This window comes from Anastrepha ludens, chromosome X (assembly GCF_028408465.1).
Source record: "Anastrepha ludens isolate Willacy chromosome X, idAnaLude1.1, whole genome shotgun sequence".
Classification (NCBI taxonomy): domain Eukaryota; kingdom Metazoa; phylum Arthropoda; class Insecta; order Diptera; family Tephritidae; genus Anastrepha; species Anastrepha ludens.
The window spans coordinates 79,740,394-79,801,341 of NC_071503.1; the positions used below are offsets into that span (position 1 = coordinate 79,740,394).

The 60,948-nt window shown below is 42.9% G+C and overlaps 1 protein-coding gene across 3 annotated transcripts; it reads left to right on the top strand.

The window, feature by feature from the left end:
* Window positions 1-28,455: 28,455 nt before the first annotated feature.
* Window positions 28,456-56,787, top strand: LOC128869668 (procathepsin L-like). Of its 3 annotated transcripts, none has more exons than XM_054112252.1 (7): window positions 28,456-28,785; window positions 28,930-29,082; window positions 51,967-52,220; window positions 53,251-53,401; window positions 53,563-53,723; window positions 54,581-56,519; window positions 56,591-56,787. In XM_054112252.1, the coding sequence occupies exons 1-6, from the start codon at window positions 28,747-28,749 to the stop codon at window positions 54,774-54,776; spliced, it is 954 nt and encodes a 317-aa protein (XP_053968227.1). In that variant the 5' UTR covers window positions 28,456-28,746; the 3' UTR covers window positions 54,777-56,519; window positions 56,591-56,787. The 3 variants fall into 3 exon arrangements, with proteins under 3 accessions (XP_053968227.1, XP_053968225.1, XP_053968226.1); XM_054112250.1 differs by having other exon boundaries at window positions 28,463-28,830; XM_054112251.1 differs by having other exon boundaries at window positions 28,467-28,830; window positions 53,251-53,386.
* The last annotated feature ends 4,161 nt before the right edge of the window (window positions 56,788-60,948 follow it).

The window sequence follows — 60,948 nt, forward strand, 5'->3', positions numbered from 1 at the left end:
TCGGAGTCACCGTTTTGGGGTGGGCCGAACTCCTTGTTAGAAACATATTTATTTAAATTCATCTCCGTGTGGGTCCCACGAGTGTCGGACAAGAGATGTCCGCCTATATAGAGGTCCATGTGCACAGGTAGGTAGGTAGGTAGGTAGGGTGGTTGTCGTAAGACACACTTAGACCTTCGGCAGGTCCATTGTGATACCACTGGAGCTTATCCTTACTCTACGTGTTCCTTTTCAAACCATCCGGTTGCTTTAATAAACGAGCAGAGCTTCGTTAGTTTTAGATGGGCTATGTCCGCTACATCGGTTAGAAATGATGTATCAAGAGTGCGCAGCCTTCTCATAGCTAGGCTTTCACACTCACATAAAAGGTGTCTGACTGTTTCCTCTTCTTCTGTATTAAGACAGCTTCTACAGAAATCGAAGTAAGGGAGTCCTAACCTTCTAGCGTGGCTGCCTATTAAACAATGACCAGTTAAAACACCTATCATTTTTCTTATAGATTCTCTGTTGAATCTTAGCAAGATCTTCAATCGACCGCTGTTCCAGTTCGGCCATGTCTGTCTGCTTAGTTCGCATGTTGTGAGGTTTTACCAGATTGTATTTACCTTTTTGATGGTTTCCCTGTCTATAAGTAATTTACAAGTGGCTATGGGCATGGGTATCAGCGCTTAATCCGGTTTGAGATCGAGCGTTGTACCGGTTCTTGCAAGTTCATCCGCCTTACAGTTTCCTGCAATGTTCCTGTGGCCTGGTACCCAGATAAGGTGAACCTTGTAGCACTTAGATACGTCATCTAGTAGTTTAAAACATTCTAGAACTGTTTTTGACGAGTGCGTTTTTGATTCAAGCGCTTTTATTGCCGCTTGACTGTCCGAGTAAATGAAGACTTCATTTGTGGATAATACTCTCGTTTTTATTTCTGTAAGTCCCTCTTTTATGGCAGTGACTTCCGCCTGAAATACACTGCAATGATCAGGTAAGCGAAATGATTGGCATACTCCGAGTTTGTCGGAGTAGACCCCTCCACCTACTTTGTTGTCCAGTTTTGAGCCATCTGTGTAGATGTTTAAGTCATTTATCTTTACAATGAGCCCGTTATCCCATTCCTCTTTGGAAGGAAATACTGTGACAAAGGATTTATTAAAATTGATGTCCTTGGTCCTACAGAAATCCGTTGTGCTGGGAATGCAGGGGAATTGTTCTAAAATTGAGGAGTGCCCTCTTTGGTACGTTCTGAGTAGGCCGATTTCTCTTAGTCTGAGAGTTGCTTTGGCAGCTGTTTGCTTACCGTACTGCTCTATTGGTAAAATGTTAACCATAATATTTAGTACCTCTGTGGGTGTAGTCCTAAGGGCCCCGCAGATGCAAAGACTGGCCATTCTTTGTACGTGTGCCATGGTTCTTTTGATGTACAATTTATCTAAAGCTGGCCACCATACTAATATGCCGTATGTTAGGATTGGTCTGACAATTGCCGTGTAAAGCCAGTATACGATAGATGGGGAGAGACCCCAACTTAGTCCTATTAGCTGTTTACAAGAGTATAGTGCTATTGTCGCCCTTTTTACTCTATCTTCGACATTTGCCTTCCAAGTTAGCTTTCGGTCTAGTATTAGACCTAAGTAGCGGGCCTCATCACTAAATGACAGTGCCGTTCCACCTAGGGTCGGAGGAGCTATATTTGGAATTTTATGCTTCCTGGTAAATAGGATGAGTTCAGTTTTATTGGGGTTGACTCTTAGCCCATTTGCTTTTGACCAGTTTTCAACCATGTTAAGTAAATCTTGCATGACTTCTCTAAGTGTATTGGGGAATTTCCCTCTTACTACCATTGCAACATCGTCCGCATATGCTACGACGTGTTGTCCTCTCTCCTCTAGGCTCTTTAGCAATGAGTTTAGTGCCAGCACCCATAGGAGAGGGGACAGCACACCGCCTTGAGGTGTTCCTCTGCTAAATTTTTTCTTGATCTCTGAGGCCCCTAGGGTTGCGATCACAAATCTGCTCAAGAGCATGTTTTTGATGAACTCAACCAGAGTGCCAGAGATCCCGAAATCCGTCAGTGCCTTTATTATGGTATCCGGTAGGATGTTGTTGAATGCGCCCTCGATATCTAGAAAGGCTACCAGTGTGAATTCTTTATTATCCATTGACTTCTCGATTTCTGTAACAAGTGAGTTAAGTGCTGTTTCAGTTGATTTCCCTTTACAGTACGCATGTTGTGAGATGCTGATGCTAGCCTTAATATGCTCTTCTAAAATTCTTTCTAATGTTTTTAGCAGAAAGGAGGATAGGCTAATTGGCCTGAAATCCTTAGGTGTTGTGTGTGAACTTTTTCCCGCTTTAGGGATAAAGACCACTTTTACCTCTTTCCATACTGATGGGACACTTTTCAGTTTCAGAGCAGCCTTAAATATGGCCGTCAGCCACTCCATGATGTAGTTGAGTGAATGTTGTATTTGGGCCGGGAATAATCCATCTGGGCCCGGTGATTTAAATGGTTTGAACGTGTTCACTGCCCAGGCTATCCTAGTTTCAGTGATTATTTCTTCAATGTCAGAGTTTGGTCTTTCTGTACCATTGTTGATTAACACGTTAGATGATTCGTTGCTGGGAAAGTGTGTGTCCACTAGCAACTTCAGAGTTTCGTCACTCGAAGTAGTCCAACTCCTGTCCGGTTTTTGGAGGTATAGTGTTTTTTCGAAAGGATTTTACGCAGTCTGGAGGCCTCTGTGGTTCCTTCGATTTCTTCACAGAACGTTCTCCAACCAGACCTTTTCGCTTTCCTAACTTCTTTTTTGTAAATTTTTAGCTTACTGTAGTAGCAGTCCCAGTCTTTACTCTCTCGTGTCGCTTTCGCTCTATTAAACTGTCTTCTGCTGTCGTTTCTTAGTGAAGACAGGTCTTCTGACCAGCAGGGCGGCTTTTTCTTCCCCTTATACTTAATTAAGGGGCAAGCCTTGTTTAGCGCAGTTCTACAGACCTCCGTAAGGATTTGTACGTGTTCGTTCAATGATTCTCTGTCTTCAATAGTAATATTTTGGGGATTTGGAAGTATTTCCTTAAGTTCCCGTTTATATATATGCCAGTTGGTCTTTTTCAAGTTCCTGCTGGCGGGCGGGGCCCGTGAGCTGTTTCCCCCAAATTTTATTTCTATGTAACGATGATCGGAGTAAGAGTGTTCATTCAGAACCCTCCACTGCGTCATCTTTCCGTAGAGGGTTTGACAAACTAGCGTAATATCAAGAACTTCTTGTCTATTGCGCGTAATAAATGTAGATTAGTTGCCTTTGTTACACACTAAAAGCTTACTACATATAATATAATTAAAGAGAGACTCACCTCGTTCGTTTGTATCCGAGCTCCCCCATACGGTATGGTGGGCATTGGCATCACCTCCTAGGGCTAGTTTGCGGTTGTGTGCTTTGCAGTCTTCCACAAGGCTTCTTATTAGCGGCGACGGCAGTGGACCTGTGTCGTCTCCGGCGAAATAGAACGAGGTTAGCCAGATGTTGCTTCCGCTCACTTCTGAATTTTGAATCATAAATATATTAAGATGTCCTTTTGCCATTATGCATGCTCTTTTAGTACCTTCACAATTGGTCTTGTATACTTTATACCCTGATGTCCTCAGACCACAGATTTCGCCATTCCGTACCCAGGGTTCCTGGATGAGGACTACGTCCGACTGATCTTCTGCCAGACGCTCCAGGAGGGCAAGGCAGGCTTCTTTACAGTGATGAAGGTTTATCTGTAGAAGATGCATCAGCTGTTAGCGTTATGTCTGGGTCTTCTTTGCTTTCGCATAAAAGTTCCCTTTCGGAATACTTACGCTGTTGTGTGTGATACTTACCCTCCCGTTCGAAGTACAGCCTCCCTAAGCCCATTTCTGAGCCTGAAGAGGCGTATTCTTCTTCGGTGGGCCGGTCGTCTTCGCTCATTGGCTCGGTTTCGCTCATGGGTTCTAGTTCGCCCATGTGCTTTTCACCTTCCTTAGTGGCGAGGAACTCTATTGCATCTGTGTCGGTTTTGTAAAGGTGAAGCTTCGGTTTTACAAAACCGTATCTTAGTTGCCCATCGCATTTCGCTAATAGTTCGATTGAGTTCTCTGTGAGGAGCAGGAGAGCCTGCATGGTGGCGCGCTTCTGCTCTTTCGATTCTTCCGCGCTATTTTTGTTGGTGAGAGTTTTGACATACCTCCATTCCTGCGTTGGGATGTCCGGATTGCAGAACCGAATGAGCTTCATAATCTCTACCGGGTCTTCGACGGTTGAAGGTAACCAAACCCTTGCTCGCGGCCTGGACGGAATATACTTCCTGTCCACGACCACCAGCTGGGCATTTGGGTACACTTCGCCGACTTTGGAGATGGCCTCTTTATACAGTTGAACCGATCTCTCATCGTCGCATGCTATAATTTTTATCTGGCCTTGGTGCCAGCCTAAGTCTTCGCACGCAGGCGGGGGGCCGGGTTCTCCAGAATAACCTTCAGTGCCACTTTCGTTAGCTCGGCCTCGATCCATTTCCACTGGGCCTTGGGGATCATACCTTCCGGGTGGTTCTCGTCCAGGACTCCTATGATAAGGCGGTCTTTGGCAACTTCCGCAAATGATCTTCTGGGCGTCACGCCCATTGATTTGTGCCTTTTTGCGTTTGGCTTATTATCCTCCAAGAACCGCTGTCGTTTTGGAGCCGATTGTGTTGGTTTGAAGTCGGAGTTGAAATCAGGAATGATCGCTTTCGCTCTATCAATCGCCTCTTTCAACTCCTGTGACATTTCACCTTCCTTTGGGTGAGTTTCGTGCACCCTCCTTAGGAGCCTAGCTGCGTTTCTGCGATCCTGGTAGCTCGCTTTCGCTGGATCTACCACCCTCACAAGCGGCCATCCTTCGGTACCGGAGCTAGCAGTAGCATTGCTTCCGGTCGGGACCGTTTTTGGGGGCTGAATCACAGTTGACTGCCGGGCTAGTGCCCCCCTACTTGTACTTGGACCTGTGTCCAGTTCTGAGTGCGTGTCAGCTGTCCTCGCTTTCGCTGAGGTTGTCGCTATATGTTTGGATCGACTTATTAAGCCGATGGATGGCGTTTTCTTTGAGCCCGGTGCGACCGTTGCTCTTGTTGCGGAACTGTTTGTTCCTGTCGGTCTATTAGAAGGAGGACCGATCTCCTTTTTTTTATTTATTTTTTTAAAGTCTGTTTGCATTTTGGACCCACGAGTGTCGGAGAAAGGATGTCCGCCCGTGCATAGCTCCGAACTACACGGGTAAGGCTAATTATTACGGAGGGCGCCAGTTATCCGTAAGCTCCGTTCGAGACTTGGTTATTTATTAGAAGGGCCCCAAGCCTGACAGATTCTCGGCACGGGTCGCATCACACCTTAATCCAGCCCTTCACCCCCGACCACGTTAAAAGTACTTTGAGTAGTGCTGTACTATTGAGGAGTATCGAACCATACCCATAGTACCCTTAACTTAGCTAAGTACCTCCTGAAAATAGGAAAATTGTGGTACTTATTACCAGCTGGCACCCTCGGGGAGGGTTCAGTGGAGGATTTCGCCAGCCCAGCACAGGTAAGACGAGATAGAACCGGAGGTCGCCAGGTATCCGGAGCACTCCGTTCGCGACTGCGTTATTTTTGATCTGGGTCTTCATCCGGGCTGAACCTTGGTACGGGTCGTATTACGACTTGTTCCAACGCACAGCGATACCCTCAACTGTTATATGGATAGGGGCCACGAGCTAATCCTCCGAGGAAGACCCGATTCCCAGTTTGTCATGGATGACCGATTGCTTGTCCTGTTGCTTAGTATGTATATCCGTTTGTCTGTCTTTTGCTGTAAATGCGTTTGTCTGTCTTCCCGTCACTTTGTCCTTCTGTTCTTCGCGCTATCCATGTTTTCTTTTTCCTCACATAAATTCCTCTGAGTTTGATCACTTGATTGCTAAATAAAAGTCAAAAATTACCCTTAGCAGAATACTGAATACCCTATGCCCATGCATCTCTGCTTAGACACATGTGCCTTATACTATCGTAATTTCTAGAATTGACAACTCGTATATTCTGGCGGGTTCTGTCTCGCCTCAAGCGAGAATCTATGTTTTTGTTTTGATCCCTCATTCGCTCGATATTGTTGCCAGTCGATTCGCAAAGTTTCTCGGTTCGTTACGATTTTTGCAGGATTTTATATTAAAATAAGAGTGAGATAAAACCGAAGAGGGTAAATATTAAAGTTAGTGCAAGGTTTATATTTTAAGTTAATAAATTATAATGAGAAGCTGCTTTTACAAAAAAATTAAAAGTTGTCTGTGTTACCCACTTTTTATCTTATTCTCTTTTTATCTTCATTATTTGTGCCTTCCAATGTTTTATGATACAATTTAAATCTTAATTTTTTGTGTTTTGGCTCAATTATGTATTTTATACTGATTGGGCTTATTTTGATTGAATTTACATATATATGGATGTATGTGTAGTATGTTAGTGTAGAAACTGTAAAATTCCGAATTTTTATTTAAAAAATACCTAATTAATGTTTCTTAAAGTGTGGAGTTAAAGTTACAGCGCGTGAAAAAGAGTTTCGCACCGTGTCATATGTGATTCAAACGGCAACGAGTAGTAGGGTTAGTGGCCACGACGTAAATAATACAGAGGGTAGGTAATTTGACCATTGAGCGACGTCAGTACAGAAAATAACCAAACTTTTGATTGCAAATCCATATGCATTTCTTTTTATTTTATGATTATGCCGTGCCGTAAGAATGCGCATTCTTGCATTTTATCATCCTTGGGCAGAGGCTGTGCTGATTTTTTTCCGATATGACCGACACAATCTCAGTTGTTTACTGTTGGTTTAGAAACTGCTGCCGTCTCACTTATTTCTTCAGCAAATCAGCTGATTCTTTCAAATTCGTTTAGAGCCGATTAGTGGTGTGATATTGCGGCGAGCAGCATACTTTTGCATGCATTCATCATGTGCCCGCAATGATATTCTTACGAAGAGTATACAACACATTAAAATGTCAGAGTATTTCTCATTGGTATATACTGCCATGTTCATAAGCGTACATTAAATTCCAGTTAACGAGCCAACTCACATACTTCAAAGATGACAGAGGTGCCGTCGAATCGCATAAGCAGGGCAAAGAAAAACAGAACGATTAAATCACACTGCTTAGACCTTATGTTTCCCGATATATTGGACTACCTGCGCATTATATTCAATTACACTATCCTTAACAAGCAGTCACTTTTAAGCATCAGGGCTTAATTAAAATTTTATTGATTACTTTTCAACTGACTAACTTAACACAAACGGATGGTTCCATATGTAGAAGTCCACGAAAATGGGGAAAACCTCTGATAGCTATTCACTTGAGAACGCCCAGAACGATTCATCTGCATATGATCCAAGCAGCTCACAACTTTCGGCCTTCGCCCAGGTATCCTCTGGGTAGCTATTGAACACCTATTCGAAAGCGAGCTAATGTGAGAAGGCGGAGCAACACAAGATATCTAGTTGTGCGTTGGGTTTGGGCTTCCCATGAAAATGAAAACGAAGCCTCGGATGAGAACTACCTACACTGTTGAGAACTACCTACACAGCGAACGAACTAAGTATTATGATAGGAGGATATGCACTTGGAATGTTCGGTCCCTTAATGGGGAAGGTGCCTCTGCCCGGCTGGTTGATGTCTTCGTGAGAGCAAAGGCTGACATCACTGCCGTTCAAGAGATGCGAAAATCGGGGCAAGGCAAGAAAAACATTGCAACGTCTACTACAGCTATGTAAAGGAGTGCGAATTCGGTGTTGGACTTATAGTGGAAGACAGATTTCGTCGATAAGTACTGTTGTTCACTCCGGTAGAAGAGCGTCTCTCAATAATCCGCATCAAAGGGAGATTTTTTAACATCTCGCTCATTTGCGCCCACGCCCCGATGGAAGAGAAGGACGATGTGGTCAAAGCTTCCTTCTATGAAAGCCTGGAATGCTCCTATGTACAAAAAAATCGTGCTTGGCGACTTCAAAGCTAGGGTGGACAAGGAGGGAACTTTTGGTCCCACAGTCAGAAAATTCAGCCTGCACAACGAACCATTCGGTAACGGACAGAGGCTGATCGACTTTGCCGGGGTCCGAAACATAGTGGTTTGCAGCACCAGATTCCACCATAAAAAGATACACCAAGCTACGTGGCTGTCTTCTGATCGAAAAAAATGCGAAATGAGATCGATCATCTTGCGATATATGGAAGACATGCTTCTAGTGATTTAGATGTACGAACGATCCGAGAACCCAACATCGACTCGGATAATTACTTTGTTGCAGCCCAAATTCCCTCATGGCTCTGTACACCAAAAAAACTCTCTCATCTAACTACGCAAAGAATGTCCAACATCGGAAAAGTTGCCACTCGTCTTTCTTTCCTGCTCCCAGAGAATACTGCCCAGCAATACGGCATACACGAGCAATAGAGCAACATTTCTCGTTCTCTACGTACCGCCTCCCAAGAAGAAATTAGATTTTGGCGAGCCCGTAAAAATAACTAGTACGACAAGGAATATCCTGCTGCCACACAAAGAAAGGATGCTGCCCATAGGGCCACGTTGCGATCGGCCGCAACGTGAGCCATGTGATATCGGTACCGGGAGCTCAAGAAGAAATAGAGACGTATTATCAGCGCGAAGATATTCAAGGCCGAAATACGTGAGTAAGAGGAGAAACGCCCAAAAATGTGCCAGAAAGTTCGTCGGCTTACATAAGAATTCAAGACAGGAACAAAATGTAGGAACAAAAACGGCGATCTGGTGACTGACATCAAGAGCGTACTTAAATTATGGAGGGAACGCTTCTCGAACTTGTTAAATAGTGACAACTGGGCATGTCACAGAAAATGTGAAGATCCCGATATCCCAATCGTTCATAATGGGACCGCCGTTCCGCTACCTGATCGAAACGACGTGAGAATAGCGATAACGTAGGTAAAGAACAACAAAGTCGCGTGAGCTGACGGATTGCCGGCTGCGCTGTACAAACATGGAGCGAGGAGCTGGTAAAGAGCACGTATCAGCTTCTATGTGACATCTGGTTGGAAGAAAGCATGGTAGCAGATTGGAACTTAAGATTTATCTGTCCAATCCACAAGAGGGGTGACTCGGCAATCTGTGCCACTCACCGGGGGATTAACCGTCTAAACATCGCCTAAAAGATTCTAGCCCACCATTAATAAACCGGTTAGACTTTATCAGAATGGCTTTAGACCTGGAAAGTCCACCATCGACCAGATATTCACAATACGCCAAGTCTTGGAAAAGACCTATGAAGGGAGAATCGACACACATCATCTTTTTGTCAATTTTAAAGCTGCATTCTACAGGACGAAAAGGAGTTGCCAATATGCCGTAATGACGTTGCTCAATACCATTGGGAAGGACCTCTCCGAGCCATTGATACCAAACGAGGTTTCAGAGAGGGAGACTCGTTGTCGTGTGACTTCTTTAACCTGATGCTGGAAAAGATCATGCGAGCCACAGAACTTAATGGCTTAGCCATAATTTTTTATAAGAGCGTACAATTGTTGGCGCATGCAGTCACTGTTGGCAGTTATGATTTCCAGGTTGTAAGAGACTTCGTTTATTTAGGAACCAGCATTAACACCGATAGTATCATCAACCTGGAACTTCATTGGAGAATCTTGCCAAGAAGTGCTACTTTGGAGTATGTAGGCAATTGAGTAGTAAAGTCCTCTCTCGATGAACAAAACCAACACTCTATACAGCTACGTCCTAACGTATGGCGCGGAAGATTTTTGGACCTTTGCTCGTTGGCGACGGCGAGTATCGTAGGCGATGGAGCAATGAACTTTTTGGCTGTTTGACCGAGCTCCTCTTGTTATTTGTGGTGTGCTTCCTCATGTTATTCGACAAATGGAGGGGCCTATAGTTTTAAGCCGACTCCGAATAACAGATATTTTTTTATGTGGCGGAAATACACTGGGAAGTTTGCCATTGACTGCCAAGTGATGACCGCTATTATAAAAACCTTTCTTAATTTTGGGGTATCGCGGAGATTCGAACCTGCGTTCTCTCTGAATTCCGAATGGTAGTCACGCACCAACCCATTCGGCTACGGTGGACGCCGATGTAGATATAGTGCAGGGAGTAAAGCTCCAACGACTTCAATGGCTGGGTCATGCCCTCCGAATGGATACAATACAAGCGCTCCGACTTCGTTCATATGGCTGCAGCTACTCACAGAGATTCGGTCATTTCATGGCTGTAATATTTTGTTTTGTATACAGGTTTTCAAATAAAAAGCATTTCTAGCAGTGATAACAAAAAACAATAGCTCAATGATGTACAAATTTGAAATTTCTCATCAAACTGTCTTTCTTTGCAGATCGGATTGATCTCTGATATCGGCATTTATGTGGGGTCCAGTGGTTGGTACACGTATTGCTAAGCTCTATTTTTGATGTGGTTACGTGACGGCTCAGTCTCTAGTATGTATCGATTACGGCAGTGCCTGCGGTAGCAACGCAACAGAAATTGTTTGCTGCGATAGAGGCCTTCCTTGGAATTTTGGACAAAATCCGCTGAGCCCACGTGGCTGCCATAAGTGCGGTGTTTTTAGGTATATATGTAAGTTAGGTTTCCTTGCGCGGAAAACCTCAACGAAAATAGAAAAACGACAATTTACTTAGTGCGGTGCGTCCGCTTTTATTCGCTGTCCGAATTAAAACAAAACTGTTTACAAAAATTACTTAATTCTACACCTACGAATAACTTAATTCTACAGGAAGGCGTTGCTCAAGCCAGACGCTACGTAAGCATTATTTATTTTCCCAAGTTTGAATTAGTTAGAATTTTAAAAGTGATTGCAAAAAGAATTGACAGAAACGATATTGTGAAACAGTAAACGCTTCCGCTTGAGGGCTTGCGCAACTGCTGAGTGAGTTAATTGGAAAAAGGTGATTGTACGATTGTACGGTAAGCAAAATGTATTGTGTGTTAACTTATAGCTTCGTTGACTGCACAATACAAGCCCCAGCGGTCAATTTGGAGCTGCATTCCAAAAACCAGCTACCTAATCGCATTGTATGCTTCCAAACATTTCTTTTGTCTTTACCCCAACCGCTGTCATTTTTCGTTTAGCGATTTGAAGATTTTGTTGAGCATACCATCCATTCTCGTTAAGCTAGGATTCTAGTACTAAATAACCAAATAAGAGTCAACAGCATTAGAAGACCTTGACCGAGGGTTATGACAGAGTGTCCAACAGTGTTGCGCCTTTGATTAATTGCGGTAAGCCGAGCAGCAGTTTTATCTGCATTCTGTTTATCAACCAAGTCTAGGGAAGGTAAGAAGCAAAAAGTATTCAGAGCATCAGAGGGTGTTGTTCATACATATAAGATACATAAAATAAGCGTTAAGCTTTTTGAAGCCTGTTTCAAATCTAGTCTTGTCGAGAGCTGTCCGCCAGACTGCAGTCCCGTAAAGGAGGATAGGTCTGATAACGGTCCTATACTGCCAGTGAGTGCTCTTCGGAGAAAGACTTCGCCTGCGTCCTATGGACTTTTTGCATGAAAATAGAGCTGGAGTAGCTGTCCATGCCTTGTCCTCTACATTCATGTTCCAATTTAGTTCCTTGTCGAGAATTACACCTAAATAATTAGCGCTATCTAGTACCTCTAGCCTTACACCATTTAATGATGGCTTCACAAACTGTGAAATTCTATATTTCCTAGTGAACAAATTCTGTGATCCTTTAAGACCACTTTTATATATACTGAGGCTATTTTTATGACGTTCTAAATCATCTACCGGACCAGCGGTATTAACCCGATTAAACAATCTGTTACACTCTTTCCTAAGTGTATTTAATTCTTGCGATCAGAAATGTAGTTTTTGTTTCTCTCTGTTTTTGATTAACGGGGATGCTAAGTGCTTTGTTGTAGCTACTGGTGAGCTTTTCTAAATACTACTTGATTGAGACTGATGCTTGTATCTGCACTTTGCATAAGGGCAAGTATGCATGGAGTGGTGAGCGTTAAGATCGCATGCCACAACCAGCTCGACTTTAAGTCTGTTAGCTTTTTTTTTAAAGATTTTTGCAAAATTTGTTGCGGTAATTCAACATGGTCATTAGTGAGATATACGGATGCCACCCAATAACTAGAATTATTGAGCTCAAGGCTAGCAACCACCAGATCGGTATCAGTATGATTCGATAAAATTAATAAAATATATTCAGAGCAGATCGGCGGCCGCCGTAGCCGAATGGGTTGGTGCGTGATTACAATTCGGAATTCACAGAGAGGTCGTTGGTTCGAATCTCGGTGAAAGCAAAATTAATAAAAACATTTTTCTAATAGCGGTCGCCCCTCGGCAGGCAATGGCAAACCTCCGAGTGTATTTCTGCCATGAAAAAGCTCCTCATAAAAATATCTGCCGTTCGGAGTCGGCTTGAAACTGTAGAGGGGCCTACAACATCAAGACGCACACCACAAAAGGAGGACGAGCTCGACCAAACACCTAACAGAAGTGTACGCGCCAATTATTTATTTATTTTTTTTTTTATTCAGAGCAGATCTTGCCAAAACTCAGCCTTTCAGAAGCAGAGGAGTATTACTAGAGGATTTCTATTCCCGGAATCCACTGATCCCTTCTTAAAGGTATTTGTATCTGTAGAGATGGATGGCTGGAAACCCATACGCGAACGTTTGGTTGAGACGAGGTGTTTTCAAAACCCATAGCCTCAAAAGTTGCGTCACGATAAACATCACCAACTTTTTCGACAATCGCCAGCTTAAAAGGACGCCTGTGTTAAACAAAAAGTGCCTCCCCGGTCTCTGCTGCCACGGCAGAACTCGTAGCTGGTCTGTTAAGACTACGAGCAGAAGTAGGACGCTTTTGACAGCTCAGGAGGGCCATGGCCAGGTTCTACCAAAGCAGTTTTCTTTGAAAGTAGTGCAAATGTATTTTATTTGATATGGAGATATTTAAGGTTTTGCCTTTCAGTAATTTTAAAAATATGGATATAGCTTATTACATTAGTTTTTTTCTTAACATTAAATTGATTTAAATTTATAATGTAACTTTTTTTAATGTGATTATCAAACATGTATATTTTCAATGATTACAAAATATTAACCACGGGATTTCAATTGAAACAAAAATTTTTTTATCAAACTTTTTTTAAATTCTCCAAGAATAAAAAATATCAATTTAAAAAAAAATTTGTTTCAACATTTATTATTCAACCAAATTATTTATACTCTTACTCTTAATGTATTTAACATTTTTTTATTATAATTAAGTTTTCGAAAATAGTCAAGTAGGAGGGACATTTGTTAACATACTAATCATATCTGTACGTTTTTCGAATGTGATAGTCCTGGAGTGATGATACAAACGTGGTGTACTATATTTCCAAAGTTCTGCAGTCTTCGCCGTGAGAGCAATAAATTTAGTGATTCAAAATCCTCATTCTCACTAAATGAAGTTTTAAAGAACATTGTGTATGGCTTGCTTTTTAAAACACTTAGCCGAAATATCTTCAACAAATTTTCTTCTTCACCACTGATATCTCTTCGCCTTCATAGAATCACATCTTCTAAGGATTTTTTAGAAACAAACTCAGGTTGTTTATTTCATTTTCCGCATTGTTTTATGCTAGTATGATGAAAATTGAAATTTGAAAAGGTCGAACCAAGGAGCACCAGGAGATTTGGTAGCTCCTAAAACACTCAGGCCAAAAAAACCCATTGTATTTAGAGCTCTGGAAAGAGGGTAGATAGTCAAGAGAGAGGAGAAAAGTATCAGAGAAAGAGATAAGAAAGAATAGAGACAGAGGTAGTAAGTCCTGTGAGAATTTTCCAGATTCTTTGGCAAATCTGTAAATATCCTCCAGTTTTAGAGAACGAATATTACTCATTCTCACGACATTGGAACCCAAAACTCGTAGCCGTGCTCTAGCAAAGGCAGGACACTCACAGAGAAAGTGCTCAGTGCTATCCACCTCCTCCAAGCACGACAGGCACATTGGGTTCTCAATGATTCCAATAGTGGTCATATGCTGACCCATGGGTTGTGTCCTGTAGTAATACCTACCATCAACCTTACGTCTTTCCTTCCAAGTTTTTGGTGGAAAGTTTGACAGTTTTCTGTTCGGACTTGTCACAAAACACGTTGCAGTCCTGCAGCGTTCTAGACCGGAGCATCGCTCTTTATGTAGATTGCATACACATTATCACTGACCCAATTCATGATTCCTGCGGAACCGCTGATCCACTTTCGCAATTTCGTTTCATTGAACACCGGAGTGTTCTGGAATCTATATAAGTACAAGCCTGTTTTGCCTTGCGACATAATTAAGCTTCTTTTAACCGTCTTGAACAATCTTTGAGGTTTGCTTCGCGTTCTCCAGGGCCTTCGGTGCAGCCTGACTGTCACTGAAAACTCCAATCTATTTCCCGCTCCATCTCCTCTCGATTATCTATACGGCTATTTTCCGGATGGCAAAAACTTTGGAAAACAGTTGCCATTTCCCCCATAGCATAGTGATAGCTATTACTATCGTTTAGGTACCATCCGGCTCCAGACTCTATTTCTAAATTCCATCTTCGTGCCAGAAACCATATTTATGGAGTCTACATATTACTTTTATTGCTTCTATTGCTTCCTATTGTATCGTTAGATCCAAGGGGAGCAAATCAAGCATAGCATTTAGAGTACCGCCGAAGGTTGTACTCATGGCACCCGTAATACATAAACATACACTTCTTTGCAACCTGTATAGTTCCCGGATTGTGGACTTAGCCATGCACCGTCGCCACCAGGCACCAGGGACGTAAGTGATGATTGGTCTGAGAAGTGCTGTGTATATCCATAGGACCACAGCAGGTTTCGGACCCCAGGTTTTACCGAAGGCTCTGCGCACTTTCAGTGAAATGTGTGTCTCCCAAGTCAGCTTCTTATCCAAGCTTACTCTTAGATATTTAACTTCATCGGAAAGACCAAGTGTCACACCTTTTAGTAGTAGAAGACTAGTTGTTGACTATGGTTGTTTTGTTTGGATTAACGTAAAGACCTTGTCTCATGCACTAGTCATCGGTTTTGTCCAGAATCCTCCGCACTTTCGTCGAAAGCCTCTTTATGGATTTATCAGATGTTAGCTCACAGACATCGTCCGCATATGCTTGGACATGAAAACCGATTTCCTGCATTTCCGCTAGTAGAGAGTCTTCGACCAAGCACCACAACAGCGGAGAAAGAACACCCCCTTGGGCACATCCTTGCTTGGCCCTGACGGTGATTAGTTCGTCACTATTCTTACCAGCGGTTAACAGCCTCTCAGAGAGCACGGAATATATCCATTTTTCAATGGTTTGAAAAACTCCATGTCGTTCGGCAGAAGAGCATATTGAGCCGAAAGTGGCATTATCAAAGGCCCCCCCAATGACCATGAACACGCGCATTGTGTATTCTTCAGCTTCCTAACCGGCTTCAACCTTGCTCACAAGATCGTGTACGGATGATTCACATGGTATTCCACTCCGGTAAGCTCTTGATTTCTCCTAAGTGGGCCTTTCGGCAAAACCCCCACTCGAATATGTTTCTACCCCACTCGTTCCAGACTTTTCAACACGAACGATGTCAAACTGATTGGTCTAAAACTTTTTGCTTGGGAATAGTCGTCTTTTCCTGGTTTCGGAATAAATACTACTATTACGCGTCGCCATTGGGATGGTATATAGTGCAAGACGGGCTGTGAAGATCCTTTTCAAGACCTCAATTGGCCTGTCTCCTCCTTTTTTAAGCATTTAGTCCAGGGGACTTAAAGTTCCCAAAGGAAGACAAGGAAAACCTTATTGATTCTTTTGTCACTGTCCGACTAGCAATATACCAGCTGAACCTATAGGTTCCACAGTGACTACCGTTATTGTTCATGCCACTCTCTACTTCAGAGAGATTAACTACCAATGTGTTTCGAGTAGAGAATTAAACGTTTCCGATTTGGAAATGGTGTATGAACCATCACATTTTCGAATGGAATCCAGTCTTACTGAGCGGTCTAGATGAACGGCTTTACAAAGTTTCGCCGTTCCCCCAATTTCTTCGACGCTACTACAGAAATTTCTATAGGATAGTTTTCCTTTCTATAGTTTGGTTTCCCGTACTTTTTTCTTATATTCTCTCTGTTGTAGTCGATGATTAGTCCAATCCTCTTCTTTAGGTTATTAAGGCCTTATTAAGAAGTTTCCTGGACCGTATACGAAGCTTCGACAATTCAGGGTTCCACCAAGAAACCGCTTTCCCCTGTATACATTGCCTGAGTGGGCACAGTTCCTCAAAGCAGTTGATTAAAGTACCTTCTAATTTCTCAGTAGCATCTTCAATCATTTCTATGGATTTGAGTTTTTTCAGGTTTAGTAATCGCTCAGTTACAAGCCACCATACCTGCCCCAGTCCACATTTCGAGGATTCCTACCAGAAGGTATTGATATTGCATCAACTCGCAGTCGGAATTCGATAAGACGAAAATCAGAAGGAGCGTCCTCTTCCACAATTCGCCATCGGTTGATTTAATTTCCAACTGACCTATTGGTAAGTGTTAAATCAATCACCTCTTGTCTTCGTTTTGGTTCGTTACCAGTGTTTTTAATGACCAAATCAGATGACAGGATAAAATCCAGTAACTTGAGACCTCTGGGGTTGCATTTGCTGCTTCCCCATACAATTTTCTGTGAATTTGCATCATAGCCTACTATTAGCCCCAGATTATTGGGTTCTGCATACTTGACTACTTCTCTTAGCTCCCTCGAAGGAGGTGGATCCCCCCAGCGGGTTAAGGGGTTAGAATTTGCCCACGGTAAGGTATGCCACCATCTTTTCGTCGACTTCAAAGCTGCATTCGACTGTACGGAAAGGAGTTACCTGTATGCCGCTATGTCTGAATTTGGTATCCCCGCAAAACTAATACGGCTATGTAAGATGACGTTGCTCAACACCAGCAGCGCCGTCAGAATTGGGAAGGACCTCTCCGAGCTGTTTGATACCAAACGAGGTTTCAGACAGGGTCACTCGCTGTCGTGTTACTTCTTTAACCTGATGTTGGAGAGCATCGTACGAGCCGCAGAACTTAATCGCTCAGGCACAATATTTTATAAGAGCGTACAATTGTTGGCGTATGCCGATGATATTGATATCATCGGCCTTAACAACCGCGCTGTTAGTTCTGCCTTCTCCAAACTGGATAAAGAGGCAAAGCGAATGGGTTTGGTGGTGAACGAGGACAAAACGAAGTACCTCCTGTCTTCAAACAAACAGTCGGCGCATTCGCGTATCGGCACCCACGTCACTGTTGATAGTTATAATTTCGAGGTTGTAAAAGACTTCGTTTATTTAGGAACCAGCATTAACACCGATAACAATGTCAGCCTTGAAATCCAACGTAGAATCTCTCTTGCCAACAAGTGCTACTTTGGACTAAGTAGGCAACTGAGCAGTAAAGTCCTCTCTCGACGAACAAAACTAACACTCTACAAGACTCTCATCATGCCCGTCCTAACGTATGGCGCAGAAGCGTGGACGATGACAACATCCGATGAAGCGACGCTTGGAGTGTTCGAGAGAAAGATTCTGCGTAAGATTTTTAGACCTTTGCACGTTGGCAACGGCGAATACCGCAGACGATGGAACGATGAGCTGTATGTGCTTTACGACGACATAGACATAGCGCAGCGAATAAAGATCCAGCGGCTACGTTGGCCGGGTCATGTCGTCCGAATGGATACAAACGCTCCGGCTTTGAAAGTATTCGATGCGGTATCAGCTGGTGGTAGCAGAGGAAGAGGGCGGCCTCCTCTGCGTTGGAAAGATCAGGTGGAGAGGGACTTGGCTTCACTTGGTGTGTCCAATTGGCGCCGGTTAGCACGAGAAAGAAACGACTGGCGCGCTTTGTTAAGCTCGGCCAAAATCGCGTAAGCGGTTATCGCGCCAATTAAAAAGAAAAAGAAGGTATGCCTGTCGTTAGAGGCGACTAAAATCCAGATTTCGGCCTATTGATCTTGAGCATTAACTCAACGCCAATGGGCTGAGCAAAACAGGTATAGCAACGGTTTGGTGGCGATGGGAACACTATTGTCATTGAGGCGTTGAACTACCTGGCACCTGCTTGGAGGTGGGTTTCAACATAGAAAATGCTAGGTGTAAGCACTTATGTAGTTGTGAAATCCCATCAGCGACTGTCTTATAGTAAGCGGCTGTTGGGTCAGCGTCTGACTCAGAATGAGCGGCTGAACCACCCCAGAAAGTTGACTAAAAGTAGTCAAAACGGGCATTTCACGACTTCATGCTACCACAACGAATACTGGATTCTGAGCCCAATAGGGTTCTGCCCCAGTCCACATTTCGAGGATTCCTACCAGAAGGTATTGATATTGCATCAATTCGCAGTCGGAATTCGATAAGACGAAGATCAGAAGGAGAGTCCTCTTCCAAAATTCGCCATCGGTTGATTTAATTTCCAACTGACCTATTGGTAAGTGATAAATCAATCACCTCTTGTCTTCGTTTTGGTTCGTTACCATTGGTTTTAATGACCAAATCAGATGACAGGATAAAATCCAGTAACTTGAGACCTCTGGGGTTGCATTTGCTGCTTTCCCATACAATTTTCTGTGAATTTGCATCATAGCCTACTATTAGCCCCAGATTATTGGGTTCTGCATACTTGACTACTTCTCTTAGCTCCCTCGAAGGAGGTGGATCCCCCCAGCGGGTTAAGGGGTTAGAATTTGCCCACGGTAAGGTATGCCTGTCGTTAGAGGCGACTAAAATCCAGATTTCGGCCTATTGATCTTGAGCATTAACTCAACGCCAATGGGCTGAGCAAAACATGTATAGCAACGGTTTGGTGGCGATGGGAACACTATTGTCATTGAGGCGTTGAACTACCTGGCACCTGCTTGCAGGTGGGTTTCAACATAAAAAATGCTAAGTGTAAGCACTTATGTAGTTGTGAAATCCCATCAGCGACTGTCTTATAGTAAGCGGCTGTTGGGTCAGCGTCTGACTCAGAATGAGCGGCTGAACCACCCTAGACGGTTGACTAAAAGTAGTCAAAACGGGCATTTCACGACTTCATGCGACCACAACGTATACTGGATTCTGAGCCCAATAGGGTTCTGGTATTATATCACTGGAAAACGATTTGAATTGATTATGTGAGCTGGTAACTGTTGTGACTGTCCCATTAGTATGTGGATTGAAACCCCACAGAAACTGCGGTATAGATATTGCTACAATTGCCCCCTTTCCCGTAAAACCGTGGCAGGCCTTGAGGTACGTTCTCTCGTCACTCATAAGGTCATGTGTCAACCCTCGCGCTGGCCTCCTTGCTTTGCAAAGATAACCACGGGGTCATAAAGGCGACTATACGAACGAACTGGGATAGCGGCCTCAAGGGGGAACCCAGCAACTATGAGTAGTTTAAGACAACCAAACAAGAGTAATCCTCTGAAGCAAACAACGGAGCGCCTAATTAAAGACATCGAGATACCGTCCCCATTTCAAAAAGACACAGAAACAGCGAGATCGCCAGTACGTGTAACCAAAATTAATCCAGAGGTTATAATCTTGGAGACACTGAAAACTATTGCTGCCTCCACTAGAGAACACTACACAACGACAAGGAGTACTCCCATTGACACCTTTTTTGGGACTGTGTCGGCTATGGACGACAGAGCTGAATTGGGCACACAACAAGATATGGAACGTGGTGCATCCACATCCACGGCACAACCAGTAGAAGGTGCAGTTCTTATCCAACCGCAGACGGCGACCCAGCAGCCCCAATTGATGAAAGCACGCTTAATGTCTCTGGGAAGAGAAATTATTGAATTGCAGAAGTTCTGCACATCTCAGAGATATATGCATTAAGACATAATCAGGCGGTGTAGCATCGTCAAACGACTTCATACTGAAGTCATGCTGGAGATGGACAAAGAGGAAAGGCGGAGGGGTTTGGATGAAAAGAATACTCCAACCCAAGAGATGAATGCTCCCCTTGCAGAAGGACTAGGGAGATCTGCCAATCCCAATCTAGCCCTACGGAAGCAGGAAAAACTAAATCCCAGCTGCTAAAAAGCAAAACTCGCTTGGCGCGAGGACAGAGATAACCCCAAGGATAAGGGACGAGAAGGAGGAGTGGATCAAGGTTCAAAAAAGGCACAAACAGAAACCCGAAAATAATTCGGATGAAAACTGATTAAATCCTCATTCCGACTAAATCAGAAAATATGTCAAATGCTGATATCCTACGGGCGGTCAAAGCCAATGATGCCACAAAGTCGCTGATGGAAGAGGTCCATACATTGAGGCGTACCCAAAAAGGAGATCTTTTGCTTGAGCTCAGCAGAACAAAAAACATTAGTACCCGTATACTACAAGCAGCAATACAGGGCGCACTTAAGAAAGACGCATCGGTGCAGGTGAAGACCCACATGATAACTATTCACTGTAAAGGCCTGGTAACGGATATTAGCAGGAAGGAAGAGCTACTGGATGCCCTAGAGACACAGACTTAAGTCAGGAGGCCAGAAGACTCTGCAGTAAGATTGGCAAAAATGGAGTATGGAGATACGCAGACAGCATACATATCGCTCCCTGCAGAAGACGTCAAGATGGTTCTAGACCTGAAACATCTTCGTGTCGTGCTTCCGGCGAGGTTGGCCACAGAGGTGCAACATGGAAGAACCTAGAAAGATGTGGACTTTGCTGTGGCGCACATAACGAAGGGAACACAAAATGTTCTAGATTCCAGGAGGCAGTTAGTAAAAAGCGCGCATGAAGATAGTACGAGTTAACCTCAACCATTGCAGAACTGCTCAAGATGTATTGTGTAGGAATATGAGCGAGCTTAAAGCCGACTTCGCTCTAATCTCCGAACCATGTTCTGCTATTGACAACTGTAACTGGTTAACCGATGCAATATACGGGGCTGCGATCTGGATACCGGGAAATAAAGCACTGCAACGCAAGCCAGATGGTCCTCGAAAGGGATATACATGAGCGAAAGTAGACGGCCTTTTCATTGTAAGCTGCTATGCACCACCGAGGATGACCTTAGATGAATTCGCGGATATGTTGACGCGGATGGCAACAGATTTCTACCACAGGGGACCTATCATCATTGCAGGTGACCTTAACGTGGGGTTGACCACGTGGGGGAGCCTACGGACCAACCCCAGAGGAAGAATACTGGAAGAAACGTTTGCTAGTCTGGATCTGACGCTTTTAAACACGCCAGGATGCCACACCTTCGATACAGCTACTAGATGATCAGTCATAGACCTTGCCTTCGCCGACAGATCCACGGCAACTCGCAAGCAGTGGTATATTTCAAGCATGTACACCCACAGTGACCATCATGCAATTATAATGGACCTGTACACAACTCGCACGCCCAAGCCGACAAGAAAAGTCGGAAGAGGAATGCTTTTGACGCAGAATCTTTCCTAGCGATCTGGAGCGGGGCGTACTTTGTTGCTGGATCTGCAGAACAGCGAGCAAACCAAGACGCTGAGCCTGCGATGCCAAGACTGGGAGCCTGTGTATCGGTGGACAGACGAAATCACGAAACTTCCAAAACGATGCAATAAAGCTCGCAGAAGAGCACAAAGAGCGCGTCGCCGGCCATCTTATCCTGTTCCTCCCTTCATAAAGAAGCCCGACAATACATCAAAGCAAATTCCGTTGCTTTATTGAATTAAGAAACTCCGCAAATACTAATCCATGGGGTAAAGCATATAAGACAGTTATGAAGAAAGTGAGAGGACCAAAAACCTCCCAACCCACATGCCCTGTCTTGCTGGAAAAGATGCTCCCTTACCTATTTCCACCTCAGAGCCCTGTAAAGGTAACGAATTTACATCCCTCCCCCCCGCAATCAGAAGAATATACGGTCCCAAAAGACGAGGTATTGGCCGCCTTTACGAGAATCAGCGGTGCAAAAGCTCCAGATCCAGATGGTGTCCCCAATATTGCTTTCAAATCAGCGGTCCAAGCGAGCCCAGAAATGTTTGCTGATCTTTACACTGAGTGTATCAAATATGGTATATTTCCCAGGAAATGGAAGCGACAGCGTTTATTGCTACTGCCAAAACCGGGAAAATTGCCGAATGATCCATCAGCATAGCAACCCTTATGTCTGTTAGATAAAGTGGGGAAGGTACTAGAAAGAATCATCTGTGGGCCGTTACAGAAATACATACAGGGGCCAACAGGACTTGCGGAGCGACAATTTGGCTTCAGGTGAGCAAGATGCACTGTCGACGCCATTCGACTGGTGGACGAAACAGCGAGCGAGGCTATTAACAGGACTGGTGGGGCATCCGGCTCTATGAAATATTGCGCTGTCATAACGTTGGACATAAAGAACGCTTTCAACTCAGCAAATTGAACGCTATTTCTTTCAGCACTGAGTGGTCTCTTATCCGGAGTTATTTCGATGGCAGAATTCTTGAATACGACACAGGCGACGGACCTCAGAAATACACAGTGACAGGCGGAGTACCGCAAGGCTCGGTTCTCGGCCCTAATTTGTGGAACGCAATGTACGATGGCATCCTCAAAATGGAGCGCCCATAAATGCGACACTGGTAAGATACACAGACGATATTGCGCCTTTTTCTAACGGGGAAACAGGTCATTGATGTGGAACTCACTTGCAACGATGCGATAGCGAGGATTGAGCGCTGGTTATACAATGCCAAACTCCAGATAACACCGCAAAAAACTGATGCAGTCTTGTTGAGCAAAAAGAAGAAGACGGAGAGTTTGACGGTGAATATCGGAGCTCTCAACATCCAGTCCAAGCCGGCTATACAGTACTGATTGACTCGCACATGGCCTTCAGAGAGCACGCGGTGAAAGTCAGTACGAAAGGCGCCGTAGTTGCAAATACTCTATTATGGTTGCTGCCGAACATTGGGGGAACCCAAGGCGCACGAAGGAGACTTCTATCTACTGTGACAAACTCCATCCTGTTGTATGTAGCTCCATTTCGGTGCTTTGCAAGTAGCCTGTGCATACCGGACAGTATCTGATGATGCAACTTGCGTGATTGCGGGAAAAAATCCACTGGATATCCGTCTCTACCCAAGGCAAGGTACAAAACCTACAAAAGGACCAAAAGTTGGAACAGCGAATCTGGAAGATGGGATCATTCTCCTAAAGGCCGCTGGACGCATGAACTTACCCCTAACCTTAACACGAGCTTACGGCGAAGACACGGAGAAGTGGATTACTTCCTCTCCCAGATGCTAAGCGGACATGGTATTATGTGCACAGGTTTGGTCTCTCCGCTTCACCACTCTGCCCTGCCTGCCCAGAGAATGTTGAAGACACACGACACGTACTCTTCTACTGTCCAAGATCCGAAAAAGAACGTGAGGAGTTAGACACTATCCTTGGAAGACAGCCAAGTGAGACTAATTTAACTGGCAGTATGTGCATTTCAAAATATTGCTGGGATGCTATATGCAAGTTTTCCAAGCAAGTATTGCGTACGCAATACAAGCAGGACGAAGAAAGGCGAAGAATAGAGCTGTTTCAGTACCGGCAGCTAGAGCAAAATAATATTAACGCTCTGTGCCGCGCCTGATCACACCGAACTTCCCGACAAATGTTAAAGCTAACATGAAACAGTGTTCCAGAGGAGGTCGACTCAGACATACCGAGAACAATTACGGACGCTTGAGTTAATGACTCACGACCATATCATACGCAGACAAGACTGTAATGCACACAACATTACAGCACACTTTCGAAGTTCTATTTACATCTTAATGGAGTAATGTAGACTATCACTGACGTATAACCTCCATTCATCATAGGTAGAGAGCCTGGGCGCAGGTTTCTTTTAAAGTTGTTATCCCCAATCACGGCTCCACCCTCAATGTAATGCAAATGCGATGACGGGTAGGAAGTCAGCCGAAGAGGGGAGGTCTGTTTTAGTAGGAGCGTGCCCCACATATAATTGGCGCGACGGCATTAATTGAATGTTTCTGACATTTTTATCCTCCCCCCCACCCAAAAAAAAAAAACAAAAACTGTGGCTGTAAAAAGTCGTAGGGTAGGTAGGCCGAAACTGTGATGGCTTCGACACTGTTCCCACTCTTCCAATACTTTATTTTTGCAACAACGATATCTCCGGAGCATAGCTCTGTTAACATCGTGTGTTCGATCAACCTTAACATGATAATACATGCTCGCGGTCTCACATTCCCTTCACAATGAAGTATTTGTCCCCACGACATAGCATTAGACCCCAGATACGCTTGTGACATACCCATGGTCCTTGTATTAGTATTGCGTGTTTTGCATGCCTACGGCACAGGAGAGCCATAGACGCTTTGCTATGCTGCAGATTTATCTGTGTAAATATTACTTCAGTCATGTGGCTGAGTATATTTACGCTTTGTCCTCCACCTTATCCTGGACACGGAAATGGATTCGCCCCAGATGTAGGTGAGGACGGCAACGGTACTTCGACTTCAGCATCTTGAGAGACCCAAGCTCGACACTCAGTACCAGGTGGGAACCCGCCTCCGAATTGGTAGCGAATTTCTGCCTGGTGCACTAGTAAATTCTCTAGAGAGTCGTGTCAAGATTTTTGTTCTATACACGGATGCGTGTGTAGAGTTCTGCTGAACTACAGGAAGGGCCCGGAATCCAGACACTCGCACGTACCAACATTTCTTTGCTACTCTCAACAAGAATGAACTTGCTGTTTTCGCAAGCTGGAATTTTTCCTATCTCTTTTTCCAGCCATTCTCGGGGAAAAGCATTGGAACAGTGCACCTTTACGATGCCGTCCACCACGCTTTTACTCTCGAAAGTCGGCGCGTCGTTCGACTCATCGATAGCTTTCCAAAGATAGCTGTCAAAATAGTTTTCTTGCCCTTTGGACAGTAGACCATCTTGTTTGTTGGTATGTATCTCTACCGTCATTGCCTTTGCTGCCATTCTCCCGACTGATTCGCCAGACGTCGACGGAAGAGTGTCGTTCGACATTTGAGGTCTCTTAGCCTTTGCCTTGTCAGGTAAAGATTTGTCTGCCTTGGGTTGGGTCGAGGATGCAGGCATTTCCGACTTCCGTCTCTCAACTTTCCTCTTCTTTGCCTTTCTCCTCTTCCCGGTCGGTGGCACAGACCCCGTTTCGTTTCCGGAAGAGTGCAACGTTACAGAGAAATCCTCTGTTCTGCGACGCTTTCCCGTTTCCATTACAGGTGTCGAAGTTGACGGAGCTTGAGTACTTACCTTAGCTAATGCTTCGGCTCTCTTCGCCTTTTATCTTCTTCGCTTGATCTGCCTTGGCTCTCCATTGGCATAGCCAATGTGCCATGTTTCACCACTAGTAGTGCGCTTCCTCCGGAACCCTGGGTGTCAGTTCCGGTCATAAGGGGGTGTGGGCTTCTGGCCTGCACATCCGATGCCCGAGCCCTCGGTTGTTCGACGGAAGGATTTCCCGAAAGTGGGTTACCTCGTGCAGTGAGATCCTTGTTTAACCTCCATATTGCACGAAATGCATTTTATACCTCCTGCTAGGTTGTCGGTACGGTACTCTCCACATAGTACTTGGGTGGCCACCAATTTCGCCGTTCGGCAGATAAATGGATACCCAATTCCTGCTGCCCTCTTAGTTCGTGGTAAGTTAATCTCCACAACATGGGGTTAAATCACCACTTAAGCCTCATCCCCGCGGCAAGGAGACCGACATGATAGTATGATAGTCTTATAGTACTCTCGATACTTCCAAATCGGTATGATTTGGTTGATAAGAGTGCCCGGAATATCAAAATGTATGGTCTGCCATTCTTGATCAACTTTAATCCACATTAAAGCCAATTTAAAATTTCTTTTTTGTCCTGTGCACATATCGCTGTAGGCTATTACATATTGATGCGGGGTTACATTTTTTAAACACTTCAAGCAACAAGAAACAATTTCTTGGTCACCCCTGGATATCTTTATATTCTATAATAAACTGGGAAACGCCAATGTTCCGGGAAACCATAAAAATGTCTATGTCATTTACAATGTTGGCAACATATATAAAACTGCACTAAAGAAATTATATAGCACATTTTTGAACTACATAGTAGTGCGTCTTTGAGGAAAGTGGGCTTATACCATTTTCAAAGTAATTATATTTGGAACTTAATTAACTACGAAAATTCGTAATGATGCAAACAAATAAAATTTTACCAGTTTTTTTTTTTTTGGAAAAAGTTTATAAATAAAAAGTTCATAGTAAATTGTATTCATTAAACTAGCTGTACCCGCCGCGCGTTGCTACGCTAACAATCAGTCCACAAATATTCAATTAATTGTAAACCATTTTATTGAGTTTGTTTATAGTATTTCAAAAAATTGTGACATTAAAAAGTTTAGTTTCAACTCGATGTTTATTGAAGTGCTGTGGAATACACAATATTTCTTGTTTTTCCATCTGGTGCGTAGGCGAATAAATCAGAAGGTTTTCCGACACGTGAGCAAGCCACATAGAGCTGTCCAAATTTAATCCACACACTTGTAACGATTGTCCTTGTGCTTTGTTAATAGTCATTGCGAAAGCGAGTCGCACCGGGAACTGTAGACGTTTGAATTCGAATGGCATATCTTTCGGGATCATTGGGATACTGGGCAACAGTACGTCTTCACCTTTGAATTTTCCAGTCAAAATTGTTGCCTCGATAACATTGTTCATCATTTTCTTCACTGAGAGTCTGGTTCCGTTGCAAAGTCGTGGTGGATTTATGTTTCGAAGAAGAATGATGGGTACGCCAATTTTCACTGTAAGAACGTGTGGCGGCATGCCCGGCAAATCAAGCGAATTCAAGAATTCAGTTGGATAGTTGAAAACATCGTCTTGATTCTCCACAGTATCGATGGACTTATATGTTGTCGGTTCACTGGGTATTCCATGCTGAATCTTGAAGTTCATGGTATTGACATCGATGTTTTTGGCTGATAATATAGCACGCGTACTGAGCCACTGATGGTTTTTGTAGTTTTGTGCAATGTGATCTTACAGAAGTTTGCTGGCAGGGTGATAAATTGTGTAGATTCATTCATTTCCCCTTCCAATGCTTTCTGTGAGACATTGTACATTCGTCCCATATGGTAGTTTGACACGTTTGGAGTACTTTTCTCAATACAGAGTTTTTACTGATGTTGTATGTTGATGCCTCAGTGTTTTGCAAATTTAATGCTGAATGTGCTGTTCGGCCACCATCCAAAAGTGGTGCCACAGTTCCAAGTGATGCAATATCCAGTGCAATATTATTTTGTGATCGTATGGTTGACAAAATTAGTGAAAGAAGAAAAATCTTGCCTGTACCACCGGGCACATCTTTGAAAAACAGTCCACCACTTTGTTCTGTGATTGCACCCATAATTCTGGAATCAGCTGCGGAAGATTTGTTCTAACGAATGTCCGCAGTTCGTCAGAATCATAGTGTGTTTCTCGTTGCGAATCACAATCGAAAAGGTTGTTTGCAGGTCGGTTTGAAGCAGGCGTTCCTAGTTACACCAGTGCCTTGTTAGCGATTGTCAAACATATGTCTTCAATCACCTGGTGGCGAGTTACATCTATGAACATGTCATATTCGTTTCCTCTGTGTAAAAATACATGGTCATACTAATTTTTATAACAATCGGTTGAACGGGGCAGAAGTTGCTACTCTGCAGCGCCAGAGTGGCATCAAGGAGCATATTCTACAAACCTTCTCCGTGGAAAATTGCATATATAATATATACCAATTTTTATAATAATCGGTCCTGTAGTTTTTGAGGTCATCGATGACATACAGACAAACATTCAATTATATATAGAAAGATTATATGAAATAAACGATCTACAAAAACATATTTAAAAACTTTTTTTAATTTTAATAAAAAAAATAATAATTTTGACTGTCAATTAATTTGACAGACCATTTGAAAATTCTACAGTTAACTGTTAAACCTCTTGCCAACAGAAGAAAATTGGCTAATTTAACAGATTTATCCGTTGTTGTTACAATCTGAATTCAATTATTTTTTTCTCTGGGTGTAATAAAACATGACGTTTTATGTAAATTGACTTGTGGCGTAGTCAGAGGGTATGTATATGTGTAGAAACGGCTCCACTTGCATCCAAAATGTGAATTGGGTTTAGTGACTTTTGTAGCAATAAATACACCCGGCAAAACAAAAGTCTACGTGACCATTATTTATTTTTAAATACTTCCTGAAAATTTATTTACTGATTTTTAAGAACCCGAAGTTTGTATGCCAAATCTGCTGATTTTCTGATATTGTACTGATTTTTATATTTAATACCTATGTTTGTATGTTTACATATTTAAAAAGTGCTTTCACACTTTTTACACTTTTACACTTTGGCAAATTGCCTATAATTCGAAAACAATTTGTACTTTTACGTAGCATTTTATTCTTACACATATTTTATTCATTACACAATTTGTCTGTAATTTTAGCAACACATGTGAGAGAAAATTTTTTTAATGAAAAATAACAACCACCCTAATATGGATGTGAACATCTTTATAAATATCAGTTCAAAACACGATTTGCTGAATCGGCGTATTATACCCAACGTACCTTGACTCAAGTCGTATATGCGCTTTTCTCTGAGCCAGGCAAATTGAGGGCAGTGTCCATTAACAGTTCTTATTGAAATGGTCATATGTTTTGTTTGGACCGCCGTTTGTATTGCAGTAAGTTCAGCAGTTCTTGAATACTCTTCATTTCATGAGTTCAAGGTGAATTCAAATTATTGTATAAAATGTATATACATAAATATTTACTATAAAATATATGTATGCACGTATTTAATATAAATACTTTTTTATTTGTTTTAGAATGCCTTCAATAAGAGTTACATGCATGCATTTGATGAGTATCGGAGTAAAGAGGCCTTCGAACAAAACGTCAATATTGTGCGGCAGCATAATAAATTGTATGAGAAAGGCGAAAGTAGCTATCGTTTAAGGACTAATATAATGGCTGATATGGTAATATATTATTGTATTTTATCTTATATGCACAATAAACTGGGTCGGAAAAAAAATGTCAAAAGTCCTCCCCTGTATTTAAAGCTCATGTCAACGGGATTTACGTTTCATAAAATGTTTTAAAATTGTTTAAAAACTTTTATCCTTCTAAAAACCGAAGAATAATTTTTTAGTTAACTTGGTTATTTTTTATCCGATTTTCAAAAATTTAGTTATTTAGTTGTGCGGAGTTGTTTTCACATAGTTTGGTTAGTTATGCAGAGTTGTAAATTGCAGAATTTCTTTGCAATTATCAATACACTTATCGATTCGTCAGAAATTGTCCACTCTATGCTAAGGAAATATCCTCTCTATAGTTTTTTGTTTCTTAGAAAGCTAACTGATTACTAACATTTTCCTTGAAAACTTAATAAGTCCTTTATAGAACTTTGTGTGTAAAGTGAATCTTGCTGGAACTTGCTCGGTGGCGCAAAACATACCTTTTTCCATGGAATCCCAAATGACAGAACTTCACTTACACTGTTTTGCTGACTATCTGCTGCTTACTTGCTGTGTCTTTAAGAATTAGGTGCACCTATTAATTACTTATTTCCATTTAAAACTTTCAAGTTCGTACGAGAAAATTGGGGAAACTGATATTTAGCTCCTGGTGACGCTCAAGCATTCTTGTCCTGCAGCTTATATGTGTGCGTGTCGGGTGCTTGACGCTAATATCTAAAATTTTTGATGTTCATCATGCGAAAGCCGACAACAAGTATGTGTGACACGAAACAAGTTCGTGTGTCACGCGACACGCACACATATAAGCTGCAGGACATGCCTGCTTGAGCGTCTCCAGGAGCTAATTCGTATTCAGTGTCGCCGTCTTACTGTTTTTGTTACGGTTTTTGTCAATTTAGTATTTTTATTGTTGCACAAAATATGCCGAACGCCAACTAAAAGTCCTGCTGTTGCTGCCATGCACAGCGCTAAACGCAAAAAATAGATACTTGTTCGGACTCTGCATTAAACGTTATCGTATAGGCTATTAGATCAATATTTTGCCCAAAATCAAAAATTTGTCGACAAAAAGTGACATAAATCGACTTAAAGTGCAAATAGAGAATATCTAAAAAAAATGCGGCGTTGGAACAAAACAACAAATTACTCAAGGAAGATGACAGACAACTGAAAGAGGACAGAATTGCTAAAAAAGGGATCGCATACTCTCCGAAAGTATAAGGTGCCGGAATCTGTTTATAAAGGGCATAAATTTAAACGAAGCGTCGAAAGACGGAGTGAAAAACCTATGGAACTGCCCCATATACTCCCTCGTGAGACGCGTGTAATATTAAAACAGCTCCTATATTTTTATGGAAAAAGGCCTCTGCGTTAACGGAAGAATACATAAAAGAGTGTTCCTGCAACTGAAAAAGGAACTGATGGTTTTGGTCTATGGTAACGAGTCTGTTGACAAAATGCTCATGGAGTGGTATGCCGTTTCTTTTGATATAGGGAAAATAGAATTGGCAAAGCTTTTACCCAAGTCAAATTTAAAAAATTTCAATATTCTTAAATATTAATGTTGTTTTATAAAATGTTGCAAACCTAAATAGTAAACTTTATTTTAATGAATTTTTTAACTATGTTAAGTCTTTTGAATTGTTTTTTTTGACGTGATAACGTCTTATAATTCGATTTAGCCGGCTTCACGCACGAAAAAATGTATCGTTACCTTGCTCGATGGTCGTTACCTTACTCATTCGTCGTTACCTTGCTCATTCGTCGTTACCTTGCTCATGGTCGTTACTTTGCATGAACTGCAAGCGAAAGCGGGAACGAAAGACAACTTTCGGCAACGTTCGACATCTTGCTCTCTCCTACTTAAGTGAGCGTATGTATGTATGTATGTATATGCGCATATGTACATATATAAATTTACATATTTGTATTTGCATATGCCTTCTTATTGATTATTATTAATTGGATTTACTTGAAGAATTTAAAATAAAACCAAGTGTATCATCATCATCCTTACCGGATTTATAATTAGTGACGACTCGTTGTTAATAATACCTGTTGTTTTAATGTTTTTATTATTATATATGAAGGAAAAAATGTATGGTAATATTTACCACATACCTTATAAGATATGTTGTATACCAATATATGTACATATATAAACATGCATACATACATATACTTTGGTGCAATTTTCATAGTCTAATATGCACAAGGATGGTTCCATGTGTAGAAGTCCACGCAAGTGGGGAAAGTTACTGATCGCCATTCACTTGGGAATGGCCAGGACGATTCTTCTGCATATGGTTCAAGCAGCTCACAACGGCCGGGATTAGCCCACGTATCCTCTGGGTAGCTTCCGAACACCCGTTCGGGAGTGAGCTAACGTGAGAAGGCGAAACATTCCAGGATAGCTGGTTGGTGCGTTGGGTTTGGGACCCGCCACTTAAAAATCCCCCCCAATGAAAAGTTTGAAAAAGCCTCGGATGAGACCTCCCTATACTGATGACGACCCCTGCAAACGAAATAAGGAATATGATTTGAGGGCATGCACCTGGAATGTCCGGTCCCTTAATGGGGAAGGTGCCTCTGCCCGGCTGGTTGATGTCCTCGTGAGAGTAAATTCTGACATCACTGCCATCCAAGAGATGCGATGGACGGGGCAAGGTAAGAAAACCATAGGACCTTGCGACGTCTACTACAGCTGCCATGTAAAGGAGCGCAAATTCGGTGTCGGATTTGTTGTGGGAGAGAGACTTCGTCGCCAAGTACTGTCGTTCACTCCGGTGGACGAGCGTCTCGCCACAATCCGCATCAAAGCGCGTTTTTTTAACATATCGCTAATTTGCGCCCACGCCCCGACGGAAGAGAAAGACGATGAGACTAAAGATTCCTTCTATGAGCGCTTGGAACGGTCCTATGAGCGCTGCCCCCGCCACGACATAAAAATCGTGCTTGGCGACTTCCACGCCAGGGTGGGCAAGGAGGGAATTTTTGGTCCCACAGTCGGAAAATTCAGCCTGCACAACGAAACATCCGGTAACGGACAGAGGCTGATCGACTTCGCCGGGGCCCGAAACATGGTAGTCTGCAGCACCAGATTCCAGCATAAAAAAATCCACCAAGCTACCTGGCTGTCTCCTGATCGAAAAACGCGAAACCAGATCGATCATGTTGTGATAGATGGAAGACACGCTTCTAGTGTATTAGATGTACGTACGATCCGAGGACCCAACATCGACTCGGATCACTACCTTGTTGCAGCCAAACTGCGCACACGCCTCTGTGCAGCAAAAAACGTACATCTACCTGCGCAAAGAATGTTCGACATCGAAAAGCTGCAATCACAACAGACAGCCAGAAGATGCGCCACTCGACACTCACTCCTGCTCTCAGAGAGTACTGCCCAACAAACCAGCATCCACGAACAATGGAGCAACAGAAGAAGAAATCGGATTCCGGCGAGCCCGAAAAAACAATTGGTACGACGAGGAATGTCATGCTGCCGCAGAAAGAAAGGATGCCGCCTATAGAGCAACGCTGCGATCGGGCGCAACGCGAGCCATGTGGGATTGCTACAGAGAGAAAGAAGAAACGAGAGGCCGAAATACGTGAGTGCGAAGAGCTTGAGATGCTGGCCAACAGGAAAAACGCCCGAAAATTCTACCAGAAAGTTCGGCGGCTTACAAAAGGTTTTAAGACCGGGGCATTTTCCTGTAAGAACAAAGACGGCGAACTGGTGACTGACGTACAGAGTTATCTTAAATTATGGAGGGAACACTTCTCGAACTTATTAAACAGTGACAGCTGCGCATGTCACCGAGAAAGTGAAGATCCCGATACCCCAATCGTTGACGACGGAATTGTCGTTCCGCTACCCGATCATTACGAGGTGAGAATAGCAATAACGCGGCTAAAGAACAACAAAGCCGCGGGCGCCGACGGACTGCCGGGTGAGCTATTCAAACATGGCGGTGAGGAGCTGGTAAGGTGCATGCATCAGCTTCTATGCAAAATATGGTCGGATGAAAGCATGCCTGCCGATTGGAATTTAAGTGTGCTCTGCTCAATCCATAAGAAGGGCGATCCTGCAATTTGTGCCAATTACCGCGGGATTAGTCTTCTAAATATCGCCTATATAAGGTTCTAGCGAGCGTATTGTGTGAAAGGCTGAAGCCCACCGTCCACCAACTGATTGGACCTTATCAGTGTGGCTTCAGACCTGGAAAGTCTACCATCGACCAAATATTCACAATACGCCAAATCTTGGAAAAAACCCATGAAAGGAGAATCGACACACACCATCTTTTCGTCGACTTCAAAGCTGCATTCGACAGTACGGAAAGGAGCTACCTGTATGCCGCGATGTCTGAATTTGGTATCCCCGCAAAACTAATACGGCTATGTAAGATGACGTTGCTCAACACCAGCAGCGCCGTCAGAATTGGGAAGGACCTCTCCGAGCCGTTTGATACCAAACGAGGTTTCAGACAGGGTAACTCGCTGTCGTATGACTTCTTTAACCTGATGTTGGAGAGCATCGTACGAGCCGCAGAACTTAATCGCTCAGGCACAATATTTTATAAGAGCGTACAATTGTTGGCGTATGCCGACCATATTGACATCATCGGCCTTAACAACCGCGCTATTAGTTCTGCCTTCTCCAAACTGGATAAGGAGGCAAAGCGAATGGGTTTGGTGGTGAAAGAGGACAAAACGAGGTGCCTCCTGTCATCAAACAAACAGTCGCAGCACTCGCGTATCGGCACCCACGTCACTGTTGACAGGTATAATTTCGAGGCTGTAAAGGACTTGGTATACTCAGGAACCAGCATTAACACCGATAACAATGTCAGCCTTGAAATCCAACGTAGAATCTTTCTTGCCAACAAGTGCTACTTTGGACTAAGTAGGAATTGAGTAGTAAAGTCCTCTCTCGGCGAACAAACCTAACACTCTACAACGCTCTCATCATGCCCGTCCTAACGTATGGCGCAGAAGCGTGGACGATGACAACATCCGATGAAGCGACGCTTGGAGTGTTCGAGAGAAAGATTCTGCGTAAGATTTTTAGACCTTTGCACCATGGCAACGGCGAATACCGCAGACGATGGAACGATGAGCTGTATGTGCTTTACGACGACATAGACATAGCGCAGCGAATAAAGATCCAGCGGCTACGTTGGCCGGGTCATGTCGTCCGAATGGATACAAACGCTCCGGCTTTGAAAGTATTCGATGCGGTATCAGCTGGTGGTAGCAGAGGAAGAGGGCGGCCTCCTCTGCGTTGGAAAGATCAGGTGGAGAGGGACTTGGCTTCACTTGGTGTGTCCAATTGGCGCCGGTTAGCACGAGAAAGAAACGACTGGCGCGCTTTGTTAAGCTCGGCCAAAATCGCGTAAGCGGTTATCGCGCCAATTAAAAAGAAAAAGAAGGTATGCCTGTCGTTAGAGTCGACTAAAATCCAGATTTCGGCCTATTGATCTTGAGCATTAACTCAACGCCAATGGGCTGAGCAAAACAGGTATAGCAACGGTTTGGTGGCGATGGGAACACTATTGTCATTGAGGCGTTGAACTACCTGGCACCTGCTTGGAGGTGGGTTTCAACATAGAAAATGCTAGGTGTAAGCACTTATGTAGTTGTAAAATCCCATCAGCGACTGTCTTATAGTAAGCGGCTGTTGGGTCAGCGTCTGACTCAGAATGAGCGGCTGAACCACCCCAGAAAGTTGACTAAAAGTAGTCAAAACGGGCATTTCACGACTTCATGCTACCACAACGAATACTGGATTCTGAGCCCAATAGGGTTCTGCCCCAGTCCACATTTCGAGGATTCCTACCAGAAGGTATTGATATTGCATCAATTCGCAGTCGGAATTCGATAAGACGAAGATCAGAAGGAGAGTCCTCTTCCAAAATTCGCCATCGGTTGGTTTAATTTCCAACTGACCTATTGGTAAGTGTTAAATCAATCACCTCTTCTCTTCGTTTTGGTTCGTTACCATTGTTTTTAATGACCAAATCAGATGACAGGATAAAATCCAGTAACTTGAGACCTCTGGGGTTGCATTTGCTGCTTTCCCATACAATTTTCTGTGAAACACTGAACTGTTGTAATAACCGCTTCAGTCGCGTATAAACGATTAAAGTCAATATGCTTAAAGCTTAGTCTCGCGAACGTAAGGCAACTGAGTAGTAGATGCTGATGTGATTTTCTGCTTCTGAAAATGGGACAGGAACTGATATAAAGTCTCGCATAACCTTAGGAGCTCTCTTGAACATATCTTATTCACGCATGGCCAGAAGCATATCACAACGTTGCACGTCTGAGTTCATGACTAACGCACGCTGAGTTGACAGGTAGCCCACCTTTCTAAGAGCAGACCACAGGGAGAGGTGTTACAGAGTACGGTCATCGTTGCAAACTTTTTGAGTTAGTAGTGACTTCAATCAAATTAGTAATTCAACCAAAAACAATTGAATTATCTTCAACACCTTTAAATGAATCTCCATCCAGATTTCAGAAGAACCGCTACTTGACCTAATTATTTCATCATGGTTTTCGTTAAAAAGTTGAATAGTTTCACTAATAGTCCTTATTCATATACCCATGAGACAGCGTTTCCGGACGCAGGTCATGTGCCCTTTCCTTAAGCTTCATCAGCTCGCACAGCAAACGCGTTTGAATCTCAGCAAGTACCTTTACCTGATCCATATTACACAAATGAGTCTAATGTACCAAAAAAGTAAAATAATTTTACTGTAGATTCTGGTGTTCTACTTATGAACGGTAAAAAACTGGACCGACAGTAACCTCGAGCGCCAAAAAATGTATTGTCTTGAGTATATACAATATATAAAATCTATAACTCTTGAGAGATCTGAAAATATTCTTATTATTTAGTATTTTAATCATGACAGTGTATAAACGACTTACACGATGAAATATATGCTTCAAATCCTATTATAAATAAATTCCAATTCGAATGCGAATAAATTCAAAACAAGCAAAGTTATTTTATATTTTATACACGTATCGACCAAACGGACCAATCATTTTACGGTACTTTTCCTTACTTCGATTGCTTGCTCCCCATTCCTACAACAGATTGGAATTTTTGTAACTCACCATCAAAAATTAAATTATACAAATTGAAAGTATATTGAATATGTTTAACATGAACAAGAATAATAAACATTAACAAGATAATAAGTAAGCATATACTATAATTGTATTTAAATATGTTTCGCATGAACAAGAAAGGTTTGCATTAACTACTTCCTAACAGCAACATTACCGAAAACATTGCTCTACTCTCGCTACTACTCTGAGTAGTGGAGCAGGTAGCGCAAAACGCGTGATGAATTGTATTACTCCGCTCTAAGATACGTTTCGTTGTTGCTAGTAGCTCAGAGTACTAGTCAAGAAAAATTTCAGTACTCTTTGTAGATGGAGTAGTACCAGAAAATTTATAATCAAAATTCGGATTTGGGGCTCAGAAAATCCACACGTTACTGTAGAGAAGCAAATGCATCCACAACGAGTCACTGTTTGGTACGGTTTTTGGTCTGGCGGCATCATCGGGCCATTTTTTTTCGAAAATGAGCGAGGAGCCGCGGTTACAGTAAATGGCGAGCGTTACCATGACATGCTCAACGAGTTGTTTCCAAAAATTGAAGAGGATGACATGGACGACATTTGGTTTCAACAGGACGGTGCAACTTGTCACACTGTCAAAGTTACACTCGAACTTTTGGCTACCGTGTTTGAAAACTGAATAATCAGCCGAAATTCCGATATCAATTGGCCGCTTCGGAGCTGTGATTAAATTCCGTTGGACTATTTTTTGTGGGGAGCCGTTAAGGACAAATGCAATGCGAACCATCCAGAGGCGATTGATGCTTTAAAACACGAAAACGAAGTTGCCAATCATGAAATTGGAGCCCAAACAATCGAAAAAGTGCTTAAAAATTGGGTTGATCGAATGGCCTACTGTAAAGCCAGTCGTGGCAGTAATTTGAACGATATTATTTTTCATTCATAAATGACGATGTTCAATCTTCAAAATAAAACAAAAGTTTCAAAAAATATTGATTAGTTTTTTTTTATAGCCGATTCAAAAAGCAAATTTTACATGGCCCACCCATAGTATGTGCACCGCGTAATTACAATGCAAAATATGTGACACTATTTTGACTTATAGTACTGTTAAAGAAAAATGAAAGCAGGTATAGGAGCATATACAATTGCACATGTACGTTTTAACGTACACATTGCTTTCACTTTTTTTTAGTTTTTTATTAATAAAGGGTGTTTTTTTAGAGGTTAGGTTTTCAAGTTGGCACTACTTTTTTCGTAGATGGTCTTTTTGACAGCTGTCACTTGATTTATGCTCAGTTTGGTTTGCCATTTCATAATGAATAGACTTACACCTGAACAACGTTTGCAAATCGTGCAAATTTATTACGAAAATAATGGTTCGGTTCGCGCGACGCATCGCACGCTGCGTCCAATATTCGGTCGACATAATCGTCCATTAGAGTCACTAATTCGATTAACCATGGATCGGTTTCGCACCACGTTTGCTCTAGTGGATAATACGTATCCTCAGAGACGTCGTACAGTGCGCACCGAAGACGCTATTGCTGCTGTGGAGCAGGGTATCGAAGAAGACCCGAATGAGTCCATCCGCCATCGCGCGCAGCAATTGGAGATGTGCCCATCCACTTTATGGAAGATTTTGCGGAAGGATCTTGGTTTGCGGGCTTACAAAATCCAACTCGTGCAAGAATTGAAGCCGAACGACCATCAAGCGCGTCGCACGTTCGGTGAATGGGCCCTAAACGAGATGGCCACCGATCCCGATTTTCACAAGAAAATTTTGTTCTGCGATGAAGCTCACTTTTGGTTGAATGGGTATGTCAATAAGCAAAATTGTCGCATTTGGAGTGAACATAATCCCCAAGCCATTGCTGAGACGCCGTTACATCCTCAAAAAGTCACTGTTTGGTGTGCTCTATGGGCAGAGGGAATCATTGGTCCATATTTCTTTAAAAATGAAGCCGGCCATAATGTTACAGTCAATGGAGAGCGCTATAGAGCCATGATTAATGACTTTTTCGTGCCTGAATTGGACGATGTTGATGTGGACGACCTTTGGTTCCAACAAGACGGCGCTACATGCCATACAGCCAACGCAACAATCGATTTATTGAAGGAAACTTTTGGTGAGCGCATTATCTCGCGCCGTGGACCTGTGGCGTGGTCTCCAAGATCGTGCGATATAACACCGCTGGACTATTTCTTGTGGGGCTATGTGAAGTCGCTTGTCTACGCAGATAAGCCCGAGACGATTGACGTCTTGGAAGAGAATATTCGGTGCGTTATTGCTGACATACGGCCCCAATTGCTGCAAAAAGTGGTCGAAAATTGGGCCTCTCGGCTGGAATTTATTCGAGCCAGCCGCGGCGGCCACTTGCCCGAAATCATTTTTAAAACATAATGGCAAACCCTTGTCTTTATAATAAAGCCAAATTCTTGGCCATAACATTAAATTATATACGTTTTATTTCATCTTGAAAACCTAACCTCTAAAAAAAAATACCTGTCGCGACTACGACTCGGCGCTGATGAAAGGGTTTGCTACTAACTCAATGGCAAAGGATGGTTTATTCTGAAATTTAATTCAATATTGTACATTCTGAATTTTAATAAAATATATTGTAGAAACTTACCGCAGTTTTGCACCCCTTCTTCCTCGACTGATCCTATGCAAATGAAAAATAGAATAGAACGAAGAAGAATGAGTGCGCAACTTTGGTTCACAAGCAGGGTTGTAATTCTACTCATTACAAATTTTAAATATCATTTGTCAACACCCCCACCCCCGTGGAGCGATCAGCTTCACCACTTTCCAGATCCAGGACTGCCAATTTAGATACCGCTCGTTGCAGAAGTCCACCAACCGTACGCACGTCCGCACGCCGAGCCACACCATCTGCGCCAGTGTACACACGCTCAACAATACCACGTCGCCACTGAATCCTTGGCACATTCGGATCGCAAATAAATACTACATCACCCTCTTTAAGAGGCGCGGTTCGTTCACACCACTTAACTCTTCGGGTTAGCGTTGGTAGATACTCCAGTACCCATCGCTTCCAAAATGCATCTCTTAGGTTTCGTGCAATGAGCCATTGCTTGCGTAGTAAAGGTATCTTTTCACGAGGAGAGTTGGCCGTTGGAGTTTTAGGGATATTACCCACGCCAATCAGGAAGTGGTTAGGCGTTAATGGTCTTCGTCGGGAGAGATGGGCAGATGCGTCAATGGACGTGAGTTTACTATGTTTTCCGCTTCTATCAGAAAGCTTTGTAAGACATGCTCACGTGGCGCTTTTTCTTTTAATGAATGTCGAAGAACCCTTTTAACGCTCTGCACCATTCTTTCCCAAATTCTTCCTTCAGATGGATTGGCGGGGCAGTTGAAGAACCATTCAACTCCCTTGGTTGACAATTCATTTTGTATTCGCTCAGTGTCAAAAACATCAGGAAAACGTTTCGCTTCTTCGTTGGCCCCGATGAAGTTTTTCCCATTGTCAGATCGTAGACGTGTTGGAACCCCTCTCCGATTCATGAATTTGCGCATAACTATTATACAGGAATCCGTTGATAAGTCGTGGGCGATTTCCAGGTGGATTGCGCGCACGGTGAGGCACGTAAACAACGCGACCCAACGCTTTTCAGTTCGCCGCCCGATAGTAACCGAAATAGGCCCAAAATAGTCCAGTCCCGTGTAAGTAAATGGTCGTACATAGGGCTTCAAACGATCCTCTGGTAGAGGACCCATCATAGGCGCGTGAGGTTCTGTCTTCCTGACTTGACAATATTTACATCCGGCTATTACACGTCGTAGCATTTGCCTTATTCGGGGAATCCAGTATTTCTGACGTATATTGCTTATAGTCGCCTCGTGATTCCGGTGCTTCATTGTGCAATGGTGATAATTAACGACCAGATGCGTAAATATATGTCCATACGGCAGTATGATCGGTCTTCTGATGTTATACGGTAAGAAGCTAGCTGCATCTATGCGCCCTTGTACACGAAGTAGCCCCCTGTCGTCCAGATATGGCGAAAGTTGCTTTAATACGCTGTCATTTGGAATGGCTTTACCAATTTCGATACTGTTGCGTTCTGAAGTAAATGATTTTGATTGAACGCGTAGGCATAATAGGTGCTCCGCGGCTTCCAATTCAACAGCAGTAAGTCCATATTCCAGATATTTTAGCTCCCGTTTACGGCAGCGGTTTATGAATCGAAGCACCCACGCTACTGCTCTTTTTAATCTAAGTAAATTTGAGAAACGATTGTAATCTATAAAAATATAGTTGTTGGCAATTAAAGAAAATTTAGAACGGAGCTCTTCATCTGCTTCCACAGAGATCTTGCTTATGTTTTCTTCAGCAGGCCACGTCTCTTCATCGCGTCTCAGAAAATTCGGTCCCTGTAGCCAGCGAGATTTTAGTGAGAAATCAACACTCCCATGGCTTCTTGTCGCATCATCGGCTGCATTGTCTTTCGTTGGCACCCATCGCCATTCGCGAACTTCACTCCCATCTAAAATCTCTGCAACGCGGTGCGCCACATACGGTTTGTAGCATCGATGTTCGCTTCCAATCCACTTCAAGATAGTTCTGGAGTCGCTCCATAAGAAGCATCGTTCAGGGCGTATTTGGTGATTTTCCAATATCAATTTCCGTAAACGTACACCCAGGACGGCTGCTTGCAATTCCAGGCGTGGAATGGTTACGGCCTTCAGTGGAGCGCACTTCGTCTTCGCACAAACTAACGTAACACCAACTTCACCAGTCGACTTTCTTGACCTCCAGTAAGCGACAGCAGCGAAGGCCTCTTCGCTAGCGTCAACAAACACATGCAGCTCCAAATCCGAAGGCGCACCATGTGGGAAGTAGAATCGCGGCACACGAAATCCCGCTACTTTGCGCATCTGCTGGCGCCACCTTTCCCACATTATATTCACATCATTTGGGATGGGCTCATCCCAACGGGCATCACGCCGCCATACTTCACTCATAAGAGATTTGGCTGCAACAGTAAAGTGACTTAAAAATCCCAACGGGTCGAATATTGACATAATAATACTAAGAAGTTCCCTTTTTGTGGGACTCCTTTCGCCTGTGATTACTGCTTGTTCAATGCGATGGAACTTCAGGTTGAATTTAAAATTATCAGTTGCTGACTCCCAATATAACCCAAGAACCTTCTCTGTGCTCTCACCGACTGCGATCTGTTTCGTTGCCGTACTACCATTTAATTCTTTAACTACCTTCTCTGAGTTCGATACGAATCCACGTAACTCGAATCCACCATCGCTGTGAATGTCACGAACCTGCTTTGAGATATCTACGGCCTCTTCAATTCCATCAAAACTGTCAACAAAATCATCAATATAATGATGATCAAAAATAGCTTTAATTGCACGAGGATGACTTTCGTGGTGCTCCTTGGCGTTCAGCCTCATGACATATTGCGCCGAGCAAGGCGAGCACGCGGCGCCGAAAATCATCACTCGCATCTCGTACTCCTCAGGTGGCTTAGTATTTTCGCCATCACGCCAAAGAAAACGCTGTGCACACCTGTCTACTGACTGTATAGCTACCTGGTGGAACATCTCTTTAATATCTCCGCAAACTGCAACTGCACGTGTTCTAAAATTAAATAAAATCGAAGGTAGTGATATGTAGAGCTGTGGTCCCTTCAATAACTTGGAGTTCAGAGATACCCCTTCAAATCGAGACGCTGCGTCAAAAACAAAGCGTAATTTTTGAGGTTTATTTGGGTTGACGACACCGAAGTGTGGGAGGTACCATTTCCTGGATGAAGTCATACTCGATTTCTTGGGCGTAAGCTTTCGAGCTTAGGAGGATGGTTCCATGTGTGGAGGATGGTTCCATGTGTAGAAGTCCACGCAAGTGGGGAAAGTTACTGATCGCCATTCACTTGGGAGTGGCCAGGACGATTCTTCTACATATGGTTCAAGCAGCCCACAACGGCCGGGATTAGCCCACGTATCCTCTGGGTAGCTTCCGAACACCCGTTCGGGAGTGAGCTAACGTGAGAAGGCGAAACATTCCAGGATAGCTGGTTGTGCGCTGGGTTTGGGACCCGCCACTTAAATTAAAAAGAGATGCGATGGACGGGGCAAGGTAAGAAAAACATAGGACCTTGCGACGTCTACTACAGCTGCCATGTAAAGGAGCACAAATTCGGTGTCGGATTTGTTGTGGGAGAGAGACTTCGTCGCCAAGTACTGTCGTTCACTCCGGTGGACGAGCGTCTCGCAACAATCCGCATCAAAGCCCGGTTTTTCAACATATCGCTAATTTGCGCCCACGCCCCGACGGAAGAGAAAGACGATGAGACCAAAGATTCCTTCTATGAGCGCCTGGAACGTTCCTATAAGCGCTGCCCCCGCCACGACATAAAAATCGTGCTTGGCGACTTCCACGCCAGGGTGGGCAAGGAGGGAATTTTTGGTCCCACAGTCGGAAAATTCAGCCTGCACAACGAAACATCCGGTAACGGACAGAGGCTGATCGACTTCGCCGGGGCCCGAAACATGGTAGTCTGCAGCACCAGATTCCAGCATAAAAAAATCCACCAAGCTACCTGGCTGTCTCCTGATCGAAAAACGCGAAACCAGATCGATCATGTTGTGATAGATGGAAGACACGCTTCTAGTGTATTAGATGTACGTACGATCCGAGGACCCAACATCGACTCGGATCATTACCTTGTTGCAGCCAAACTGCGCAACCGCCTCTGTGCAGCAAAAAACGTACATCTACCTGCGCAAAGAATGTTCGACATCGAAAAGCTGCAATCACAACAGACAGCCAGAAGATTCGCCACTCGACTCTCACTCCTGCTCTCGGAGAGCACTGCCCAACAAACCGGCATGCGCGAGCAATGGAGCAACATTTCTCGCTCCCTACGTACCGCCGCCGAAGAAGAAATCGGATTCCGGCGAGCCCGAAAAAACAATTGGTACGACGAGGAATGTCATGCTGCCGCAGAAAGAAAGGATGCTGCCTATAGAGCCACGCTGCGATCGGGCGCAACGCGAGCCATGTGGGATCGCTACAGAGACCTGAAAAAGGAAGAGAGACGTATTATCCGACAGAAGAAACGAGAGGCCGAAATACGTGAGTGCGAGGAGCTTGAGATGCTGGCCAATAGGAACAACGCCCGAAAATTCTACCAGAAAGTTCGGCGGCTTACAGAAGGTTTTAAGACAGGGGCGTTTTCCTGTAAGAACAAAGACGGCGATCTGGTGACTGACGTACAGAGCAATCTTAAATTATGGAGGGAACACTTCTCGAACCTGTTAAACGGGGACAGCTGCGCATGTCATAGAGAATGTGAAGATCCCGATACCCCAATCGGTGACGACAGAATTGTCGTTCCGTTACCCGACCATGACGAGGTAAGAATAGCAATATCACGGCTAAAGAACAACAAAGCCGCGGGCGCCGACGGACTGCCGGCTGAGCTATTCAAACATGGCGGCGAGGAGCTGGTAAGGTGCATGCATCAACTCCTATGCAAAATATGGTCGGATGAAAGCATGCCTGCCGATTGGAATTCAAGTGTGCTCTGCCCAATCCATAAGAAGGGCGATCCTGCAATTTGTGCCAATTACCGCGGGATTAGTCTTCTAAATATCGCCTATAAGGTCCTAGCGAGCGTATTGTGTGAAAGGCTGAAGCCCACCGTCAACCAACTGATTGGACCTTATCAGTGTGGCTTCAGACCTGGAAAGTCTACCATCGACCAAATATTCACAATACGCCAAATCTTGGAAAAGACCCATGAAAGGAGAATCGACACACACCATCTTTTCGTCGACTTCAAAGCTGCATTCGACAGTACGGAAAGGAGTTACCTGTATGCCGCGATGTCTGAATTTGGTATCCCCGCAAAACTAATACGGCTGTGTAAGATGACGTTGCTCAACACCAGCAGCACCGTCAGAATTAGGAAGGACCTCTCCGAGCCGTTTGATACCAAACGAGGTTTCAGACAGGGTGACTCGCTGTCGTGTGACTTCTTTAACCTGATGTTGGAGAGCATCGTACGAGCCGCAGAACTTAATCGCTCAGGCACAATATTTTATAAGAGCGTACAATTGTTGGCGTATGCCGATGATATTGACATCATCGGCCTTAACAACTGCGCTGTGAGTTCTGCCTTCTCCAAACTGGATAAAGAGGCAAATCGAATGGGTTTGGTGGTGAAAGAGGACAAAACGAGGTGCCTCCTGTCTTCAAACAAACAGTCGGCGCACTCGCGTATCGGCACTCACGTCACTGTTGACAGGTATAATTTCGAGGCTGTAAAGGACTTGGTATACTCAGGAACCAGCATTAACACCGATAACAATGTCAGCCTTGAAATCCAACGTAGAATCTTTCTTGCCAACAAGTGCTACTTTGGACTAAGTAGGAATTGAGTAGTAAAGTCCTCTCTCGGCGAACAAACCTAACACTCTACAACGCTCTCATCATGCCCGTCCTAACGTATGGCGCAGAAGCGTGGACGATGACAACATCCGATGAAGCGACGCTTGGAGTGTTCGAGAGAAAGATTCTGCGTAAGATTTTTAGACCTTTGCACCATGGCAACGGCGAATACCGCAGACGATGGAACGATGAGCTGTATGTGCTTTACGACGACATAGACATAGCGCAGCGAATAAAGATCCAGCGGCTACGTTGGCCGGGTCATGTCGTCCGAATGGATACAAACGCTCCGGCTTTGAAAGTATTCGATGCGGTATCAGCTGGTGGTAGCAGAGGAAGAGGAAGGCCTCCTCTGCGTTGGAAAGATCAGGTGGAGAAGGACTTGGCTTCACTTGTTGTGTCCAATTGGCGCCGGTTAGCACGAGAAAGAAACGACTGGCGCGCTTTGTTAAACTCGGCCAAAATCGCGTAAGCGGTTATCGCGCCAATTAAGAAGAAGAAGAAGCTTTCGAGCATAGCCTTTACTTAGGTACCCATCGATGATCTCTTTGTACGCGGTTGCGAACGTTTCGTCGCGTTTCATCTTTCTCTCAATCCCTTCAAGCCTATGTAGAACAGCCGTATAATTATCGGGCAGTTGTATGCTGTCGTCCTTCCATAATAGCCCTGTTTGAAATCGACCTCCCACTCGTTTAGTTGTGCCTTCAAGTAACATCTTAGCTCTGACGTCATCATTGCTTTCGACAGGTGGCGAAGATCTAACGCCAAGACTTTCAATATTGAAATAGTCGAACACAAGTTGACGCATGTCTTCTTCTTCTTGCATTTCTTGGGTACGTAAAAAAAGACAAGAGCGGGTTGCTAACGACGCACGACTGGTTGGACCAAAAACTACCCACCCTAGTTTAGTGTTGCAAGCGTACGGACCTTGCTCACTAACCCCTTTTATGTCAATCGGCAAGCCTAAGTGTGCATGATCGATTCCAATTAAAAGTTGAGGCACAGCATCAAAATATGGCTGGAGAGGCAGAGACGAAATTGATTTGTCACTGCTCTTTAAATCATCATGACTTAAACTCTGCATGGGCAAACCTAAATTAGCTACGGCATACACGTCGCGCAGTAGGTAGCGCTTATTTTTACCAACACCGCTAATTTCAATATTGAAAACCTCAGTCGACTCTTGGGCTGTTCTTCCTCCAAACCATTGTATATCTAACGAATGTCGACGGCCGCGTATTCCCAACTCCTTGGCCAAATCACTGTCTAACATCGTAATTGAAGAACCTTCATCCAATAGGGCGTACGTATCGATGCGCTTATTATCGCCATACAAGGTTACCGGCAGCACACGAAAGAGCAGCTTGGGTTTAGTGCTGCTAACGTTTGCGCAGCTCAACACGTTTCCTCGTACGTCACCTTGTTCTTCCTTTAATAAACTTAGGGTCGGCGTAATAGAATTGGCCTCGTGCAATAAACTGTGGTGTCTACGCTGGCATCCTTCTTCTAAACAAAGCTTTTTACGGCGACAGTTACGCGTGTTATGGCCCACGTTCAAGCATGAAAAACAAGCGCGATGTTTCTTCGCGAACTCCCATCTATTAGACACTGCAGCATTTAAAAAACGACGGCAATCTTGCAGTTTATGTTGCTCCTGGCTTAATGGACACTTAACGGGAGTTACACCTGCATAACCTGGACACTGTTTTTCGGATGTATGTAACACCGCACGACGCTTTTGATCTTTATTGTCGATGTCTTGCACTGTACATATCAGATTAGCAAGTTCACTTACCCAAGCGCTAAAATGTACAATTGTCGGATACGGCTGTATTGAGGCGGCGACTCTGGCCCACTCCAGTTTCTTACTCATAGGAAGCTTAGCTAATAGTTCCTCTAATAGCGTAGGATTGGCGATGTGTTATTGTCCATTCGCTGACTGTAAGAATGTTGCTAGGTTTCTCACTTTAGTGGCAAAGGGTACCAGTTTGGACAATGCATTCTCCGAAATATTAGGCAAATCCCTCGCTTGACGTAGCTGACTCTGAATTAATTGTTCGGGTCGGCCAAAGCGAAAACGGAGTTGCTCTATGGCGGCGCTGGCATTGTCTGGATGAATTAAAAGCGATTTAATCACTTCCCGCGCTTCTCCTTTAACAGCTTTCTGCAACCGTTGATTGTTTTCCAGATTAGTGTAGTTGTACATTGAAGTCGATTGGACATAGGCTGTATAAAAAATTGGCCAGTCTTCTGGCTCGCCGCTAAATTCGGGTAAATCTTGCAACTTCCGTGGTACTGTTGCAGAATTGTTTAAAAATGAAAAATTGTTTAAGTCATTTGTTGGCATAGGACCATGAACAATACTGTTATAATTATTAAAAACAGGGGGCGAAATTATCGACGACGATGTAAACGGCACGCCAGAATTACCTAGTGTAGCGTGTGTTTGGCCCTTTATCGAATACGTTGGCGCAAAGACGGCGCTCGCAGTTAACGACGGCAGCGAAAAAAAACTACCACCGTTTTCAGCGGCTTGCTGGCCTGGCAGCATGGCAGCGCTGCTCGTGATAGTCGACGTTGCAAAATGTGCATAACTGTTTATGGTCGATGGCGTGATGTTATTTGTTGTTGCGTTAACCGACAATTTTTGCATACGTGAAGTACATGAAAAATTTGGGAATTCATATAACGGAGCACCTATAGCGGGTGCTAACGATGACGCAACGACGGGTATTGTTGTTGTCGTGGCGGTGGATGTAGCACTATCTAAATGACCTGAGCTACGCAAAGCAATCTCCAGCCTTTGGCGGTGGCGGTTTTGTTCACTTAATCTTACCTGTGCTTCTTCTAGTTGTCTTTGAAGAGTGGCGATTTGATTCTGCATTTCCAATCTTAAACTTACGGATTCTGATGAAAGGGCGGTATTTGTGACGTTTGTATACGTGCTGGCAGCAGTTGTGGCGTTGGTATGCGTGGTGGCGGCGGAGGCGGCGTCGTTTATGATGGCGGTGGAATTAGGCTGAACTTCACCTGACTCTGGTTCTAATTTGTTGAGTCGAGGACTGCGGCGTTTTTCTATGGTTTCCTCCGGATCATTCATTTAAACGGTCCCAAACTTTTACTCTTTTACGGCAGGGAAAAATACGCAGTTAATCTCAAATAATCAAAACTGCGAATAAAGATGTCGCGGCTACGACTCGGCGCTGATGAAAGGGTTTGCTACTAACTCAATGGCAAAGGATGGTTTATTCTGAAATTTAATTCAATATTGTACATTCTGAATTTTAATAAAATATATTGTAGAAACTTACCGCAGTTTTGCACCCCTTCTTCCTCGACTGATCGTATGCAAATGAAAAATAGAATAGAACGAAGAAGAATGAGTGCGCAACTTTGGTTCACAAGCAGGGTTGTAATTCTACTTATTACAAATTTTAAATATCATTTGCCAACAACACCCTTTACTAATTTTCACATTTAAAATATAACATTTTTTTCTTTACACTACTTTAAAAATAGAGATTTATGGGCTAAAATAAATGTGTATAGAAAATTTTAATACCGAGCACAATAATTCTACATTATTTTGTCCCAACAGAACTTTGGAAACACAGAATAATGACCCACAGGAATTTAGACTGTTTAGAAAGCGTTTCACATATTGTTGATCAGAATTTGGAACCTCTCCCGTTTAGGCTAATTATCATGCATAAAAAGCAACGAAACACAAATTATTCAACGATATTCTTCTAGAAGTTTTATTTTTTTCTGATCTTTTCCAAATTTGGGGTGCAACTTGTCACACTGTCAAAGTTACACTCGAACTTTTGGCTACCGTTTTTGAAAACTGAATAATCAGCCGAAATTCCGATATCAATTGGCCGCCTCGGAGCTGTGATTAAAGTCCGTTGGACTATTTTTTGTGGGGAGCCGTTAAGGACAAATGCTATGCGAAGGCCGATTAAAAAAAAATTCGAACTAACATAAAAAAACAGCGCGATACGGGTCTTCTAATTTCGCCTCTATTTTCACCCGCCACTCTCAGAATGGACCTAATTTTTACTAACCTGAATTTGTTCCACAGTGTTATGCGTAGAACAAAGTATTGGCCAAATGGCCGCCGCGGCCTCGGCGGCACATCTCCATCCGATGGTCCAAATTTTCGATGACGCTGAGGCATAACTGAGGTTCTATGCCGTTAATGTGCGGAATTATCTCATCCTTTAGCTCTTGAATTGTTGCTGGCTTATCGAGGTGTAGAAAAAAACTTGACGTTTAGGTGTGGTTCACATTCAATATCGGCCCTTGAAATTTTACACCCTTTACAATGATTTTGTATGCAGTTTTGCGGTGTTACACTGAAAATATAACCGACAAATTAGGTATGTCCGTATAATGCAGGCTGCAGGTATGGTTGAATACAACTGAACATTATATTTTTTATAGTTCCTAAACCCTCTAATATTTTATGTTAAATAAAATCCATAAATGTACACACTTGAACAAAATTATTCACACAACCACTAATTTTTGTCGAATGAATGATGTATCTTGAGAAAAAATTAATGTACTTAAAAGTGTTATTTTAGGAAAAGTACACAAATTTATTGTTTATATAAAAAAAACACGAACTTAGTAAAACTTCACTCCACGAATGAAAAATTAACATAAATCACAATTGAATTTCACAAGTAAAATACTAAGTTCAATGAAAATTTAATATTTGGCAGGCACTCCTTTTTGCCTGATGATTTCATTAAGTCTATTTGGAACAGAGTTAACTTATTTATTAGTCACATTTAGACTGAAATACTGCCATTCCTTTTGAAGTACCTCCTTTAGTTGGGTTTTGCAAGTTATGTTAATTTTAGCGACACGCCTACACGCCACCAAGTTCATCCCATAAATGTTCGATGGGGTATAATCCTACGCACATCGTGGGCAGTATGCTTGGGATCATTATCTTGTTGAAAATAAAAGTTATTTCCAACACACAGGTTTTGCGCACTTCCATGCAAGTTTTCTTTTAAAATATTAAGCTAAAGTAATTAATCCATAATACCATCAATAAATACAAGATTACCCACGCCTGCCGTTGACATATGCACATCTCCACACCATTATACCCACTTACTTTATTGTTTTATCGTATATGGTATTAGGTTTTCTCCAGATTCGAATCTTTCCATCCGATTGAAAAATGTTGAACTCACTCCCGTCGCTAAAAATGACGTTGCTCCAGAAATCAAGTGACTTATTTTTATATACCTTCGCGAACTCTTTACTTTTTTTTATTGACTTTGCTGTTGAGTACTTTCCTTCGAGCCATTCGCGGATGGACCTCTTTATTAATCTTTTTAAGAGCTTCTGGTACCACTTGCGTTCATGTAATTTTTTGATTATTTTTTATTTTCCCTATTATGTGGCGTTCATCACTCAGGGTCAATTTACTAGGTCTTTCAGTATGAAGTCGGTTCTTAAGATTTGTTTCCCTTTTAAAACGTTTTATTATGCTATAAATAGTAAAACGGCTTTGATTCATTGTTTGACCGATTTGTGCACATGATTTGCCCTCACTATGCACACGAGAAATTTTTTTTTTTCAGTTGTGTCTGCTTGTTTCCGACCAATGATGTATTAATAACGCGAAAGCAAGATTTGCAATTACCAAATAAGTTGAGTTTCGAATGACTTTATTCACAACGGGATTTATTCGAAGGCAATTTTGGAATGAACTTTGCTGCCACATGCTTCATGCCCGAAATTTTCTATAAGATTGCATGGCATAAGCCAACCGATATGCCTACATCCTCAGCAACTTCTCTAATTATGATTCGTAGATTCTCCATAACAATTTTCTTCATCTTCTTCTTAATTGGCGCGATAACCACTTACGCGATTTTGGCCGAGGTTAACAAAGCGCACCAGTCGTTTCTTTATCTTGTTAACCGGCGCCAATTGGACACACCAAGTGAAGCCAAGTCCTTCTCCACCTCATCTTTCCAACGCAGAGGAGGCCTTCCCCTTCCTCTGCTAACACCAGCTGATACCGCATCGAATACTTTCAGAGAAGGAGCTTTTGTATCCATTCGGACGACATGACCCAGCTAACGTAGCCGCTGGATCTTTATTCGCTGCGCTATGTCTATGTCGTCGTAAAGCTCATACAGCTCATCGTTCCATCACCTGCGATATTCGCCGTTGCCAACGTGCAAAGGTCCAAAAATCTTACGCAGAATCTTTCTCTCAACCATCCCAAGCGTCGCTTCATCATATGTTGTCATCGTCCACGCTACTGCGCCATACGTTAGGACGGGCATGATGAGAGCGTTGTAGAGTGTTAGTTTTGTTCGCCGAGAGAGGACATTACTACTCAATTCCTACTTAGTCCAAAGTAGCACTTGTTGGCAAGAAAGATTCTACGTTGGATTTCAAGGCTGACATTGTTATCGGTGTTAATGCTGGTTCCTGAGTATACCAAGTCCTTTGCAGCCTCGAAATTATACCTGTCAACAGTGACGTGGGTGCCGATACGCGAGTGCTGCGACTGTTTGTTTGATGACAGGAGGTACTCGTTTTGTCTTCGTTCAGAACCAGACCCATTCGGTTTGCCTCTTTATCCAGTTTGGAAATGGCAGAACTAACAGCGCGGTTGTTAAGCCCGTTGATGTGACTATCATCGGCATACGCCAACAATTGTATTCTCTTATAAAAAATTGTGCCCGAGCGATTAAGTTCTGCGGCTTGTACACTCCTCTCCAACATAAGGTTAAAGAAGTCACACTCTAGTGGATCAACGACCTTGCGATAAAAGCCATAACTGTTATGTCCTTGTCTATAGGCGGCCGCCGTAGTCGAATGTTAGCGCGTGACTACCATTCGGAAGTGCGTATGTCCGAATCTCCATGCATGAAACAGAAAAATAATAGAAAAAGTTGTTTCTAATAGCGGTCGCTCCTCGTCAGACAATGGCAAGCTTACGAGTGTATTTCTGTCATGACAAAGCTCCTCGTAAGAAGCCATTTTCTGTTCGGAGTCGGCTTAAAACTGTAGGGCGCTCCATTTGTGGAACAACATCAAGATGCCCACCACCGATAAGAGGTGGCCAAACACCTAACAGAAGTGTACGCGCCAATTATTTATTAACTATTATTTTATGTCCTTTATTTAAACACGGAATTTAATAAAAAGACATGTTCGTAAAAAATGTGGATCTTTTTGATATAAACTACCTCTGATTCTGTTAAATTGACTTAGAACCGTATAGCAGTATTGCGATATGAGCAATCTTCTATGTTCTCTCAACCTTGCATAACCTTTATATTTGCCACAATTGCAGAACGGCGACTCTTATCTGAAAGGCTTTCTACGTCTATTGCAAAATAAAGGCTTCAGAGCAGATATTGATATGGACTCGGAGATTGTGGGCTCACCAATGATGCAACAAACACCAGAGAATATAGACTGGCGTGAAAAAGGCTTCAAAACGCAGCCGGATAATCAAAAAACCTGCGGCTCCTGTTACGCTTTTAGCATAGCTAGGAACATTGAGGGGCAGGTATTCAAGCGAACCGGGCGCCTGTTACATCTGAGGTAAGGCAAGTTTTCAGTAAGCAAAAATACAATCAATGATAAAATTTTAAATATGATATCCTTGAATTATTTAAATTTTGAGTACATAAAAATTTTTGTTGTTGCGGCCGCCGTAGCCGAATAGGTTAGTGCGTGACTACCACTCGCAATTCACAGAGAGAACGTCGGTTCGAATCTCGGTGAAACACCAAATTAAGAAAAGCATTTTCAAATAGCGGTCGCCCCTCGGCAGGCAATGGCAAACCTCCGAGTGTATTTCTGCCATGAAACAGCTCCTCATAAAAATATCTATTTGGGGAACAACATCAAAACGCACACCGCAAATAGGAGGAGGAGCTCGGCCAAACACCCAAAAAGGGTGTACGCGCCAATTATATATATACCAATATATAAAAGTTGTTGTTATAGGAAATTGGAGGCAGATAGTTTTTTATGAAAAGCTTCTCATGGCAGCATGGCATTCATATGTGCGAAACATTGAAGACAAATTGCAGGAAAATATATGGTAATGCTGGTAGAAAAGGCACAGATTACTGAGATAGTATATCCCCACGGCTTCAAAATAAGACTCCAGGGCAGTGTATAAGTTTCACTTTTCTTTTGGACAGGCAGGGCCTGTCCTACGGGGCTTCAAGGCAGGGCCCATGCAATCCTTGAATTATGCTTTGAACTATTTGGCGGTGTAAAAGTATGAACTTTAAAGTACCTCTTGAGGTAATGCAAATCGTAAATATGTATATCAGATTCGTTCTACCATGACTGTGTAGGTGACATGAGGCCGTGGAAATGAGACACATGACCATGTGGTTGGAGTAAGCACGGACCAGACTGAAAAGTTATTAGTCAATTGGAACACCGATATTTTTCTTCAATACATGTTTGATAGGATGTGTACGCAAGTTTATATGAGCTAAGGAGTTATGAGATGGGATAGGAATATTTTCTTATTCATAAAAAATATTTTCTGCAAAAATAGTTCTCTTACTAGAAAGATTATACGTAAATATTTCAAATACCATAACACTTTCAGTCCGCAGCAGATTGTAGATTGTAGTGTATCGCATGGAAATCAGGGTTGTACTGGTGGATCTTTACGGAACACATTCAAATATTTGCAGGATACTGGTGGTTTAATGCGGGAACAGGATTACAAATATGTTTCAAAGGTGAATTGTTTAGATGTATGTATCCAAAACACCAATTACCAAATTTTAAAAAACATCGAAGATTGAACATTTGATATTATTTAAAAATTCTGAAAGTCTTGTAGAGGTAAATTCTTAAGACAATTACCTTCCTGATAACGAAAGCTTAAGCTGAAAAATAATTTCCTTTCAAACAGAAAGGCGTATGCCAATTTGCTGGAGAACTGGCTGTTGTGAATGTCACATCGTGGGCAATATTGCCAGCTAAGGATGAAAAAGCAATTGAGGCGGCAGTGGCTCACATTGGGCCGGTACCTGTCTCCATAAATGCCAGTCCACGCACATTTCAGCTTTACAGGTCAGTATATCTTTTAATTTTCAGGATTTAGAGGCCAGGATATGATGACGGCTAAGAAGTCAAGTGCAGTTCTAATACTATTAGCCTCAGAAAGCCACGTTAAAATCAACCAGCTCAGCTGACAAAATTTAGTATTGTTCAGACTTTAGTCGAGCAGATTTTGCAAAGATTAGCATACAAATCCTCTTATGGTGGTTTTCCGATTCCTCAATAAGCCCAGACATATTCAGCCAAGTTAGATTGACTGTTCTATAGTTGATGGTCCGATTGCTGTAGTAAATGAAACGAACATTCCTGGTTGTAGAATTTGGAAGGTACTCCACGCTTTATTTTATCAAACGATGCTATCTAGCTAACTCATGGGCAATTTCGTTAACGAAATCACTGTACATCATAGCTTTCGATTTGGTTGGGAAAGCGCAAGGACCAGAACAGTGGCTCATCTACCTAACTGTCAGAAAATCTGAGAAGTACCCTCGCTTTGAACAAAAATTGTTTACTACTCTCCAAGCCGCGACAACTTGGGTAATGACAAATACTACTGCCAGATAGAGGGCTGGGCTTTTACGGTTGATATTGGAAAAAATAGACGTGGCACCTACCACTGAACTTTTCCTTGGAACTGGTTATGTTAAGGAACTGAAAATATGCACGTTGCACCTTCCATACAAACTTGAATATCATATCGCGTGTGGGTCAGAAATTTCATTCTTGCAAATTTTTTAATTTAATTTTTCTCTCATAACATGATTGACCATATTTCGAACATCATTTGCTTTTCTCTTTATTGAAACTTTGTTTTTTAATTAGTAAATAAGTACAAAAATATTCAAAATTACATTCATTAATTTTTACAGCGATGGTATTTACGACGACGACTCTTGCTCTTCAGACACGGTCAACCATGCTATGCTTGTTGTGGGCTACAACAAAGATTATTGGATTCTAATGAATTGGTGGGGCGAATTGTGGGGAGAGAATGGGTATATGCGTTTACGTAAGGGGAAAAATTTGTGTGGCGTTGCTAACTATGCAGCCTATTCCATTGTTTAGTGAACTTTTACTTCATAATATGGGATATATGGGATTACGGACAAAATAAAATGAAATGAAAGCCAAACCATGAACCAATACCAACAAAAAAAAAAAAAATGTCATAAAATATTTGATAATTGAAAGTAGAAAATAACTTTTCCTAGACTAATATATCTAATTAATAATTGTGAAGGTTATCGCTGTTTTTGTGGAGCCCGTTTCGCCAGAAGTCCCTTGCGGCGATCATCACAAGTTCTTGGAGATTCATCTAAAATCAATCGGACAAGAGAAATTAGTTTTATTAATAGATAATCTTGTACCTGTCGAAGCTTTTTTTCCAAATTAACAAAATTGCGGTCTCAGCAAATATTTTTATGATTTTCGAGAAAAAAAACCGACAGTTAATTGTTTAAAAAAATGGAAATTTTTGAAAAAAACAAAAATCCTTCGATCAGGTACGAGTTCTTTAGTGGTTTTTAGTTTTAGTGGTTTTTAAGTTACAGTGATCACCAGTTCAAAAAACATAGTTTTGAGAAAAACGCATTTAAAGTTTTGCTGTTGATTTAGGAGCACCCGAGCGCCCTTTTTTAATTGTTGAATAACTCAAAAAGTATTTGTCGGATTCACTTCAAATTTTTCCACAACATTTTTATACTTTAAGAAAATGCAAACAAAAAATTCAATTTTTTGAAAATTCTGACTACCAATAACCCGTTATGTGATTCAAGAAAAAAGTACAATAATATTCTCTCTGTAATAAAAAAAACACAACAGGTGAGAAATAACACTCCGGGATGAAATACTATCACAGCTTAAAGGTGGGCTTAAATTAACCAAGATTTTATTGAAAGACAATATTAACAAAGTACCAAACTACTGCGTCTACTACGAAAACTGATTGCAATAGACCAGCAAGGGTCATTGGGCATATTTAAAAAAGCTTCAGCCCATATAAAACATAAATAAATAAAGAATTGGCGAGTATACTACAACCTTCACTTTTCCGAGCTGGGTAAATTTTCCAGACTGGGAAGAGGTCTTAGACGTTACTTTCTGCACACACAATAACTCCCAAATAGTCAAAAATTAGAGGGTATCCGACAAGAAATCCTTTTCGGACCATAGTTGGATTCTCTTCGATATCAATCTCGAGCTAGAGAAAGCGACCCCATATAGAAACCCTAGAAAAACGAACTGGCACATATTCTAGTCTGGCATATGGCACAGTATAGAGATCCCTGGACGGTCGAGGGCATCTGGATACCGAAGATGAAGTTCGAAGCTAAGCAGCCATACCTACAAGCACACAACCGCATTGTTCCGATGGATGTCTGGAGCATCATCAAAGTGGAGGCTCCGCAAAGGAACAGTGTGGCCTTCCTTCTCCACATATCGGAGAAGGGCATCGAGCCACTGGGAAAGGGGCCAACAAACTTCGGTTCGACGTGAGGAAAGCGCAACTGAAGATATTCTGTTCTGCAAATCCGAAAGATGAGCAGAATGAAGTTGACGGCGCCAACGAATTTCTCACGGGCATGCAACTTGACGACGCCGCTCCTACCAAAAACGATGGCGTTAACGAGCAGCACCATGGGTCTCCAAATAAACCTGCAGCACTCGCGGATTGCAACGGACAACCCAACCGTTCTTCTGGCGGAGGAGTACGTCGACATCGCACTAATCCAGGAGCCTTGCTGCGGAACACCGAGGTGAAGGGGTCGACTGGAAAAAACCCCAGCCTCTTCTACAAACGGACTGAAGGTATCCCCAGATCTTCTATTGTAGCTCAAAAATATTGGAACATATTTTTAATGCCATCATATTGTTTACAGGATGTGACAGCTGTTGAGGTGGAAACCGCCGACGGTGTCGGCATAATACTGGCTTCCATCTACATGGCATATGATCGGCCAGCACCACCCGAAGAGGTTCGTCGGATTGTGCTTGAAGCTAGAAACAAAAACCTGCTACTCGGATGCGACGTCAACCCAAGGCACTCTCTATGGTCCAGTTCGGAAACGAATGAATGAGGTGAGTCTTTTACTGATTTTATTTTTATTACTAACGTGACGGTATGTCACAAAGGTAATATCCCACTTTCACCTTTCCAGTACTTTAGGGGATGGGCGGAAGTGATTGATATTACTCTACTGTCCGAAAACAGTTCAGTAAGGGTAGACAAAGGGAGGGTCGCCAAAAAGTATTCTTTCTCGGATCACAGCTTGATCCTTTACGAGCTACATCTGAGGGTGAATACACCCTTACTGTATCGAAACTCATTAAGAACTATTTGGAAAGTTCAAAAGTAAAGTAAATAACAGGTTGGGAAGCATTCCGAACAGCCAAATTACTCTCGCGGAAAACCTTGAGAGTAGGGTTACATCATTGGTGAAGACACTCAGTAGGGCCTACAAAACGTCGTGTCCAATTAAATATAGCAAAAAATTCTGGTGGAGCAATGCGCTCTCGAAATTAAAGGAAGAAGCCAGATCAAAATTTAATCTCAGCTACTCTACAGATAATTGGCAATTGTACAGAGAAAGTCGGAGACAGTACAAAAAGGCAACTAGGGCCGCCAAAAAGGAAAGCTGGAGAGATTTTTGTTCTTCGATCGAACCTACCAGAGATTCTGCGCGGCGCAACTGTATTTTGTCCAAAGATCACTCAATGGCCCCAAGAGGCCAGATAGCACTTGGACTTCTACGGCAGAAGAGTCTCTAGAACTTCTCTTAAACACTCATTTTCCGAGATGTAGCACCCACGATAGCGATGTAGGTAGAATCCGGCGGAGGCGCAATGATGTAATAGTCACAAAAGAGAAGGTTGCACGGGCAATCAATTCATTTTCACCTTTCAAATCTCCAGGCCCTGATGGGATTTTTTCCAAGATGTTACAAGAAACTCTTGAAAACATTTTAACTTGGCTAATGGAAATTGTCAAAGCGTGTCTAAACCTTGGTTATATTCCAAATAGCTGGAAACCTGTTAAAGTTGTCTTCATTCCAAAAATAGGCAGGAGGGGACATGAATCAGCGAAGGACTTTAGGCCAATTAGTCTGTCGTCCTTCCTTCTAAAAACATTTGAACGGGTTTTAGACATACACATTAGAAGCTCGCTGGAGGGCTCTAGTATATCAATTGCACAACATGCTTACCTCAAAGGCAAATCGACGGAGACAGCGATTCACGAGGTAATCCGAACAATAGAAGGGTCTCTAGAAAGCAAACAGTACACATTGGAAGCATTTCTTGACACAGGAGGCGCATTTAATAACGTTAGTACAGATTCCATCCAACGGGCGTTGATAGACTTAGAGGTGGACAATTGCATCAGTAATTGGGTCATCTCTATGCTAGAAACCAGGATCATCGGGGTTAATATGGGTAATATCAGCATAACCAAGAAGGTCCACAGGGGCACTCCACAGGGGGAGTATTGTCTCCACTTCTCTGGTTATGCGTTATTAGCAAAGTCTTAACAAAACTTAATAGAGGTGGGGTAAAAGCGGTGGCGTAAGTTGATGATGTGGTGTTAATGGCGTCAGGACTGCGTCCTAATACGATCAGTGGGATCATCCAACGAGCTTACCTCTTGGGTCACAGGCTGTGGAATAGGTTGAAACCCGCGTAAATCAGAACTTATGCTTTTCACCACCAGATATAAGGTATCAACTTTTACCCTACCAAATATTAACGGATAAACTCTCCCACTATCACCCAGCGCAAAGTACTTAGGGGTAATTCTGGACTCCAAGCTAAGCTCGAAATTAAATGTTGAAGAACGGGTAAGGAAGGCCGAAATTGCTTTATATGCCTGTAAACGTATGCCTGGAAGAAGATGGGGTCTTCAACCTAAGCATACATTATGGCTGTATAAGACGGTTATACGACCTATTTTATCAGATGGTTCGGTAGTTGTGTGGAAGGCTCTAGGGAGAGAGTACAATACCAAACTACTCGGCAGAATACAAAGATCAGCCTGTGCAATAACGCTCGGTGCAATCAGATCATGTCCTAGAGAGGCTCTCAATGCACTGACACACGTTATTCCAATTGACCTACATATTAAGAAGACGGCAACCATGAGTGCCTTTAGGTTAAATCAAGCGGGCCGCTGGAAAGAAAAAACGTATGGCCATGCTAGTCTATTATTGCGACAAACTCAGTTAATCTCGTTGAGAACTGACTACATCGTCCCGACGGTAACATTCAATAGGAATTTTGCCACTTTCTTTCCATCTAAGGAAGAATGGAATTGGGGATTCTCTCTAAACAACTTCGACACTACAGTCTATACGGTTGGCAGTAAAATGGGCTGCGGTGTTGGAGCTGGTATATATTCTCACAGACTTAAAGTTGAGAAATCTGTGTGTCTCTCTAATACCAGCAGTGTCTTCCAGGCGGAAGTACTGGCAATTGGGGATGCCTGTAGGCTACTAATCGCAGATTTCTCTTTTAAGGGCAATATCGCTATTCTTTCGGATAGCTAAGCTGCAATCCAGGCACTGGGTTCGGCTACTACAACCTCTAAAGTGGTGGAACAAAGCAGGAATAGCCTCACCATTTTGAGTGAAAACCATAAAGTTACCTTAATCTGGGTCCCGGGATATCGGAACATTGAAGGTAACGAAAAAGCAGATGAAGTGGCAAGAGGGGGATCTGCCATGAATAACGCTCTTGCAGAATTGGTATTCACACCATTAGGTGCAGTCAAGAGCACAATTTCCCAAAAATACCTCCGAATCGCGGATTGTAGGTGGAAAGACCAGACGAAAGCAAAATTATCAGAACGTTATGGCCCACCTACAACCTCAAGCAATCGTCGGCATTAATGAGAATGAAACGACGGGACGCCTGGAGACTAACGGCAGTCATAACTGGCTTTTGGTCTATCAGAGAACAAGCAGCCAAAATGGGTATCCCTCACAATATATACTGTCACAGTTGTAAACAACCGGAGAAAAAGGAAACAATCTTCCATTTCCTGCCCTATGGAAGGACAGAATGTTAGCTCGGGGCCAACCGCTGTTCGAGAATATCGAACAACTGTCTGGCTTAGACGTCAACAACCTAATACGGTTCTTAAATCGCACAGACTGGATATAGTCATGCTGTAAATAACCGTTACACAAGTTGGTAACGAGGATGTGGCAACAAAATGGTGCGGAAACGCTAGTTGGATTGTTGAAGGATCACCACTTTAACCAACCAACCCAACCAAATAACTTTATTCTGTAATTTATTGCCCATTTTGATCAATAACCTTTTGCAATCTTTCAGGCAGCGCCGTAATTCCACGATCATATGGTTTTTATTACCAAAAAACTGAATAAGGTACGGTTTAACATCATCAGTATTGAAATTTTTACCATTCAAGGAGTTTTGTAAAGATCGAAGCAAAAGCTAATCAGATGGTGCAAGGTTAGCACTCTATGGTGGATGTGGAAAAACATCCCAACCAAGCTCGAATAATTTTTACCGAGTGGCCAAAGATGTGTGTGGCCTTGCATTGTGATGATGACAATGCTTTTTCGATTGGTCAGTTTCGCTTTTCTTCAACTACATTGTTTTATTTCGTTAGTTGTTCAATTTAGACATCAGAATTGATCGTTCAGTTGGATGGTAAGAGTTCAAAGTAGACAATCCCTTTGTATTCCCACCAAATCACGTTGATAGAAAATCAAACAGCGGATATGGTTTTATGTATATGGGTTTAGTCAGCTAGAGCTGCAGAAAGCAAACCTGTGTGGCACTATCTTCACCTGAATCAGAATTCATCGCTCTATCAGAAGCATGTAAAGAGGCTCGGTGGATCAGTAAAATTCTCGAAGATATGAACCATCAGGAGACTGCACCAAGGTCATTATTCGAAGACAATCAGAGCTGCTTAAAACTCACCGAAGAAGAAAACTTGTCGGGTAGATTCAAGCAGAATTGAGAACTATCAAATAACAAAATGTGTTTTACATTTGTACTACGTCTGCAAATCTTAAAATTCTACTGAAGCCATCTATGAGTTAAAACCGCAATTACTTAGTTGCCAAGCCAATAGTTTGACAGTAGTCACGAGTGGTCTGTCAAAAAAAAACCCTATTGGGAAAAATACTTCCAATCTGATCACCCTTTATCTGAGTTAAAAGCCTCTCCTTCTCCGCCCTTTGGAAAAGAATCGTAAACTCAAGTTGTTGTT

Excerpts from the sequence above, each read along its gene's own strand:
- LOC128869668 (XM_054112250.1), top strand. The coding sequence starts at position 28,747 with ATGGTCATATGTTTTGTTTGGACCGCCGTTTGTATTGCAGTAAGTTCA. Across the intron at positions 53,402-53,562 it reads CAAAGGTGAATTGTTTAGAT|AAAGGCGTATGCCAATTTGC; the intron begins GTATGTATCCAA and ends CCTTTCAAACAG. Across the intron at positions 53,724-54,580 it reads CGCACATTTCAGCTTTACAG|CGATGGTATTTACGACGACG; the intron begins GTCAGTATATCT and ends TAATTTTTACAG.